The following is a 72,089-nucleotide window of genomic DNA, read 5'->3' on the forward strand; positions in this document are numbered from 1 at the left end:
GTGTTATACGCCGATATATATGGTATATTCAAAAACACGCCCAAGTTCATCCTTAGACTCTTCACTGCACACAGCCAAAAGGCAAGATAATTCTTGCTGGGTAGTGTATTAGTTAATTTGCATTTAATTTTAATGGTTCAAAGAATGTTCTTAAAGAAAAAATGGAGGAGGTAGAACAGCTTGATAGGGAGTCCTTGCTTACTGATCGAACTAAGATAGAGACAGTCAAGAACAGGGAGTTTACTTGTCCTTTTACAACCGGTTATTCCCATCAATATTCCTTGATTAAGAAACTGATGTATAAGCATTGGCATATTGTCAAAAATGATAGTATATTAGGCCCCCTGCTTCAGGAAAAACCCCAAGTAGTTCTTAGAGGTGTGCCTTCTATTCGATCAGTTGTGGCCCCCAGCGTTTGTGATCCCCCTATCAGAAAACCCATGTTTTTTCAGAACGTGGTAGGCTATTATAGGTGCAGAAGTTGTGCAGTTTGCACTATTAATGCCATCAAGGACCGTAAGGTGGATTGTTTTCACTCTACTGGTACCTCCCAAGTTTTTCCTATTAAGTCTTTCATCACTTTCTCCACTACTCATGTTGTGTATCTTTTAACCAGTCCATGTGGGTTACAATACGTGGGACGCACGGTGCGACCCCTTCAGGTCAGGTTAAATGAGCACATTGGAAATATCCAGAGAGGCTTTATAGGTCATCCAGTATCTAAACATTACTTGGATGTACATAAGCGAGACCCTAGGGGTACGAAGCTTATAGGTATTGATAGACTCAAGCTACCATGGAGGGGCGGACCTAAAAGACGTGCTATATCCAAATTAGAGATGGAGTGGATATATAAGATTGGATGTCTTAAAGCTCATGGGCTCAATGTAGACATTGAAATTAACGCATTTATTGAAAACAATTAATCATTGCCTAAAGAATAAATCCCTCCTGCCCTGATTATATCTATGGATTATGTTTGTGATGCATATTTTATTCTTGCCCCGCCTTTCTTTTCTTTCCTTATTATTATAATTTTTTTGATTGAGGAGTGTAAGGGGGATATCATGGCCAGATATGGTTGCCCGCTTAGCGTATATGTGTGTGTATATATATATATATATATATATATATATATATATATATATATATATATATATATATATATATATATATATATATATATATATATATATATATATATATAAAAAATGCATAAATATTTGTAATAACAACTTCTTAACTATACTATTCTTTTCAATAATATAGTATTTGCTGCCCAGTTAAGTATATACATGAACTCTTATTATTATTAATTATAGTACCCCTTTTTTGCTATGGTTGCCTAGTGGAGTATTGCTACAAGGGTAGTTGTCCTGCACTGTGTACATTATAGCCCTTTTATTGGATCGCAATGTGTAGTAAATTAATTTTTCCTATGCATAGTGGTTTATATTAAGACAATATACATTGTTTCTAGGTCTTGTATAATTGTTTTTATAATTATAATCTAACTTTTGGCCATACAGAAATCCTCTGTCATGTTTCTCGATTGAGTCTCTGTATGCGTTCCATAGCAGGTGCCATATCGAGGCTTGGTGTCCCTCTGCGCATGCCCAGCTTCTGATTAGTTTGGGCGAAAACGAGGTCTGGTTGTTGATATTTTTAATATAAATGGCGATGGTTCACTGCGTCGCCCGTGCCCCTTTGAAGACGTCATGTATGACTAAACATGTAGGGCGTGGCTATGCAGTGTACGCCATCACGCTACTGAGCCCCATGTAATTGTGCACAGGCGTTTGTTTTTAGTTTTATGCCGGCTTTTTAACGTATTTTCGTTTTCCCTGTTACTTTGTATTATGATGCCTGGTTTATTGAGGCAATAAAATCTCTAAATTTACTACACTATTGGAGTCTTTTCTCCCCCCTCCCTCTCCTTTTATCCATGGTTCCTGCGGCGAATGAGTGCCTCTTTCAATGCTGAAGTACCGGAATTATTCCCTGCTGTATGTGGTGCATGCCGGCTGATTCGTCATCCACATGCCCCTGCAGAGGGCCATATTTGCATGCCCATACGACCTTGCTATAAAGGAGGTCCAACTTGTCTGGTAAGGGTACATCTTTTATTACCCCTTGGATCCACTGGTGGCTGGAAGTCTCTTCACGTCCTTATACTTTTCCTCCCACTCATATGGGATGCATTGAATGAACTGTGGATATGCGTTTTTCTACCTGTGCGATTTTGAAGTTTTTTATGCAATTTCAAATCTTCAATTTTTCACCTTGGGTTGGACTGAGCGTGAATACTATTCTCTGCACTTTTCTTTTATTTAGTGTTATGAATTGAAAGTTTTTTAATTTTTTAATTTAATTTTTTGTAATTTTATTGTAATCAATATATATGAATTTGTAGCATCGATTTTGCACATTATCTATACCATATAGTATAGCGATACTGTTCACTTGGAGTCATTTTCCTTCATGATCTTATATATGAACATTGATATAATGAGATATGTCATTTAATGCAAGCGCACATTTTCTTATATAATTTTTTGTCTACACCTCACTGATATTTGTGGTATTTGTTGCAGCTGCAGTTATTATATATAATTTTTTTCTTTGCTTAGTAGCGCATTGAACTACTGTTCTGTCCATCATAGGAGGTGGGACTTTGTATTAAAGAGGCCGCCGTGTAAACAGGAGAGTCTACTGTATGTAATCTGTTGGCACTCATCCTGCCCCCCCTCCCTGTCCTCTAGCTGCACTGATAGCAAGGTGAGGCTGCATTCATGGCACTGGCGAGGCTGCATTCACATTGCACCGACCCTTGTTTTGCTTCACAGTTCTTTATTTAAAATTTAAGTTTTTTTCTGAAACTGTCCTCTTAAAGTGAAGGTGCGTGTTATACGCCGATAAATATGGTATATTCAAAAACACGCCCACAAGCTCATCCTTGGACTCTTCACCACACACAGCCAAAAGGCAAGATAATTCTTGCTGGGTAGTGTATTAGTTAATTTGCATTTAATTTTAATGGTTCAAAGAATGTCAGGCAAAATGGTCGGCCCTCACGCATGTTCAAACTGTTTTCAAAGAGGGCCAGATTTGATGAAGTGGACACCCCTGGCATAAGGTATCACATTTCTTAAAGATTCATAGAGGTTTAAATATGCATGCGAATATAAGTTCTTTATACTTCTTGATTAGCATATTAATAAGAAAAGGGCTTTTCATTGAATATAATATATACATATTGAATTTTGTAACATTATTTGATTTAGATGAAAAAAATAGTTAGAATTGATCTGGTGAAGATTCAGGCATTTAGTTGAAAAGTATCCCTCCTTCAACTAAACAGAGACATCCCTCAGGATAGAATTTCGGGAGGTAGCATTCTGGTCAACCCCCACTATTACAGGAAAGGAGGAGGTGGTCGAATTGAAGCCCGCATTTATTGAAAGTTTGTTCAATACTTTTGTGGAGACTGTAGGACTATAATGCTGCGTACACACGAGCGGACTTTACGGCAGACTTTGCAAGGCGGACGGGAGTCCGTCGAACAATTCGATCGTGTGTGGGCTCCAGCGGACTTTGTTTTCTCAAAAGTTGGACGGACTTAGATTTGAAACATGTTTTAAATCCATCCGTCGAACTCGAGTCCGGTCGAAAAGTCCGCTCGTCTGTATGCTAGTTCGACGGACAAAAAGCTATTGGCTACTGGCTATGAACTTCCTTGTTTTAGTCCGGTCGTACGTCATCACGTACGAATTCGATGGACTTTGGTGGATTGTGTGTAGGCAAGTCCGTTCATTCAGAAAGTCAGTCATAAAGTCCGTCAAAGTCCGCCGGGCAAAGTCTGCCGTAAAGTCCGCTCGTGTGTACGCGGCATAAGACAAACAAGACCTTTAAACCAGCCCTTTTTTGGAGAAGGTGGGGGTCTGAATTTAGGAGTAAAAGGAGATGAACAAAGGTTTGCAGAGCAGACCGCCTGACACATATCTGATTATATACACAATCTTCATCTCAAGAATAGAACTACATTATTGATACTATTTTTACATTTTGCATTTAATATTTTACTATTAAATCCATTTTTGAGTTTTTACATAAGAACTTTCTTGGAACTAGAAGGTCGAGAGAATATTCATATATTCTACACCCTGCAATCCCAATGTTCACCTACCTCGACTATGCCAGCTTAGAAACTGAACACATCTGTTCACGCTTTTTAAAAATACTTTGGAAGCCATGACTTCCTGGGACAGCCAGAAACTTCATTTCCAATCATGCCATGCTTTACTGCAGCATATTATAGGGCGTACCTGACCTCTCTGGATCACACCTCCCTCATTAACATACACCCAGCTGTGAGTTTTATTGCTATAAAGCTCAGGGAGAGCGAGGGGGAGAGGGAAGGGGGTGGCTTGTCCATTATGTGAACACGGGCACCACCCCCATATGCAAGACACCAGGTGTTTTTTTGAAGCACCGAATTAGAGCCAGAGACTCTAATAGGCTTCAAAATAGGGTGGGCTCAGTTGCAAACTGAGCCCACCCAGGTGTGTTACAATGGTGAATGAATATTCGCTATTTGTAACACTGTACCTCCTCCTGGCCAATCAGGAAGTGGGTCTTGAGACTCGTCACCCAATTGGCTGAAAGGACAGACGATCCAATATGTTTTATGAGTTTTATAGTCAGTTGAATTATGTTAGTTCAGAGATCTTGGCCCTGCGTGGCTGTCTTTAGATGGTGTTGGGCCGACCCGCCTAAGAAGCTGTATGGTTTGTTGTGGCTTTATTTAAAAAAAAAAAAAAAAAAGAAAAATATATATATATATATATATATATGTAATCCTATTGGACACCTAGGAGGAGGGGAGGAGATGCACGGCGGAAGCCGCCATGATGGAGAAGAGGATGCAGGAGCCACTGCCAGCTGCCCGATACCTAGCTGGGGTAATTCCCGGACTGACCAGCAAACAGCGAGCAGGGTGGAGGGGGGTGGTTGGGGTAGTGGTTTGCTGCCCCCACCCAAAAAAAAACACCCCACACACCAGCCCCAGCCGCCACTGGTACACACACACACTGACATAACTTTTCCTGCAAAATCATCCAGCTCAGAAAAAATGAGCATCAAACGTGTTTCTGTACCCCACGCATTTATTCAGTATGGTGAAACAATGATGATATTTGAATGAAACCAGTAATACACACATATCTATCTATCGGATGTCCTTAGGCAGGGATGCTGTTCCAAATCAAACATGGGACCTGGGACTCTGTACAACCTACATGACAACCTCCCCCCCATGTGGAAGCGGCCTCTCTGCCTGTGGTTCAGCACACTAGTGCGGGGATCATAGGCTTGAAGCAGGTGGTGAAGAGGCATCTGTCAAATTGTGGATCACTCTTCAGAAAGCAACACTAGTGTAAAATAGGCCTTAGGGCTCGCTTAGACTAGCAATGCTCCCAGAAGGGCAATCTGTGTTTGGATCACTCTTCATAGAGCATTTTAAAGGCAGTAAGGAAGCTTTGTATTGCCTAAAATGCTCTATGAAGAGGGATCTGAACACGGATTGTTCTTCAAAGAGCATTGCTAGTCTGATTGAGCCCTAAGGGCTATTTTACACTAGTGTTTTCTGAAGAGCAATCCTCAATCTGGATCACTCTTCAGAGACCATTTGACAGACAACACCTTTTGACCACCTGCTTTAAGTCCTTAAGCAACGCAGCAGGACATGCAATGCAGACACTCAATTGAATGGGTCAGCGGTCAGTACTGCCTGCTGAACACAACAGAGAGGATCATTTTTGCAAAATCATACAGCATACATCTACACCTAAACACTTTTAATGTGATCATCATGATAATGAAGACAAGCAGCATAAGCATCTCACTTTTCTTGATGATCACAGTAAAAGTGCTTAGGTGTAGATGTATGGCTGTTTGAATATCAAGGTCTGACTGTACCTGCACCCTCCAGGATCCCTGTGCTGTACACCAGTGGTTCTCAACCTCAGTCCTCAAGTACCCCCAACAGCACATGTTTTGGGAATTTCTCTTAGATGAAATAGCTGTCCAAAATACCAAGCCATTGACTCTGATTTAAAGCACCTGTGCAAGATAAAGGAAAACCTGCAAACATGGCCTGTTGGGGGTACTTGAGGACAGGGTTGAGAACCACTGCTGTAGGCCAATGTTTCTCAACGCCAGTTCTCAAGTACCCCCAACAGGTCATGTTTTCAGGCTTTCCATTATTTTGCACAGGTGATTTAATCAGTTTCACTGCCTTAGTAATTACCACAGCCGTTTCATCTGAGGGAAATCCTGAAAACAAGACCTGTTGGGCAGTGGCGTCTCCAGCTTTCATATTTGGGGGGGGGACAGGGACAAAAGTAGGGGGGCAACTATAAAATGCAATGATATATCCTGGGGCCCTTTACTACAATCCCACAACGGCCCTTTCACATGTTCTGCAGTGAGATCCCTTCCTACTGTATTGGGGCCCCCCCCCCAGGGTGACAGAAAACAAGAGATATGTCACCAGCATACCAAGAAAATATAAGGGTCCAAAGCAGTGGGAGAACTATCAGGGTTGCAAAGGTTGTCTTGCCTCCAGGCCCTGGTGTTCTGCCACTGTGGGGTTTCCCAGCCTCCTCTTGCTGTCCTGCCCCTGCTATTGACAGCGCTGGTCTGGCATCTCTTGGAATTTACAGGCTCGTTCTCCTGTCCTAAGGACTGGAGAAATCAGTCTGTTTTTTCAGTAACTGAGAGTCCTGGTGGAGTCCTTCCTGCAACTCGCTCTTCTCCCTGCCAATCAGGATGCAGGGGAAGGAGCAGATCGGGCGGCCGTGGTTGTGTGAGCGCTCGCATTATGCAGTGTCAGCGAGCAGAGGAAGGGGGAAGGAATCACCCGCAGGAGCTGACTGGGGACGCTCTCCCTCTTTTTGCCTTTTTGTAAAAAAAAAATGTTTTAATTGGGGGGACACATGGTGGGGCACAGCATAATGTTGGGGGGTCAGGGGCCACTCTGCCCCCCCTACTGATGCCATTGGTGTTGGCGTGCCTTGAGGACTGGAGTTGAGAAACACTGGAGTAGACAACTCATTGAGGCTGGATTCACATCTATGCTTTTTTAGTGCTTTTTGCATTTTTCAGATTTGCACTACAGTTCATTTAACATGGTTTCCTATGGAACACGTTCTGTAGTGCAAATCTGCACAATGCAAAAAGCACTAAAAATGCATAGGTGTAAATCCAGCCTTAGTCCTTAGTCACTGCCTGGCTACAGCCTCAGGACTAAGGCTGGGTTCACACTTATGCATTTTTTTAGTGCTTTTTGCAGAAACGCACTGCAGTCCATTTAAAACGGTTTCCTATGGGACACGTTCACATCTATGCTTTTTTCAGCCCCTGCATTTTTGGAAAGGGTCAGGGACTTTTTTAAAAGCAAAACGGTGCATTTTTGGTTCAATAGACTTCAGTGGAGAAGCTGCAAAAAAGCAGCAGTGCGTTCTTGCCGCGATTTGCATTTTGAGTTTTTTAATCCAGCCAGCAACAAATTGGCCAAAAAATAAAAAAGCAAAGCAACACACAACGCATGAAAATGCATAAAAAATGCAAAATGCACAGCAGAAACGGATCAAAAGCAAACTACATAGGTGTGAACTGAGCCTTAGACCCCTTTCACACTGAGGCAGTTTTCAGGCATTTTAGCACTAGAAATAGCGCCTGAAAACTGCCTCCCATGCCGCCGGAGTGTGAAAGCCTGGGTGCTTTCACACTCGGGCGGTGCATCTTTAGGGCTGTGTACATCGCTCCCAAAACGCCCCTGCCCATTGCAATGAATGGGCAGCATTTCCGAAGCACCTAAAAGAGCGCTTCAGAAGCGCCGCAACACAGGCAGTTTTAACCCCTTCTTCGGCTGCTAGCGGGGGTTAAGGGCCGCTAAAACGACCGGTGCTTTAGTGCTAAAGTGTGAAAGGGGTCTTAGCCTAGGCTCACACTGATCGTGGGAAAGAAATTGCGCATGTTCAGCTGAACTCACACAACTTCATTCCTGCATGTCAGTCCCAATTTTGGGGACAATTTCAGAGACATCTGTGCGGGTTTCTGCACAGATGTTATTGGAAATCGCATCCCGAAATAGCCACAAGTAGTACAGAAACAACTTTTGAAAATTGGTGCAGCGCCACAAATACGATTTGGACGGTGCCATTGCCGGCAATTGCTGCCGATTTGGCATGCGATTTGACATGTCAAATCACACCAATGTGAACCAGGGCTCCCTGAAGTAAATTGCATAGTCCTCCGCCTGGGACAACTTGTGAGCAGCTGGAGCTTTCATTGTAGGTTCAGACACGCGATACAGATTTATACACCTACATGCCCAGAATTTAAAAAAATATTCTCTTTGCCTGGACCAAAATGCTGCATTAAGCTGCCCGGTCCCTGGCCTTAGGCTCACCATACATGTTACAATCTGATCATACAATCTTTGTACAATCAACTTTTTAGCGCCGCTTTACCGTCGTTTTAGCGGCAGTATTCGGCCACTAGCTGGGCGGTTTTACCCCCCTGCTAGTGGCCGAGAAAGGGTTAAAACCACAGCAAAGCGCTGCTGCCTGCGCTATAGCTGCGCTGCCCCATTGATTTCAATGGGCAGGAGAGGTGAAGAAGTGGTGTATACACCGCTCCTTCACCGCTCCAAAGATGCGGCTTACAGGACTTTTTTTAGCGTCCTGCCAGCGCACAGCTCCAGTGTGAAAGCCCTCGGGACTTTCACATTGGAGACACAGCAGAGGCTCTTTCAGGGCGCTTTACAGGCGCTATTTTTAGCGCTGTAGTGCCTGAAAAGTGCCCCAGTGTGAAACGGGTCTAAATGTAAGTTGTGGTGAGCTTTTAGAGTCAGTATGAGAAGGTAGAGGGATCATGTTTTTTCTCATAAGAAATGCTCTTCTTGCATTCTTGTCAATTGCTGTCATCACTCCCCAAATGTATTGGCAGAAGCCAGTGGCGGCTGGTGTGTGTTTGTTTTTTTTTGTTTTTTTTTTGTGGGGGTGGCAAACAACCTTCCCCCCTGGTGGCACCTCAACTCCCCATCCACTCGCTGTCTGCCGGTGGGTCCGACACTTACCCCATCTAGGTGGCAGATAACGGGTAGCAGCTCCTGTGTCCTCCCCTCCTCCTAGGCGTCCAATAGGATTGCCTGTCCTTTCAGCCAATCGGGTGATGGGTCTCGAGACCTGCTTCCGGGTTGGCCGGGAGGAGGATCAGTTTTTCAGTAGCAAATATTAATTCGCTGTTGTAGCACACATGGGTGGGCTCGGTTCACATTCTCTGCGCCCTGAGCCCACCCTATTTTAAAGCCTATTAGAGCCTCTGGCTCTAATCAGGTGCTTCAAAAAACACCCCCGTTATTGGAATCCATAGTCCGGTGTCCTGCATGGGGCCAGATGCATGGATGCAGTTTATAGTGTTTGTCACTGACACAGCCTGCTTTGCTGCAGGTTAGTATGTCTTCTAATCTCACCTCTCTCTCTTTCAAGCTAAAGTGCTCAGCCTATAACCTGATCTTTCAATACAGAAAGACTAAAAGCCCAGGTTCACACTGACAGCGGGAATGAAATCCTCGCACCATGTCAGTCCCAACTTTGGGGGTGATTTCAGAGACCTCTGTGTGGGTTCCTGCATAGATTTCTATTGAAATCGCACTCCGAAGTCACCAAAAGTAGTGTAAGATCTACTATTGGGAATCCGTGTGCCGCCACAAATGCAGCATCGCACCGATTTGGACAATGCCATTGCTGGCAATAGCCGCAGATTTAACATGTCAAATGGCATGCCAAATCGCTGCAATGGGAACCAGGGCAGACTAGGAGAAATGCACGGGGGGGGGTCACTGTATATGTGATTAGGGAGAGCAATCCACTCATAATGTTAGAAGATGACTGTTGGGGGGGGGGGTCTAGGAAAGCACTTATGGGCAGATACTGGGGAGGAGAGTGGGAGGGGTCTCCTGATCTAGTGGGCGGTTTGTCCCAGGTCATGTGGGTGTGTTCAATGATGTCAGAGCCTCTGCACTTCCTCCAGACCTCCACTAACAGCCAAGCAATCCTATAGCATGCTGAGGATGGATGCAGGAAGAAGTGATTTTTGTTCAAACAAATGCTGGTTGAGGTGAGGGGGAAAGAGTTCTCTCTGCTCTATAAGAGATACGTTAGAGCTATATTGATGACACAGGAAAAAAAAAGTGAACTTAGTTTTTAAATAGTGGACATTATTAGATGGCAGTTTCTTTTTACTATATTACATTTTATATATATATATATATATATATATATATATATATATATATATATATATATATATATATATATATAATATGCATCCACATGTGTGATATTTCTGGTACTTTTAGCACTGGTATTGTAGGTTTGTGTTGGGATATAACATTTTAAGATGGTGACAGCACAGATCACTAAACATCACCTTCCAGCAGTGAATGGTGGACATATGAGCACTTCTTTATATCTTCTATGTGGACACTTTATGTATTGGTATCTCCTATCACGTGTTGTATATCATTCATTTTGTTTTTTGTTCGAGAACACATTTTTTTGGCATTTGTACATGCAGCATGCTTCATATTTTTATATTAAGGTGGTGAACTGACATTAGAGTGTATGAAGCAGCTGCAATGCATTTGAGGATTGTTATCACAGACTTGGCAGCTAAGGATGAGCTCCGGTGTGTTCGCACAGCCCACGTGCAGAGCCCGCCAGGAAGTCGGCGATGCGCTAATCACAGGCAGTGAGACATTTTCCCTATGTGCAGCTGGAGAGATTGGAAATGTCTCACTGCCTGTGATTAGCGCAGTGCTGACTTCCTGGCGGGATCTGCACGTGGGCTGTGCGAACACGCCGGAGCTCATCCTTATTGGCAGCACATAAGTTACTTTCATTTCAGCTAAGGCCAGCCATACACTATACAACTTTCCTTTTTATATTTACCAAAAACATATAATATGAGGTCAAACCTAAACCCTTTTAATTTGTATGCAATCAGGCAGACCCTTGCACTACACAGTTGAAGTTAAATCTAAAGGAAATTGAACAAGAAAATTGTCTATTAAACAAATATGCTAAAATACAATCCAGCATTAGCAGTGCTCAAAATCCATTTAACAAGAGTCCATGACTGCTGAGGTGCAATAAACCCAGGTCCACACCAAGATCCATCCAACTTAGACCTTACCCCTTCTTCCCATCCAATAAAGACCACTTACCACCATTCATGTTGGAAAGGGCAAGGCCACAGCTTTTATTAAATTGAACTCTTTAACAAATTAAACATAACATTTAACATTCCACAGTGCCAGTCACAGTAGCACTGTGAGCACTCAGTTCCGACTGGTGGAAAGGGAGATAACTGAGGGGCCTGTCCTTACCATAAGTGCCGGACTGCCGTCTATCTCCCAATTAGCGTGAAGGGCGTACCTCTTACCGCCGTGTTTTGCTGGCAAGGTCACCAAAAACCGCAGCAAGCTGTGACATACCAACCATAGATAGGGCGGGAGGGTGGGCAGCTCTTACCGATCTTCTTCACCAAAGGCCCAGAATCCCCTGGGGCAATCACCTTAGTGAGCTCAGGCCCAACCCCACCCCGTCCCCCCACCAATCCACCGTGACCCCTAGTCACCATACTCCGCCCTGGTTATGCCCCCATCAGTCAGGGCTCTCTTTCCCAATGGATTCAAGAGGCCTGCATGATAGAAGCCGTCCAAATATTCAAAGGACTTAGGTGTACATTTATCAAACAGACAAGAGCCAAGATCCTGATGATTACGGCTGATCCCTCAGGTGTGCCAGTTTATGGAGATGAGGAGAGGAGAACGTCCTTCACTTCCCATCACAGGACACATCCTTCTGTCATTCACTTTTACACAGATGACCAGTTTATGAAGGTGAGATCTGAAGATCTCATTGGCCATCTCTGTAAAATATCTCCATCCCAGATTCTCCAGCGCAGAGGTGGAGAATATGGGTGAGAAGCTGCTGTGATGTGAGGAAGGAGGCTTCTTTCTTCCTAATATCAGCAATAGCAAGCTTAAAGATTGATATAAATATATATATATTACACACACTATAGTTATATTTTCTTTTAGGATCCATTCACATCTGAGCAATGCAGAATTGCACAATTCTTGCCATGATTCCAAATTGCTGTAAAATACGCAATGCGCTTTTGGGTGCCATTCATTGTTAATGGCACCCCAAATACAGTTAGCAGACATGCATTTTGCCACACATTTTGTCATTTAACAAATAAACTACCAACATGCCAAAAATGCGCATTGAAAAAAATACACAATACTCCATGCCCAAAAAATGTTTAATTTGGATTTTTTTGGCCTTTTTTATGCACATTTTGGTATAGGGGCGGCACAGTGGTGTAGTGGATAGCACTCTCGCCTAGCAGTAAGAAGGGTCACTGTTTCGAATTCCAACCACAACACTACCTGCCTGGAGTTTCCATGCTCTGCCTGTGCCTGCGTGGGTTTCCTCCGGGTACTCTGGTTTCCTCCCACACTCCAAAGACATGCTGGGAGGTTAATTGGTTTCTGTCTAAATTGGCCCCAGTATATGAATGTTTGAGTTAGGGACCTTAGATTGTAAGCTCCTTGAGGGTAGGGACTGATGTTAAATGTACAATGTATATGTAAAGCGCTGCATAAATTGACGGCGCTATATAAGTACCTTTAACCACTTCAGCCCCGGAGGATTTTACCCCCTTCCTGACCAGAGCACTTTTTGCGATTCGGCACTGCGTCGCTTTAACTGACAATTGCGCAGTCATGCGACATTGCACCCAAACAAAATTGACGTCCTTTTTTTCCCCACAAATAGAGCTTTCTTTTGGTGGTATTTAATCGCCTCTGCAGTTTTTATTTTTTGAGCTATAAACAAAAAAAGGGCAACAATTTTGAAAAAAAAACGCAATATTTTTTTTACTTTTTGCTATAATAAATATCCCCCAAAAATATATAAAAAAAAAAAAAAAAAAAAAAAAAACCCTGTTTTTTTTTTTTTTTTCTCCAATCGTCTTCCAGGGCAGCATCCGAGAGATAGGCTCCTCCTTCCTGCAACAGGAAACACATTAGTCCACCATTATAAATTTGTTAGTCTCACCTGTGTGCCTCGGTTGTTTTGTATTTCCTCCGGACTCACAGGAGCTGCAAACGTTTGTTATTTTATCCAGTCTCTGTGCTTTCTGCAGGGGACTCCCTGGCCAGCATCCCATTCAGCCCAGGGGGTCTTGGGAGGGCGAGCAGGGGCAGCAATCTGAGCCTCAAGGCTCTGCCTGAAGTTTCGCCCCTACAGAGGGGTATGCAACTATCCCCCCAGCTGCACCACATGTCATCGGCATTTTCCCCCACAGCTACTGCTCCTCGATGGTGGAGGGCCATCCGGCTGAGCCCCGCACTCCAGGTGCTTTAGAGGTTTCCTCACTGTGCAGATGACCTGGCCGCCGACCCTCCTGCTTACCGATCGTATTCAGCTCGCATCCCAAAAATCTCTGTAAGATCCCCTCGTTTGCGGTCCTGGGAGGTATAGCAAGAGAGGCCAGATGCATCATTTCCAATCGTGCGGTCTGGTCGGCGGCCATCTTGGTAGAGGCTGGAGCCTCCAGGGAAAAAGCCTTTAATGTGCCCCCTCCCTATTGGAAATCCAGTAAGGAGGACACCAGAGAGGACGTGGCAGCTGCAGGTGTGTCCACCAACCTGCACGGGGTCAGCTGGGGGCGGGGCTGGAGCATGAAGCAGAAAGGGCTCTCTAAACAGAGGATCCTGGTGGCTGGCCAGGTCGGACGCTTTTCCACCCTGCCCTGCGGATCCTGCATGTCAGGACAGCTCCAAGGTAAGCCAGAGCACTCTGGAGTCACCTCTGTCTTTACCTCCCTACAAACCGTACAATTGCATTGTACACTGCCAACCTCACTCAGGCCCTTTGTGCTTACTTGCAGGCAAAGGTCCCAGAGGAAAAAAGGGCGCAGACCAGAGCAAGGCATACGCCTCTTGTGGTCACCGGTTTTTCCCTGAGTGAAAAAAGCCACTATGCCAAAAATGCATAAAATGGTGGCTAAGGAGTCAAAAGGCTTCCTTAAGGACATGCTTAACTCCTTCAAAAAGGAAATAAAGAGCACTATTGGGCCAATACACTCAGCAGTAGAGAAGCTGGAGGTGCCAGCAAGCTCTAGCCAAGCCAGTACCCCATCTAGTCGATTTGGATAACTTCGAACAAATCTCAGAGGACGGCTTATGCTGGGATTCCGAGGAGGATGACTCGGCATCAGAGGGCACCCTATTTCCCTCAGAAGACACAGATAATCTTCCAAGGCTCGGTCTCATCTGGTGCAACTTGTCATGCGACTTGGGACTGCAGAGTCGCATGACAAGTCATACCCCCTGACTTCCAATGAGTGTCGTTCATATCTGTGCGACTTTAGATCGCAGCGACTTCAAAGTGGTCCCTGCACTACTTTGGTCCCACTTTGATGCGACTTGAGGTCCATAGACCTCAAGAATACACCATGGTTTCAAGTTGCATCAAAATCCCTGGCAAAATTGTGTCAAAAAATTGTGTGACCTTCAGGTTGCAATTGTGGAACCTAGCCCAAAGGCTACAGCAGACACACTGGGTATCAAAGAGCAAAAAGCTGCAGGGTGTTCCCTGCACGACAAAATATATAAGGAGTTGCAGCCCAGAAAACCCAGGAGAAGCTCTTCATACCAGGTGCGGTCAAGCGCAGGTATCCATTTGCAGAGGAAAACACCAAGACTTGGGTGAAAATGTCCCAAAGTGGATGCCTCCCTCGTGAGAGTCAAACAAATTCGACTTAGCTTTTGATGATGCGGAGCATGAGAAGCAGGGGCGGCGATTTTCAATCCGGCAATGGCTTCCACCTGCACAGCTCGCACCCTAGTAGCTGGCTGTCTCAACTGCAAGCGTTCCTAGGAGACACGCCAAGGGAAGAATCATTGAGGACCATTCCCACACTAACGAGAGTGGCAGCTTTTCTAGCAGATGCCTCTGCTGAAATGGGAAGATATCTTCTAGGGCCATGACCTTAGGGAAGAGAGCCCTGTGGCTGAAAGTCATAGGAGGGGACATCGCCTCTAGGAATAGGCTGTGTGGGATCCCATTCACAGGAAATTTTCTGTTCGGGCCAGACCTGTAAACGGTCCTGGACAGGAGTGCAGCGAAGAACAAAGGGCTCCCCCCAAGCAAAAAACAAGCAGGGGAAGGCGCCCTTATGTCATTCCAGGAGATTTAAGCTGCTCAACAGAAGAGCATGGGTATGCATGCCCACAATAGACTTGCAAGACGCATACTTGTATGTACTCATAAAGAAAATTCATCAAAGATACCTAAGGTTCACGATCCAGGGGCTGGTGGCCACCCTGCATCTGCAGTACACATCTTTTGCCTTTCGGCATAAACCTAAAAAAAACTCTGCGCAGGTATTTCTTATCCACAAAACCTGGGGTGGATAGTAAATACAGAAAAATCGTAGCTGACCCCAAGCCAGAGGTGGTATACTTGGATTATGTGCTAGATGCCAGAGTAACCAAAACCCTCCAGACGGAAGAAAAGAACGAGGCAGTGCTAGGACTGTTGTCCTCGATCCCAGCCATCACCTGGGCACAGCTCCACTTGAGGCCTCTACAGAATCACATTTGACCCAGTGGGATGGTGATCCATCATCGTTTAGAAATGTCCATTCCTGTCCCTTGGTCCGTCAAACAATCTCTTCAGTGGTGGCTCAATCGGCTCCGTTATGCCGAGGGGCGCAGATGGGTGCAAGCCAACCCTGTGAGGATTACCACAGATGCCAGCACCCTAGTATGGGGGGGGCGCAAATGGGGGATCTCTGTACACAGGGGAAATGTAACTCCAGATGGTCTCGAGCCTCCTAGTATATGAGGGAATTTAAAAGCCGTAGAGGAATCATGGAGAGCATTGCAACCAGCTATCCAGGGGAGAGATGTCCGGATTCAGTCAAACGCCACAACAGTGGCATACCTGGACAGGCAAGGAGAGACCAAATCTCCTCGTTTGAGCCTGACAGAAGCATTTCTGTCATGGGCTAAGACAAACATCTGATCAACCTTGGGGATACACTTGAAGGGGACAGACAACACGTTGGCAGACTTTCTAAGTCGAAAGACCATAAAACAGAGTGGTCTCTAAACCAAGCAACCTTCTTGTGGATCACGCAAACCTGGAGAGTGCCCAAGGTAGATCTGTTTGCCTCAAGGACAAATGCGAAACTGGATTCCACAGATGGCAACATCAGAGTGGATACATTCAATCAAAGCTGGGCACACCAGCTGTGTTATGCATTCCCTCTGACCGCTCTAATACCAAATGTGAGCCAAAGAATCATGGAAGAAAGAGCAACAGTGATACAGCACCTCACTGGCCCCAGGGAACATGGTTTAGTCACTCAAAGAAACTGTCTCCAGCACCAGATACAGCAAGACCTACCGGACCACCTATCGCGAGGGCCAGTCAACCACCCGAATCGCAAACTCATGAAGCTTTCGATTTGGTTACTGAGAGGGTGAGGCTGCAAAAGAAAGAACTGTCGGACAGAGTGACCAACCCCATAACTGGAGTGAGAAGGAAGTTTGTCTCCTGGTACGGAAACAAACAGGATTCCGACAGAGAATCATCTTAGCGATTTCAGGATTTCCTGCATGAGGGAGCAGACTTGAACCTCTCTCGGAGCACGCTGAAGGTACAAGTGGCAGCACTCTCCCCCTGTCTGGACGCCAGATTAGCAGAGGACCCATTTATAAAGCTATTCCTGTTCTCATTAAATAGAGCCAGACCCGCTAAATTCAGCAGAACTCCGACATGGAACCTCTCCATGGTGCTCAGAGGATTCCTCTCTCTCCGCCATTCGAACCACTGGAGGAGTGCTCAGATAAAAATCTTATACTAAAAACCGCACTCATAGTGGCCCAAGCATCGGCCAGGGGGAGTAGGTGAAAGTCTCAAGGTTGTGTGTGTGTGTGTGTGTGTGTGTGTGTGTGTTTTTTGTTTTTGTGTTTTTTTTTTTTTTTTTTTTTTTTTTTATAACACAATGGAACCCTACTGACTGATCCAGGCAGATAAAATAGTCCTCTCGCCAAACCAAGTTTTTCTACCAAAAGTCTCTTCAACCTTTTCACAGGATGCAGAATGTGGTTATCGCATCTCTTCCTAAGTCAATGGATAGCAGAAAAGAGACACATACAACAAACTAGACTTTTAATACTCATAGCTTATCTCGAGAGAACAAAGGGCTGGCAAAGAACTGCCATGTAATTTGTCCTCTATGCAGGAGTCAATAAGGCAAAGCAGGCATCGAGACTCACGATTGATAAACCTTGCCATACAGATGGCCATTTGGGGAAAAAAACCTTGCACCCCCCCAAGTAGGGTCAAAGCCTGGGCAACCTCGTTCACAGAAAAGGCAGGGGCAACTCTGGAGCAGATCTGCAGGGCAGCAACATGATCGAGCTTCAGTACCTTCGAGACACTACTACAGCGACCAGCTGTCAAGACCAGACATTGGTCGCAAGGTGCTCCAGACCTTATCCCCACCCTAGTAAGTATTGCTTGATACATCCTCTCGGATGCTGCCCTGGTAGACGATTGGAGAAAACAGAGTTGGGTCCCTGGTAACTCTTTTTCTAAGAAGTCTTCCAGGGCAGCACTAGTTCCCACTCCTAAGCGATGATACCAGGTATTGTGGGGACGCATTGTTACTGAGAGTTCCTTTGGTGCTTTAATACTACTGAGGTACTGAGGTAAAAAAATCCCTGCAATAAGCGTATATTGATTGGTTAGCGCAAAATTTATAGCGTCTACAAAATATGGGATAGTTTTATGGCATTATTTTTTATATTTTTTTTTATTAGTAATGGTGGCGATCTGCGATTTTTATCGGGACTGCAGCATTATGACAGACACATTGGAAATTTTTTACACTTTTTTCGGACCATTGTCATTTATACAGCGATCAATGCTATAAAAATGCACTGATTACTGTATAAATGACACTGGGAGTGAAGGGGTTAACCACTAGGGGTCAGTGAAGGGGTTAAGTGTGTCCTAGGGAGTGATTCTAACTGTGGGGGGATGGGCTTTAACACACATGTTAGTGATCACTGCCCTCGATGACGGAGAGCAATGATCTCTGTCCTGTAACTAGGCAGAAGGGGGGAAATGCTTTGTTTACAAAAGCATCTCCCCGTTCTTCCTCTCCGTGACACGATCGTGGGCACCCGGCAAACATTGAGTCCGCGGGATCCCGCAGTCACACGCCCACGACACTGCTTCTTAAAGGGGACGTACCTGTACTCCCTATTGCCTACCAGCGCAATTCTGCCGACGTACATCGGTGTGCGCTGGTCGGCAAGCAGTTTATGATGCACTTTTTGCTGCTTTTTTCAACACACATTTTGCCTGTTTTTTTAAAATGCTTTTTAGCACATTTTTGTGTGCATTTTGGTGCTTTTTTAACATGTATTTTGGCTAATTTTTTACCTGTGTTTTTGTGTGCATTCCAGAAACAGGATATGCTTGCGGTGCCATTAATTGTTATTGACACCCCAAAAGTGGCTAGCAAATGTGCTGTTTGCCAAAATATGCATAAAAAGCAAATCAAAATGCATGTTAAAGTGTCAAACTACATGCTAAAAGAAGTGCCAAAATGTGCGTTACAAACCACACTAAAATGCATGTTAAAGTAACCTGGGCCAAAAGGTGTGTTTAAAAAAAGCGCAAAATGCACAATAAAAAACTCACCGCCAAAACTGGCAAAAATGTGTGTAAATAATGCCAAAATGGGCAATAAAAAAGGGCCAAAACACACATGTAAAAGAGTGTGCCAAAATGTGTGTGTGTTTAAAAAAAAAGCGCCAGTGCTTATTATTTTCATGTAATCACACAGACTTTTTAACTTTGGTTTCACTTTTAAAACTCGGCTGCTTTGTAATCACCAGTGTTGCCAACTGCCAGGGCCAGATTAACATAGGGGCTATTGGAGCTGCAGCTCCAGGCCCTTTACCTTAAGATAGATTTTTTTTTTTTTTTTATTTTTTTTTTTTTTGGCAAATGGGCCTATCGACTTTGAGGGTCGTAGCTCGGCGACCAGAGGTCACAGAGACCAACATTTGGGGCACCCATCATTTATAGTTCTGGAGATACGGGGCTCCTTGTGCAGCCTGTCAGCAGCTAAATACAGAGCGTTCCGTTTAAATACAAGCTGGCACACGGATGAGCTCACAGTGCCTATAATAATTGTATATTACTTATGGTAGTTAACCCCTTGCCACCCCCATATAATTTTGTTTTAGCAGACACCCTAGGGAATAAAATGACGGTCGTTGCAACTTTTTATGTTATGTTTCATGAGATCTAGTGCTAGAATTATTACGCTCACTCTAATGCTTGCGGCGTACGTAACCTGTGTGTATCTGGCTCTGATACTAGCCAGTGCCTCACCAGCCACTGACCTCACTGCACGTCCCTCATCCAAATCTTAAAGATACATTTGGACAGGGCTGTACGAATGCCGGAGCTATGATGCTTTACTTCACAGCTGCAACCTCCTTTCTTTTTTTTTTTTTCTGTCATTTCTATAGCTGCAGCATCTTTAACTAGCACCACCTGTCACTCTCGCCTATTGATTTCAATGGGGCCACTCTGCAACTGCAAGCCAAACTCGCTCGCAGTAGCAGCATAGTCCAACAATGTAAAACTACCATTCAGCAATGTAAAAGAAAACACCAAGGAGGCGGCAGTAGCACCTCATGAACGCCTGTCAGCTGCTGCTATACCACTAGTTGAAAAGCAATCCACCACAGATCACTTTTTAGAGGGCAGTAAGCATTACCGCAAATGTGAAAAACTTGAAATGCATCATCCATTTAACACTCCCCACCAACCAGGTCACTCCCCAACCACTTTCCATGTTATCCACCTCCCTTCAAGTTATATCACAGGTGACCATTTCCCAACCTGCAGATGACAGACCCTTCTCCAAAAGATATTACTCCTACCCCCCCACCCACTGATATCCCTCCATGACCACCTCACACCCCCTACTGACAGACCTCTCTCCCCAGCCTGTCCCCACACACCCTCTCACCCGCTGACCTGTGGATGGGGAAATCGCTCCCTCAGTGTTATTGTGTTCTGCCAGTGGGGAGCCTTCCCTACCCACACAATACAATGATCAGTGTTGCTAACCATAGCTGGCAGCACTGATTGTTTTGGGAAAAACCTGACAGGCTGGTTGTATTCAAGTTGATAGATTGACTTTTGTATAACCAGCTAGCCCATACATAGATCGACTATGGCTGGCTTCTGCTTAATTGGCCTAATTTCAATTCATGTATGGCCCACTTACCACTACGCAGTCCCTAAAGATCCTTCCACAAACCTTTACGTTTTTCCTTCATCCTCACCTGTACATAGTGCCTGTTGTCATACCCTCGACACTCCTCTCCTATACATGGTGTCCACTGTCATACCTCCCACTATCCTCTCCTGTACATACTGCTTACTGTCATACTCTTCTCTCCTGTACATAGTGCCCTGCTGTCATACCCTCCACATTTCTCTGCTGTACATACTGCTCACTGTCATACATGCCTCTCCTGTACATACTACTCACTTTCATAGCCTCATCACTCCTCTCCTGTACATACTGCCCCCATCATACCCTCCACACTCTCTTTTAATATACATACTGCTCACTGTCATACCCTCCACACTCCTCTCCCTCACTTGAACATACTTCCCACTTTTTTATACCATCCATACTCTTCCCCTATGCCTCTTGCTCACAAAAACAGTTCTTCAAAATTTTATATTGAATATCCTCAATGTTACCAGCTCTAGAATGGGCACTCCTATTGTTTGTTCAACGAAAGGAAATCTTCTCAGTCCTCATATTTGTTCTGCCCATTATTAGCTCTCTTTCTCTTTCTCTTTCTTTCTCCCTAAAAAACGGGCATATTTTTGGTGCCCATAAAGTGAAAACATCCGCTTTCAGCCAGTGACGCTCTTGGCTGAGACCGAGAGTTTTGGATGATGTGAGTGAAGCTATTTGTACCCTCCCGCTTTCTTCAAGTTCCTCCACAGGAGGTGCTGGGAGGGGGGGGAGCGGAGACAGTCTGCGGTAGAGGACGGAGTTCAGCCTAGCCACAGGTAAGCTAGCTGAGCAACATGCAGACAGTCCTGTTGGCAGCTTATCTTAGTGGGCAGGAGGAGGGGGGAGAGGATGGGCTCTGGGTAGCAAGCTCCTGGCTTATGCTGTTACACTAGATCGTGTTTGTGTGTGGCTGTGAACTGCTCTGCTTCTAAAGGGAGCATGTTTTCTGAGATCTCCCCCCAATCTCTATTACACCTCTCTATCCCTACCCATTACCAGGCACAGCCTCCTCTCCTGCATGACCACCTCATGTGTCAGACTGTGGCACTACAAATCCCAGCATGTCAGGAGAGGGGAGGCAGCAGCAATATCACAGATCAGGCTGAGACGGAAGGGGGGGTGAAGGAGGGATGGGGATGAAGGAGGGATGGAGACAGGAAGTCTTTAGAATTGGGGACATAAATTCTGGTGATCCCGGTGCCTACCTGGGATTTCTGCTCACTTTCTGTGGTGGCTATGAAACAGAAATTAAGGGGAAATCTCTCCAGTTGGACATACGTGACAAAATCTGATGGGTTATAATAACCCACCCTTACTATATCAAAAATAACATAAGAAATGTGTTTTTTTTACATTAATATCTATCTTAAACCACGTTGCTAACTGCATATTGTACTTGTTTGTAGCTTAAGTACTGAAATTTGCACTGAACACCATCATTTTGTAACTTTTAGAAAATGCCAGTAAAAACATTGTTGGTCTCGCCCACCCCTGACATATGTCGCCCGCACTGAGACCATATAACATTGAGCAGACTTGTAATGTAACTGTGTGCAGGGAGAGAGAGGAGCTGTCAGAATTAATCCGTGATGTCAGGGTGGGCGGTACCGAGCAGCTATCAACACCAGCCAATTATTGGGCTTCTTAAGAAAGGGGGCGGAGCCGCATACACATAGCAGCCCGCCCTGACCCCATACTATTGGCTGGTGTCCGATAGCTGCTCGGTCCCACCCACCCCCATCGAACACCAGCCAATTATTGGGCTTCTTAAGAAAGGGGGCGGAACCACATACATGTAGCGGCCCACCCTGACCCCATCCTATTGGCTGGTGTCCGATAGCTGCTCGGTCCCGCCCACCCCCGACATCACCGATGACTTCTGACAGCTCCTCTCTCTCCCTGCAGTATATTGTAGTGTGTGTGTGTGTGTGTGTGTGTGTGTGTGACCTGTTCAAACAAAACGGATCCTCAAGACTGTGAAACGAGTTCTTTTGAGTTCCTATGGATCAACTATTGATCAGATGCTTATTCTGCTTTAATAAAAAGGAAAATCAATGGTTTGCATATCTCCTGATTAAATCTTTATCTCCAGACTCCTTCTATTAGACACAAGGGCAGCAGGCAGAACGGACGTCAAATTTCTTTTCAATGCTGAGATTACTGATGGATTTCCAAGAGAGGGTAATGGGCGGCTGATTGGAGAGATTAGGGAAGTGCTGAAGCATTAGGAAAGACGCTTTACAAGTCTGCTCAATGTTATACGGTCTCAGCGTGGGGGATATATATATATATATATATATATATATATATATATATATATATATATATATATATATATATATATATATATACAGAAAACCGTAAAACTCTCCTAAACTCGTCAACTTTGTACAAAAAATGCTCTATATGAACGTTTCTTACTCAAATAGAACAGACGTTTGTTTTTTTTTTAAGCCCAGTGTGCATGGAGCCTAATAGTTGTCCTGTGGACAGATTCTCCCTGAGCTGCGGATCTCCTGCCGGTCCTCCAGAGTTGCCATGGGCCTTTTGGCTGCTTCTCCTTGCCCGGTAGTTTAACCACTTGCTTACAGGGCACTTAAACCCCCCTCCTGCCCAGACCAATTTTCAGCTTTCAGCGCTGATGCACTTTGAATGACAATTGCGCGGTCATACAACACTACCCAAATTAAATTTTTATCATTTTTTTTTTTCCCACAAATAGAGCTTTCTTTTGGTGGTATTTAATCACAGCTGGGATTTTTATTTTTTGCTAAACAAAGATGGAAAATTTTGAAGAAAAAAAATCATGTTTCATAGTTTGTTATAAAATTTTGCAAACAGGTAATTTTTCTCCTTCATTGATATGCGCTGATGAGGCGGCACTGATGGGGACAGATAAGGCGGCACTGATGGGGAGCACTGATGGGCACTGGTAGGTGACACTGATGTGCAGCACTGTTGTTGCACTGATTGGGCGCTGATGGGTGACGCTGGTGGGCACTGGTAGGCGGCACTGCTGCCTATTGCTAGGTGTCACTGGCAGGGGGCACAGATGATCGCAATGATCGGGACTGATGTCCCTCTCACGGCCGCCGGTGATCGGCTTTTTTTTTCCTCCTCTCGCTGTCAGCGCGAGGAGAAAAAATAGCCGATTACCGGCTCTGTTTACATCACATGATCAGCTGTCATTGGCTGACAGCTGATCATGTGGTAAGGGGTCGGGACCGACCCCTTACTCCGATCTGTGATCAGGCGAGTCTCATAGACTCGCTGATCACCGAGCGCGCAGGCCGCTCGTGCAAGGGACGACGTCAATAGATGTAGTCCCGGCAATGTAGGTCCGCGCTGTTGCCGCCATTCGGCAATAGCGCGGATCTGAAGAGGTTAAAAACGGCCATGTCTTGATAGTGTTTGCAGTTGTGCCATACACATTCCATTTTCAGATGATGGATTGAACATTGCACTGTGTGTGTGTGTGTGTGTGTGTGTGTGTGTGTGTGTGTGTGTGTGTATATATATATATATATATATATATATATATATATATATATATATATATATATATATATATATATATATATATATATATATTAAAATCGCTGACAACTTTTGTTTCTAGTCATATGTGTGTTGTAAAGGTAAAAAGTTGATATAGCACCATCTAGTGGCCAACTATAGAGATACAAGACTTTTTATTTTTCATCATTTTGAGAAGTGACATGGAAGTGATTGTTTACTTCTGAACATTAACTATGACCTACCCACAATGCTCATGGACCAGAGGAGAACTGAACTGCATTGTGAGGAGGATATAAAAGGGCTGGGAGCGGCCATCTTAGGTCTCTTGTTCCTGGGACGCGTGGCCTGCCAGCAGAGCTCTGTGGGTGGATGTGTGTGTCCCACAGGGTTGCGGCCTACTTTGTGAAGGAGTGGAGCAGCAGCAAGGATCCCGCCATTGATCACAGTGTGCTGGAGCAGCAGAAGTGAGCGTTCCGAGGACTCCTGGCAGTGGCGTAATTAAAACCTTCAGGGCCCCGATGCAAGAAATCATGAAGGGCCCCCCTGACCCCTGGACAGCGCTTTTCCTAGGGGGATGTCTGATGATAGGAGGAGCTGCGAGAGCCACCGAGGGACCCCAGAAATCGGTGTTCGGGGCCACTCTGTGCAAAACTAACTGCACAATGAAGGTATGACATGTTTGTTATTTAAAAAAAAAAAAAAAAAAAAAAAACCTTTACAATCACTTTAAGGGGTTAAAACAGGTGGTCAGGAGGCAACATATTGCCTCTTTACTGGCTGTCAAATGCCTCTGAAAAGTGATCTGAGCATGGATCGCTTTTCAGAGGAACAGCATTTTGTTGCTGGTACTTTGACCGAGCAAGAAAAAAAAAAAAAAAAATCAGTCCTGATTGTACACATATATAGGGTGTCAGGATTAAACGTGCATACATAAAATGTGCATACATACATCTAAACAGTGGTGGCTGGTGCTCAAAATTTTTTGGGGGGCGCAAACATTTTTTTGAATCAAATTGCAGCCACTTTGCCACTTAAATGCTGCCAGTGTGCCATCAATTGCTGCCACTGTGCCCATCAATTGCTGCCACTGTGCCCATCAATTGCTGCCACTGTGCCCATCAATTGCTGCCACTGTGCCCATCAATTGCTGCCACTGTGCCCATCAATTGCTGCCACTGTTCCATCAAACGCTGCCACTGTGCCCATCAAATGCCACTGTGCCATCAAACGCTGCCAGTGTGCTCATTAAATGCTGCCAGTGTAACCCCCGACCGCTCATCGACACTTACCCTGTCTTGGAAGGGCAGCGAGTGACTGCGACGAGTGGGGTCCTCATCTCCCATCCTCTCCTCCTGATAGGCGTCCAATAGCGGTGCCTGTCGTTTCAGCCAATCAGGTGACGGGTAACAGACCCGAGCACCTGATTGGCGGAGAGGCAGTTTAGTGTTAGGAAAGCGAATAGTCATTCGCTTTCCTAACACAGCTGAGTGACCTGTGAGGTCACCTATTTTGATGCCTATTAGAGCCTATGGCTCTAATCCGGTGCTTCAAAAACACCCCCCCGCCACTGTAATTCAGGTTCCCTGCGCCCAAAAAGGGGCTGGGCGCCTAAATAGGGGGTGGCAGCGGCGGCCATAGATAGATTCATGCAATGCATGAATCTATCTATTGGTGATAGAGGGGTGGCTGGAGAGAGGGGGCAGCGCTCATGCGCCCTTAATGCATGGGCCGCCACTGCATCTAAACACACACACATACACATAGATAAACACACACATACTGTATATACACACACAAACACATATACATATATAAATACACACATAAACACATACATGAACACACATATAAATACACATAAGAACACATACATACAGAAAGCCTTTTCAAAAACGGCAGTGCTTTACCTTACCTCTTCCTGCCGGGTACTGCACTGTAGGGGGAGACAAAGAGCACAGCACACACTGTGCTTTCACTGATCAGTGTGACAAGCTCCCTGCACAGTGCCGATTACAGTTCGGCTAACGATCGGGGAGATCGATCTTAGCCGCTCCTCCTATCAAGATAAAAAGGGGGGCCCTCAAGGGCCCCCTGCAGCATGGGGCCCAGTCGCCATGGCGACCTCAGCGACCCCTATACTTCCGCCACTGACTCCTGGTCGTTAGTAAGCGGAACAGCGTGACAGTGTGGTTGTGGCCTCCATACAGACAGAGAACTGCTGAAACGGAGACACCCATTTGTCCGGATCCGGTGCGGTGAGAGGGTTAACACCCAGAAAGTTTGTTCAACACTACACACATTTAGAGCTGTTACAGAGTGTTGCTGGGACTGATAGTCCACGGAACAATTGAGTTGGAAAGCATTACATTTACACAGACTTCAATATCCAGAGACTGATATTAGATGTCTGTCTCCTTCAAGTAAGAACACTAAGAGCCGGTTCACACGGGGGCGACTTGTCAGGCGACCTAGCCGCCTGACAAGTCGCCTCCCGTTCTGTACAATGGAACCGTTGCGTCGTTCCGACTTAGAAAAAAGGTTCCTGTACTACTTTGGGGGCGACTTGCATAGACTTCTATACAAAAGTCATTTTGCAAGTCGCCGTGGCAGTCGTGTGCAGGTCGCCTCGGTGAGGCGACCTGCAAGTCGTGACGCTTCTAGTGTGAACCGGCTCTTAATCAATTTGCCTGATGATAATTACTTTTGTGTATCAACTTGCACTGTGCAACACTTCAGAAGAACTCTCTTGTGTATTACAAATACTAATTTGTAGCTAGCTGAAGATTGAAGACTACACGACTATTTTATTTTATTGCAGGGCCCTGCATTTAGTCATAAAGGATAGTGACTTTACTGTTTAAAGCAGGGGGAGCTCCCTAGTATCTATATTGTGGGATATTCACCTTCCTGTGTCTTTGCGCTTGCTACAGTGTGCTGGAGGTGGGAAGGTGTCCAGAGATAAGACGATTTCACTTTGAACACTGGTCCCACCTGGAGACTCACCAATAAGGGGATTTTTCAGGAAGGTTCTGTGTGCGTGGATATATTGAAGTATATTTGTGTATGTGTACAAAGACTGTTGTAAATATTTACTGTACTGTCGCACTACGTTGGTGTGATAGTATAGTCACTGTAATAACTTTTATATATACATATATTTTCCAGTAAAAAGACGTTGGTTATCACAGAAGTCCTGCAGGTGGAGTCACAAGCACCCAGGTAGAGGTGTGTGTGTGTGTGTGTGTGTGTGTGTGTGTGTGTGTGTGTGTGTGTGTGTGTGTGTGTGTGTATAGATATATGTATGTATATATTGTGAGCTATAATTGGTATTCATGTCACTGCACTACAGTTGTGTCAAGGGAATTGAACAAATTAAGGGGGGGTGAAGAGATCAGAGAGCAGGCCCAATCACTTTTCAGATATTTATTTGTAAAGAATGTTGAAAACCATTTATCGTTTTCCTTCCACTTCATAATTATGTATCACTTTGTGTTGGTCTATCATATAAAATCCCAATGAAATACATTAAAAATTTTTTTTAGTTGTTGCATGACCAAATGTGGAAAATATCAAGGTGTATGAATACTTTTTCAAGGCACTGTACTTACAGGGAAGGTTAGGCGCGTTGGACTTTATCCAACCAGTAGTGTTTTACACTAACGTTTTTGTTAAGTACAATCTCCAGTCTCTTTGTGGAAGGGCCTTCTCTGTGGGAGCGTTTGTGCAAGGACTGGCTCTTGTTGTTCCTGAGTGAGTGGGAGGAGGGGGAAGGCTTGGTGATATGAGATCACCTAGGACAGCCCTCAAAATTTCCACTTGCCTGCTTGCATTAGGCGAGTGGAAATAAGCTGAGGGTTAGTGTGGAGCAGGGACGGACTGGGCCAGGGAGCAGGGAGGTAATTGCCCCCCGGCCATTCTGATCCCCTGTAAAAAATGCTGCACCGCTTCTACCAGAATCGCTTAATCAGGAAACTATTGGGAGGAGAGCCGACTGGATCACATAGAGCAGGGGTCTCAAACTGGTGGCCCTCCCGCTGTTGCAAAACTACAAGTCCCATCATGCCTCTGCCTGTGAGAGTCATGCTTGTAACTGTCAGGCTTGCAATGCCTCATGGGACTTGTAGTTTCGCAACAGCTGGAGGGCCGCCAGTTTGAGACCCCTGACATAGAGAGAGGATCTCCTGCTGTGACACAGCTTGGATCTGAAACGCCGGCCTCTGTCAAACAAAGTCTCACCTCCTGGACCAGCCCCTATGATGGACAGCACACGGGTTTTATGCCAGGAAACTGAATCATTGTGCGGTCAATCATAGGAGCCGGTTCAGAAGGTGGGGCTTTGTTTGACAGCGGCCGGTGTTTCAGATCCAAGCTGTGTCACAGCGGGAGTCTATCAATTAATCTAATCTAATGAAATCTATCCTTGGGGAGGGGTGTTTGGGAGGAGAAGAAGAGAAAAAATTAGCCTTCCAGAAATCCTGGTAAGTTTGGGGATTTTGCATGGAGCTCATTCCATGGACGACTATATGTCCGCAAATCTCAAATTATACGAACCCAGGTAACATATGCTGTTCCTAACGGGGGGGGGGTTCTCCCCTTTTCCTCCCTTTTCTCTCCTCTTTCCTACGCTGAGCAGATGTATGGGAACTTCAGAATGACGCGGGTAGTTGTGTGTTGTGTGTTGTGTGTTGTGTGTGTGTGTGTGTGTGTGTGGTGTGTGTTGTGTTTTTTTTTTTTTTTTTTTTTTTTTTTTTTTTTTTTTTTTACACGTGGCACACAAGGTGTCTTTAGTCCACTAGAGACAAAACCCTGTCTGTCCATGAGGTGGTGGGAGACATCTTTGGTGAGCTGATGAGGTAAGGATCCTTGAAAGGGAGCGGTTTGGGCCTGAGAGGAGTGGCATTTATGGAGGGGCTTTCACGTCCAGTCTCCAGCGCTGTTCCTTGTGGTGGTGGGCTTTGTGTCTTACTCCCTAGAGTTCCATGCATGTTTTGAAATAGGGCTGAAACCATCTAAAGGCTTAGGGCTCTGACTTATTAGTGATGGGGGGGGGGTTAGCTATTAAGTGATCAAAGTTGAGTATCTTTAACATAAGGCTGGAAAGCTAAAGTGGCTTGATTGCAAGCCAGTTAAAAAATGAGCATGTAACACGCACACCACGTGACATGACTCTGTGACAAATGAGGTCTGTTGAATCTGACTGTAAATGCATTTGTTTATATATTTTTCTCTTCGCTTGCTTCTTCTAGACGCCTAACTGAGTGGAATCCTGGTCAGGCTGTGAAAATGGCTATAGATGTGCGTTCAGGAACCCAATGCCCTCACATTTTGTGCTTAACAAGGTACAGACTGATTAGACCTTATGTGGGCTATGAAAGCACCTGAACAGGGGAGCTGGGCCTTGGATGTACTTTTATGCTGGGTTCTAGCACTCCATAAGTCTTAGTGGGCTGTAAAAATGTACTGTCTATGGATTAAATACTTAAAAAAAAAAGTCTTTGTACCTTTTTTAGTACAGCTTTCACAGGTCCAAGGGATAGAAAAAAGTACACCCCTCACGTTTTTGTAAATATTTTATTCTATCTTTTCACGTGACAACACTGAAGAAATGACACTTTGCTACAATGTAAAGCAGTGAGTGTACAGCTTGTATAACAGTGTAAATTTGCTGTCCCCTCAAAATAACTCACAGCCATTCATGTCTAAACCGCTGGCAACAAAAGTGTACACCCCTAAGTGAAAATGTCCAGATTGGGCCCAAAGTGTCAATATTTTGTGTGGCCACCATTATTTTCCAGCACTGCCTTAACCTCTTGGGCATGGAGTTCACCAGAGCTTCACAAGTTGCCACTGGAGTCCTCTTCCACTCCACCATGATGACATCACAGAGCTGGTGGATGTTAGAGACCGTGCGCTTCTCCCCCTTCCGTTTTGAGGATGCCCCACAGATGCTCAATAGGTTTTAGGTCTGGAGACATGCTTGGCCAGTCCACCTTTTACCCTCAGCTTCTTTAGCAAGGCAGTGGTCGGCTTGGAGGTGTGTTTGGGGTCATTATCATGTTGGAATACTGCCCTGCGGCCCAGTTTCTGAAGGGAGGGGCTCATGCTCTGCTTCAGTATGTCACAGTACATGTTGGCATTCATGATTCCCTCAATGAACTGTAGATCCTCAGTGCCGGCAGCCCCAGACCATGACACTCCCACCAAAATGCTTGACTGTAGGCAAGACACACTTGTCTTTTGTACTCCTCACCTGCTTGCCGCCACACACACTTGACACCATCTGAACCAAATATGTTTATCTTGGTCTCCTCAGACCACAGGACATCGTTCCAGTAATCCATGTCTTTCGTCTACTTGTCTTCAGCAAACTTTGGGCTTTCTTGTGCATCCTCTTTAGAAGAGGCTTCCTTCTGGGACAACAGCCATGCAGATCAATTTGATGCAGTGTGCGGCATATGCTCTGAGCACTGACAGGCTGACACCCACCTTTTCAACCTCTGCAGCAATGCTGGTAGCACTCACACGTCTATTTCCCAAAGCCAATCTCTGCATATGATACTGAGCACGTGCACTTAACTTCCTTGGTCGACCATGGCGAGGCCTGTTCTGAGTGCAACCTGTCCTGTTAAACCGCTGTATGGTCTTGGCCAGCGTGCTGCAGCTCGGTTTCAGGGTCTTGGCAATCTTCTTATAGCCTAAGCCATCTTTATGTAGAGCAACAATTCTTTTTTTTCAGAGTTCTTGGCCAAATGGCTAATTGGGCCCAATTTGGACATTTTCACTTAGGGGTGTACTCACTTTTGTTGCCAGCCGTTAGGCATAAATGGCTGTGTGTTATTTTGAGGGGACAGCAAATTTACACTGTTATACAAGCTGTACACTCAATACTTTACATTGTAGCAAAGTGTCATTTCTTCAGTGTTGTCACATGAAAAGATATAATATATTTGGAAAAAATGTGAGGTGTGTACTCACTTTTGTGAGATACTGTATGTCTATCGTGTCTATCTGTAGGGGTGCAGTACAAAACCTCACCAGGACAGTGTACAGGGGGTCAGCAGCTTGCAGGGCAGGGTACAGATGCTATTAGTTCATTAGTTTGTAGGGCAGTATACAAAGGTTAGCAGGGCAGAGAATCAGAGGTTACCTGGTGAGTGTAAAGGTAGTCAGTAGGGCAGAGGACAGGGGTCAGTAGGGCAGAGGATCAGAGGTTACTAGGGCAGTGTACAGGCAGTCAGTAGGGCAGTGGATAGAGATGAGCAGGGGACTGTACAAGAGCCAGTAGGGCAGTGTAGAGAGGGTCAGCAAGGCAGATGACCGACGTCAGCAGGTTGGCGAACAGGGGTTATCGGGGCAGCGGCAGTGGACGACAGGTTAGGATACAGAAGGTCATCGGAGAAAAGGACGGGGGTCACGCCTGATGGCACTCATCAGAACTCCACCACCCATCATCGCCCTGCACACAGCGTGGCCAATCACTTCCTCCCCACACAGCACATAGCTGGGATCCGATTCCCTTATACACAGCAGTGGCGGCCCGTTCAGTAGGGTCACACGGGTGATGCCCCCCATCCATGCGTCTGGCCCTCTGACCTACATACAGGGCACCAGACTATGGATTCCAGTTGGGGTGGGCATTGTCCCCTGATCCCACCCAGTTGTGTGAGAGTAGCGAATGAATATTCGCTATTTTCACACTGTCTCCACCCCGCCAATCTGGAAGGAGAGAGAGAGAGAGAGAGAGAGAGAGAGAACACCAGCAGAAGGTGGGTGGGGGGGGTGATTGTTTGCTGCCACCACTGAGACACAGCCTTAATCTGCAGAGTGTGTAGATGGCTGCAATGTGGCAGTTCTGATCTGTGAAGTCCCCAGATCAGAATAGCTGTGCAGCTGCAGTAGCCAGCTACCCACTGTGCAGATTGAGGCTGTCTGTAAGGGAATCCTATCTAAGTGGGCAGTGCCAGGATGCACGCTCACCCCCTAAGCATAAATTCCATCTGCAAGACAAAATTCTCCCTCCTCCCAGCACAAATCTTTGCCCCAATCCTGCCTCCAATTCCCCCTCTCCTAGCACAAATCTCCTTCACCCGAAAAAATCACCCACCTAGCACACATCCTCTTTCCCCCTCCTAAATCCTCCCAGCACAAATCGCCTCTCCTAGTACAAATCCCCTCCTCCCAGTTCCCCCTCATATGACAAATTCCTCCTCCAAATGGTCCTTCCCAACACAAATCCTCTCTCTTCCTAAACCCCCCTTCCTAAGGCAACCTCCCCACCCCCTCTTGGCACAAATGGGTGCAAACCCCCACCCTCCTCTAGCTAGCACATATCCCACATTCCTCCTTCCTCCTTCCTCCTTTTCCTCTCTCTTATTTTTATTTTCTTTTTTGCTCTGAATGATGTGTGATCTTTATGATGCTGTATTATGTAGGCTAATACACAGGTTCGCCTGAGCCCGATTTGTGCGACTGTAAAAAACGATTAGGTTTGGGGACCAGGCCTTATGTATAATTTGAGATGTTCATGTTATATGGTGGTCTTGGGCCATTTTGTAAATGTATTGATAGACTGTCTCAGTATTTTATTCTGTTTGTTTCAGCTTCAAAATTAAAATAAAAAATCTCCAGCTCCAATCAAGCAGGGAGTGGTTGTGTGCGATGTGAGCTCCTGTTTGAACAAGCTATGGATTGCTTTAGCCCAGGCTTGGATGCAGGCTCTTAGCCCAAAATCTCACCAGGAGACTAGGCTGCAAAGAATCTAAAGGTGGAGAAATCTTTATTCCTGAAAACACCGATGGAGTTGTTGAACTGGACAAAGCCACAGCCCAGCGAGAGTCAGGCTAAAATGGTAGCCAGGAGTGACAAAGTGAAATGCTGACTGTGGAAGGTATGTGAATACTTTGAAGCATGTGTATGGTAGAGCTCTCTAGCTTGAGAAATGCTAGAGACTGGACTAGCAAAAACAAGACCGCAGCATATAAAAAGTGACATTGACTACTTGAAAGTTGAATGCCAGGCAAACTGTGATTTACTGTGAAGCTGATCAAGAGCTGGGAGCACTGAACATGGTTTTATTGTGAATGTGAAGAGGCGTTTGGAAAGTGTTGCTGTGAATGGAGAGGTCAGCTTGCCGGCAAACACCAACCGGGATATCAGCTCACCTGCCAGTGAGAAGGCCAGGTGAAGAGGACCAGGGACAATCCCAGTGGCTAGAGTTGGCTGGCAGCTCCCTGTCACAACAGCAGGGATTGTCTGGTAATCCTACACATTATCAGCTCCAGGGATGCTCCTAACAGACAAGATCATCTGTTTCTGCAGTACAAAGACATATTAACAAGGACAGTCTCAGCAGCCAGGATCGCCTGACAATCTGAATCCTTCCCAGGGACTACTCTGGGATTCGGGATTGCCTTGCAAACCTGCCCAGCAGGTGGTGGAGGACTCAGAATCTGTTGCTGAACATGGAATGGCTAAATGTTTGTAGGTGTCCAAATCCCATGTGGCTAGTGAGAATCTATCTCTTGTGCAAGCAGGGCATGTCACTGGGAGGGAATTGTATAATGGGCCAGCTGTAGAGTCTAGGCCCGGCTCTGGACTTTATCAAATATTTGAAAGGATCCCCTAAGGGAAAGGAGGGTGGTGGTCCACTAGACAGATGTTGAGCACATGAGGTGTTAGAGGGTTTAGGATGGCTGGTGGATTGGGGAGATCTTCTCACTAGTGACAAGGCATTTGTGATGGGGTTGGTGTCTCCTGTAATGAAGTTGAGGGCAGGTTCTTCAGGGATTTAGAGCCCAAGCAAACTGCCAGCATGTAAAACGGGAGTGTACTGAAATGGAGCTAGAACAGTTGGACACCTCAGGGCAGCCAGGTGCCATTGATGCAACAAGGTGTGCCAGGGCAGCCAGGTGCATCAGAGCAGCTAAGAACACCAGGATGGCCAGAAGCCCTAGGACTGCCAGGTGTGCAGATGCAGCCAAGCGTGCAAGTGCAGTTAAGTGTAACAGTGCAGCCTGGTGCATCAAGGCAGCTAGGTGCACAGGGGAACAATGTGGCAGCGCAGGCTTCAGCGTCCTCTCCCCTCATTGGGCCTTCCCGGAAGAAAAATTGCTGTTTGCTTTGCAAGAAGGCAGGTCATTTGTACAAGTGGCAGGAACAAGGGTTAACCTGGATCACTTCTATAAACATGGTGCCCAGGTTTTCCAGGAACCACTTGGTGGTCAGGGTCAGAACGCTGGGTCTTGGTACAACTGAAGTGGTAGGGGAATAATCAAACGGGGGGAGTGGTGGAAGAAATGGTTTTAGAGTTAGGATTTAAAGTGGCAGACATATTTACCATCATCCTGGTTCCTGGGTCCCAGAGGATCCTTCTCCAGAGGCAGCTGCTGGAGGATTGTGAGGTTAGGGAGTCCTTTGAGACCATTTACGTGAATCGGGCCTCGCTCCATGAGAGCGGCTGCTCCCGCCTTGAGGGGTGGAAAGCTGTGAAAGGTCTCAAAATACAGGGCATTCTCCAAGTACCAGGCCTTCTTGAGTTTGTGCAGGCAGCTAAACTGCCTGCTGTCATGGGCGGGGGGTGGGAGGGCTCTCCATTACAGCTATCCTCTCTGAAACTTCAACTAAAGGAGGGTCAATATGACCTTCTTGCCTCCCTGGTCTTGGAAAGAGATTATGTGATGTTCTGCTCCCCTGACCCTTACAGGAACTGTGGTGGGACGATGAGTTCGAAGGTTATACATGGCCTAAGAGATGCTTCAGGGACCCTGCTCCGGTTCAGGTCGGGGTTTCTGAGGGTCATCGGAGCCCACTTTTCAGACCTTCTGAAAGTGAAGTGTTTAGAAAAGAATAGGATGAATAGGTTTCTTGAAAAGACTCTGTTTCCTGTGGAGCCTGACACTCCAAACACTTTGACAGCAGATGTGGGCTCCAGTGTCCGGGAGGGGTGTCCCCTTCTGTATGTATTTGCAGTTGACCCCTTCATAAGGTTAGACTGAGCATCTGAGGGTAGTCTTTTTGGGTCCCTGCGGGGGCACTGGGCCAGCGGTTAAGGACATTGGCTTATGCAGACGATGTCTTAGTAGTAGTGTCGAGTGGGAAGGAGGGCCAGTTTCTGGAAACACAGATTGGGGACTATTCTGAGGCATCCGGTTCTTTAGTAAACTGGGACAACTGGAACGTTTTCTGGAGGGTGAGGAGTTTCCCCTTCCGAATGTGTTCTCCAGGCCTCAAGCGGAAATTTTAGAGTTTTGGGCATTCATCTCAGCCAGGGGGATTACCGAAGGAAGGTAACAGCCAGAAAAGGCTGGAAGCTGTCTCTGAGGGAAAGGGTGAGTCTGATCAAGATCTACCAGGTACCTGTGTTTCTTTGTCAGCTATGCATGGCTGTTGCCAGCTTCTCTCTCTATACAAGGTGCAGCAGATTATTCTTCTTGCTCCTGTGGGGAAATTACACTAAATGTGATCAAGAGGGAAGTCATGAACCTACAGAGAAGGTTAGGTGGGCTGGATATGATCCACCCTTTCAGTGCGGGGGGTAGGGGATACCATTGGATACTGAAATCCCCAAAGCAATCAGTGCAGTCCATGTTCAAACCTGATATACATCAATCAGTACACCAAAAATTGCTGCTAAAACATTAAGTGATTTCACCACATTCCTAAATGCATATTTGTCCTATTTTGAGTGGGCCTATGGTGCTTTCCAAGTAAGGAGAGGGTTTGAGTTGTCCTCATTTAATCTAATTAGTTTAGTAGTCCTGTATTACACATGGCATGCAAGTGTCCTCTAGTGACAAACCTCCCTGTACATGAGGTGGTGGGTGACTCTTTTGGGGAACTGGTCCAGATTTGGAATCTTGGGAGGGAAAGGGTGGGTTCAGAGTTGCCTGGTTGTGGAGGGGCTTCTATTTCCAGCCTCCTAGAAGTGCTTGCCCTGCCCCTTATGGTGGTGGGCTGTTCTGTCTTCACCCCCCGTAGATTTTGTGTGATGTTTTATTTTTGGAATAAGGCTGCAAGTATTTGAAGGTTTAACACTGTCTAGGTAGGTGTTAGTAAGTTTGTATGTCTAAGTGGTAAAGCTCTGGGTTGGTTATTTAGTAGTTGGGCTGTAAAAACACCCAAACCCAGAGCTATGTTACGTTGATCAAAACATGTCAGAATGGTTTGGCTCATGCAATTTACGGGCTGTAAAAATACTCAGTATTGATCATGTGTAAATATGTTGTATTATACTATGAGCTTGCATGTTCAGTTTGGAAGCACCTTGTAAATATAAATAAAATTACTTTTAAATCCAAAAGCTTACCGTGTGTATATGTATGTGTGTATATAGATAGAGATAGAGAGATTATATATATATATATATATATATATATATAATCTCTATCTAACATACATACATTTTCTCTCTTGTTGGTTTTCGGAACTGGGGCCATGATTAAGAGGGAAGGCCGGGGGCATTTGTATTGTGCCATTAGATGAAATTCTTGGACCGAACCAAAGGGAAAGCATTTGCCAAGAATGTTTTAATTTATCAAGAACAAAAGTCTGAGGTTTGAAAACTATCAGATACCTTCATAGTGCCAACCATAAACGATGCTGACTGGCGACACGACAAGGTTATTCCCATTTCCAAAAGTCAAAATGTCTTCAGTGCAGCAATAGTAAAAAAAAGTCTTTAAGCCAAATCTCATAAGCTGCTAAAAATAATGTGCTGTCACGTAAAAAACAAGATTTGGATTGCTCACGACACCTTATTTTTAAAAGCTTATGGGATTTGGCTTAAAGTGGTTTTAAACCCACTTTAAGCTACACTGGATATCTCCTAAGCCTGCACGGTTTAGGAGATATCCCTGTATTTGCATGTGCCAACGTCATCGGCACATGCGCACTTAAGTAAACTGAAGCAATGGCACGTACGTGCATGCGGCTCCGGCACTGTGATTGGCCGGAGCCGCGATACCTGGAAGTAACCACCCCGGGGACATGTCTGCCGCCGGAGCGGCAAACTAGGACCGCTGTGGGGGCTTCGATCTCAGGTAAGTAATTCATAATGAGCTAGTATGCATAGCATACTAGCTCATTATGCCTTTTGTCTTGCAGTGTTTTTTTTTTTTTTTTTTTAATTTTTTAAAAGGGGTTTATAACTACTTTTAAAGAGTGGACACTTTTTTTTCACTATTGCTGCACTAAAAATGACATTTGGACTTTTATTATAATTCTTTGCTTACACAGGTGAACGGAAAAAACGAATAGTGTGTACCAGGCTTAAGTCTAATTCCACCTCAAACTTGAAGTGTTTCTTGCTGACCAGTATTTGAGTCAAAGGGATCAATTCACTAATTAATTTTAATTAATTTAATGTGAAATACATATTTTATCAATGGTATATAAAAATTACTCATAATTTTCTTATTCAGGTCCCTGATTTGGTCTTGTTTCCCTACTATCAATTCTCTAGTCCTTAAACCAAATATATGCATACCACTACTATGACTTAAATACGCAATACCATTCATTCAAAAAGTCATACCCACATCACAATCCAACTACACATTTAAAAAAAAAAAAAAAAAAAGGGAGAAACCCTCATCCCTCCCCAACCCTTTTACATTTCATTCAATAAAGTGGAAGAGGCCCTGTATTCTCTCCAAGATTGCCAGGAAGTTACACTTTGTTCTCTTAAACCTGTCTCCGGGACCATCCTCTCTTCCAGTGATCTCATCTCGCCCAGCTCACATTTCCATTCTTTTATAGAGGGCTCTAATCTGCTTTTCCATCTCCTAGCTATAATTGTGCGAGCTGCTGTTGGGAAATGTTTTAAAATACCCCTCTTTATACTTTTCTTGAACTAAGGGGCCAAGCTCAACCTCTGAAAAACAACCCCACACCATAATTCCCCCTCCACCAAATGATTTGGATCAGTTCACATAGCCAGGTCCATAAAGACATGGATGAGTGAGTTTGGGGTGGAGGAACTTGACTAGCCTGCACAGACCCGATAGAACACCTTTGGGATGAATTAGAGCGGAGACTGTGAGCCAGGCCTTCTCGTCCAACATCAGTGCCTGACCTCACCAATGTGCTTCTGGAAGAATGGTCAAACATTCCCATAGACACACTCCTAAACCTTGTGGACAGCCTTCCCAGAAGAGTTGAAGCTGTTATAGCTGCAAAGGGTGGGCCAACTAAATATTGAGCCCTACGGACTAAGACTGGGATGCCATTAAAGTTCATGTGTGTAAAGGCAGGAGTCCCAATACTTTTGACAATATAGTGTGTGTGTGTTATATATATATATATATATATATATATATATATATATATATATATATATATATATATATATAAAATTGTATGTACATTGTGTGTAAATATACTGTACTACAGTGTGTGTGTATATGTGTGTGTGTGTATATACATAATCTGTACATGCATGTGTGTTTGAGCTTTGGGGTACACACCCTAATGCAATAGGCTGCGCCTGCCTATGCTTCTACCCTAACTAGGGAAATCAATTCAAAATCGGTAACTGCTGGGATGGTAGTCTTGAAACAGTGGAAACATTGTTGGGCCATGTTAGTGGACATGGCCAAGTTAATTCTCAGAATGCAGAAGGAGGATTTATTTTAATTTTTTTCATTTATTTTTTTTTAACAATGGCTTGGCTATTATCCATAAACCTTGCCACATTTGACTTACAAGATCCTCTCCCCCCTTTCCCCCACAAGGTTTGGGTTCTTTCAATTTCAAAAAGGAATCGCTAAACCTCCAGTGAACCTCACTGGAGGCAGGTTTGCTCATCACTAATTCTATATTTGGTGTTGAGGGAGATATCCAGATTCCTAAATTAAAAAAACAAAATTAAGCAAATAACACTTTTTTCCTAACCATGGCGTAATATCTGCAATGTAATATGGGTGTAGTGTTACCCCCGTAAGGGCTGCTGAAAGTTGTGGTCCACCCATCACCCTGCCCAGCCCGGCATTAACTTCCCAATCACCTAGGGGACCATGAACAGTCCATATGCTTGTTTTTGTATTTTTATTGAGGGATTTGAATTTGGATAGGGATGGGAATTCATGGGATACCCAGTAGAATCTTAGAACAGTCAGTTTGGGACAGAACTATGTACACTTTTTACAAGACACTTTTTCAACCTCCAACACTTAACTCCATGCACAGCTAACACATGGTTAGGCCCAACTATGACTCATTTATGTCCTAGGAATTGCCATTTGCAGGTCCCTTTGATGTAGCCACAAGATAGGAAAAAGTCTTTAGTGCTAGCTGACCTATGGTGGACTACTGCTCCCGGTCAGTCCTCTTTGGGCCCTGCCAGCCCTCCTGGCTGCAGCTGCCTGACTCCACTGCCCATGACATCAGTCTCTCCTGCTGGATCTACATCCATCTCAGATTGCACACTCCCAGTCCACTCCGGCATGCCTTCTCAGCTTTCCCACCTGTGCCTGCCACTCGCTGACACCTGATGGATCCTTCCCGGAGACTTTGCCTGGACGCTTGCCCCCCTTTTGCTGACACCCCCTGTAATTGTACACATCGGGAGTTTGTCAGCAGGTCCTGGCCAATGATTCATGACTGGGATCTGCTGATCGGCAGTGTCCAATCACAGCCCAGAACCCTGTGTTGACAATCAACACAGGGCTTTGTACAGAGGAAACAATCTCTGTTTCCTATCCCTGCAAAGCGGGAATAAGAAACAAAGCCATATTTGGTAAAAAAAAGCAGCACATCCCTTGATTACTTTGTATTAGTGGCAGTTAGTTCATTCCCACTCAATGTAAGTTCGTGTCAGATTTCCCACCGCACTATCACAGTCCTACTATGGTATAAGTCGCTGATCACTACTATTATTAGTTGATGTATAACTTTCAGACAAACCACTCAATGTACACTTATTGGAATTTGTAGCAGAATATATTTTGGCCTAAATACATGAAAAAAGGGGATATATATATATATATATATATATATATATATATATATATATATATATATATATATATATATATATATATATATATAAATTTTATTAGTGTGTCCAAGATGGCGCTGGGAGCGGATGTATTTTAGTGCAGCTCCTGATTCCGGCTCCAATCCTGCCTTTCATCCTGGTGTGGGACTCCTGCAATTCGGCTCTTTGAACCCCTGATCCCTCACTGGCTCTCCGGGTTATGACCAAAGGCAGGAGCGCCGGGGACCCTGTGAGTAGCGAGGAAGCGCCAGGGCCTTCCTGACAAAGATAAGGAGGCGCAGATAAATGCCTTCCCTGCTGCTACTGACACTGCAGATAACTTTGACACACTTATGCAGGCCATCTCTACCTGCCAGACAGCCCTCACCTCTAAAATTGATCATGTCCAGGTGGATAATAGGGTTCATCCACTGGGACCTGCACCGCTTCCGGGAATGGGTAAGAGGTTGAGCGGCGGACGTTAGATGTGGAGGATGTCCAATGAGACCACACCTGGAGGCCAGTGTGGAAGATTCAGAGAACCGCAACCACTGCAACAATTTGTGGATCATCAGGCTACCTAAGGGGTGAAAAAGGGTTCAGACTCCGCTGCTTTTGCTGAAAGGCTGTTAAAAATCTTGATACCCTGGGCTCAATTTTCACCATATTTCTCAATTGAAAGGGCCCACTGCATGCCTGTGGTCAGGGGGCAACGCCTCGTACATTCCTTTTTAAGCTCCTGCTCTTTTGTGACCGGGACATGGTGCTCAAAGAGGCATGTAATAAAGGTAACCTACACCAGTGGTCATCAACCCTGTCCTCCAGGGCCCACCAACAGACCAGGTTTGCAAGATAACTGAAATACATCACAGGTGATATCATTTGCTGCTTAGTGATTGCAGTATTCTAGTCTGCATCTCCCCAAGGTAATACATAAAAACTGGTCTGTTAGTGGGCCCTGAGGACAGGGTTGATGACCACTGACCTACGCTATGAGAATACCAAATTACTTGTGCTTCCGGACTAGTCTGTGACAGAGGAAACGACAGAGGAAATCGGTTGACCAAGTTCACGCCATAATGAGAGAAAAGGGCCTAAAATATAGTATGCTTTTTCTCGCCAAGCTACGGGTTCAAGATGGCAATCGTGTGCAATTCTTCATCTCCCTGAAGGATGCTGCCTCCTGGGTGGAATCGATCCGCTGATAAGTTGCCTGCTTCAGCTCTCCTCTACGGTCCACTTATAGCTCACCTGAGGTGCTACATTAAGTTATGCTGTTTGCCACCTCTACCAATCCGGCGACAGGAGGTGGCATCTCTGGTAGCTGGCTGCTGACCTGCACCAGGTGCCCTGATATGGATGCTGGGCTATCATTTATCTTCCTGACTGGAGTTTTTTTTATGGCCATTGCCGGTTTGCTTTTACTTTCTTCCTATTACTTTTGATGTTCGTTATGGTTAAAGTTTAACTGTTCCACTTAAGTATTGTACCCCTGATTATCTGGATGATCTGCATCACATCTCCTAGCCAGGTAACCTGCTCTCCCAGAGGGGTTATCCAGTGCCTCTTGTACACCAGCCTCCACATGCAGTCAAAGTGCCTGCGACAAGTTTTGGGCATGGAAGCCCTTCTCGGGATTATGGTTTCTCTTGGGTTAGATTTGTTAGCCTTGACTTGGTTTTTAATTATTGCACAGCTTTTATCTTTTTACGACTGTTATTTGTTGCAGTGATGCTCTGCTCATCTCCAGTCTGCATCCAAGTTCAGATTTATTGCACTTTATCTATGGTGTCTGCTCCTGTGTATAGGTTGTCTGTCCCTTTTTATGTCCTCCCTTAATATTCTCTCCTGGAACACAAGGGGATTAAAGAAATCCCTTAGTGTTTCAATTTGTTAAAGTGTACAGCCCCCATATCTGTGTGCTCCAGGAGACTCATCTGATGGGCAGTAGAACCCTTAGCCTCAAACCGTGGACACCATTACCACTCTACCTACTGTAACTTCGCAAGAGGGTCAGTGTGTTGGTATACCAACGTCTCCCTTTCAAACTATTGGACCTCATTTGGACCCGGATGGACAGTATTTTATAATTCATGCACAAGTTGAATCCTTGATGTTGATGATTGTTGGCCTATGCTTAACTCCACCAGCTTTACTTAAATGTATTACAGGTAGCAAAGTTTGCCACTGATCATATTGTCATTCTAGATTTTAATATGGTCCCTGACCCCGGTATGGACAGACTGGCTGCTGATAGTCCCCCCCACCACTTGGATTTAGCCACTTGGGCTGAGACCTATGGGATGACTGATGTCTGAAGGTGAAAATATCCTCATTCTCATGTGTACACTTGTCATTCTGCATCCCACAAAACGTTCTCCCGTGTTGACTTGGCTTTTGCCAAGGGGTCTAGCCAGCCTAGGGTGTGGGAAGTTGAGATTTTGCAGAAGGGAATCTCGGATCATGCTCTGCTCTTGCTAATTTTGGACCTATCAGACAAACTCTGGAGGCTTTTGAGGTTCTGGATTATCGATGCTGCAGTAGAATCCTATTTTCAAACTCGGTTAATTTATTGGAGTGTCAACCCCTAATCATCTTCTGACGCAACCGTGTGGGATGCCTTTAAAGCATTTTCCCATGGCCAATGCAACACCCTCATTGCCGGAATTCGGAGGGAGAGCAAGGCGGAGTTGCTTAGGGCTGAGGCAGAGGTTAGTGCTCAGGTGGTCCTCTGTGCTCGCACTCAGGACCCTCACCACTATGCCTGACTACAGACTTTAACCAGTGAAGTGCTCCTTTTGAGAATGACCCTGACAAAAAATACATTGCTTCACCAATCTCAAAGCATTTTTGAGCAAGGTAAAAAGACTGGGAGACTGTTGGCCTGGTTATGTAGGGAACAAACAGTGGAGTTCAGTATCTCACAAATCCTTAGCTCCACTGGGACCTGGTTTTGCCTCCTATTACCAGACTCTCTACAGTTCCCGAGTGACATGATGTTGGTGAACTAGAATCCTATTTAGAGGACATAGATTTCCTAGTCTTGACCTTGGCATACCGTGACAAGCTGGATGCACCCATAACTGTAAAGGATGTACAGAAGGCGTTGGGAGACACCCCAGTCAGGAAAGATCCCTGGCTCAGATGGGATTCCAGTGGAATTCTATAAAACCCATGCAGACGATCTGGTCCCTCGTATACACTCTCTATGCTGGTTAAGTCGTTGATGATAGTTCCCCCCCCCCCTTCTATCAAATTAGGCAGTGATAGTGGTGATCCCTAAACCTGGGAAGGACCCCGCTTTGTGCTTTCTGCCGCCCTATCTCTCTGCTTAAAGCAGATGTGAAGCTCATGTCAAAAATTTTAGCCAATTGCTTAAATACGGTTATAAGCGCTCTGATTTACCCAGACCAGACAGGCTTCATGCCAGGGAGAGGCACAGATATTAATCTGTGGCATGGAAGATTTAGACAGTGCAGGTCTTATGGCTTCTCTTGACGCTGAGAAGGCCTTCGATTCTGTTGAATTGGGCTCTCTATGGGGAGTCCTCTTACACTTTGGGATCAGTCTTCAGTTTTTGTCCTAGTTAAAACTACTTTATGCCCACCTGCTAGCATGAGTTTGAACTAATGGCAGTCTATTGGATTATTTTCCCTTGGGTAGGGGTACATGTCAGAGCTGTCCACTGTCCCCTGCCCTGTTTACCTTGGCACTAGAACCACTTGCTATTCTCCTCAGGGCAGACCCTGGGCTGAAGGGCATAGTATTTGGAACGATAGAGGAGAAACTGTCTCTTTACACTGATGACTCCCTACTCATTCACGCAGATGCCTCCTCTTCTCCCCACTCAGCACTAGCCCTTTTTTATCAATTTAGCTGATTTTCAGGAGTACGTATTAATTGGCAGGAGTCTGTGCTTTTTCTGCTACATCCGTCTGTACCCTGTGTGGACACGCGCATGCCCCTCCCATCCCGTGTGGGTTGACTAATTCACTTACTTGGGAGTTTGAGTGGATAGTACTGTTAATGCATACATCAAAAAGAACTTTAATCCACTGCTGTTGCAGCTCACTTGGAAGTGTAGTGCCTGGCGTGCCCTCCCTCTGACACCAGTCGGGGCGGGTGAATCTGCTAAAGATGGTGTACTTACCCATCCTTATATTTTTTCCAAAACCACCTGCTCCTTATTCCCAAATCATTCTTTAGGAGAGGATAGTACTGTGGTGTCTTTTGTTTTGTTTGGGCTTGGCGAACCCCTCAGTTAGCAAAAAAGACCCTATACCTCCTGCTCTCTAGTGCTGGTTTGGTGCTTCTGAACTTCCAATTATACTTTTGGGCAGCGGTGTTGGTCACCGTCCAGTGGTAGTTCTCCCAGCCTGGACAGAATCCAGCTGTGACTATAGAAGCCGCCATTCTGGGTTCTTATGCGACCTTAAGCAGTTTGGCCTTTCGAGGCTTTAAAGCTCACCCCTCTGTGACAGGCCCTATTAAAGCGATATCACAGGTATGGATTCAAGTCCGGGCCATATGCAAGAAACCATCCCATATTTCCCTGCATACGCCCCTATGGGGAAACCCATCACTCCCACATTTATACGCTATTCCCGACCCATACATATGGGCTCAATGGGGAATAACTACTCTAAAACATATAGTGCCAGATTGCAGGATCCTCCCTTCCCAGACCTGCAACAAACAGACTCGCTACCCAGTTCCATGGAGTTCCGCTACTGGCAACTGGGCACACTATCAGGGCTCAATTCCCGAACCCCATTGTCCTAGAATCAGATCCTGTAGAGTGCTTTCTGTCCTCCAAGGACATGGGGAAACCCCTCTCTTCTCTCTACCTCCGACTGTCCATAGCCAATGAGGCTGGACTAACCCGAACATTTGCCAGATAGAGAGCGGACATTCCTACCCTTAGTGAAGATGACTGTGGCGAATGTGTTACCTCCTACATCCCCTCCATGAGCTCGGACAGGGACATGTTCCTACAATTAAAATTTCTTCACAGGGCATACTATACACCTAAAAGACTGGCCACTATTTACCCTCAGAGCGACCCTATGTGCACTACCGAAATCGGTTCATTCTGGCATATGGTGTGGTCTTACCCTAAGCTCCGCCCATATTGGGAATCAGTGGTTGACACTAAATGATATATGTTACACTGTTGTCCCCTTGGACTCTCTCATTCTATCACTAAGCAATATGGAGGATATTGTGGGAGATAGGTACACCAAGTTATGTCTTACTTTTGCACTATTCTATGCAAGAAGGGAAATTCTGTTAAGGTGGAAGTCTGCTGATCCTCCTACTTGGGCTTCTTGGTGCAAAGCAGTTAACTCTGTGCTACCATTGTATAAAATAATATGAGAGCAGAAACTGCCTCAAGAAGTATGATAGAAATTTGGTTCAGTTAGATTGATACAGATGGCCGAAGTTCCTTTTTGTGGATGTTTAATATTCTGGTAGAGCTTATTCAAGGCAGTGCTTCCTTTTCTCTCCCTCTTTCTCTTTCCCATTCCTTTCTATTAACCTACCGTCTATGGTACATACTTTGCTTACTCATCCCACCCCCCCCCCCCCCATCTTTTCTACGTTTCCCATATCCTATCTTCTCCCTACCAACCTCTCATTTTTTGGTGGTAAATACTCCCAATAGCTCCAATGATTCTGTTTGGAATTCATGATTCTATGATTCTATCTTGTGTTAATCATGGCAATTGATATTGCTGTACTGCATATCATCCAGGATTAATGCACGCATTAGAAGGTCTCCTTACAATGTGTACTGCTTTTTCTCTTTTCATTTATAATGTAAAAAAAATTATAAAACCCAGTGGTGATCCAATACCATAAAAAAAAAAGCTCCTATTTGTGTGAAAAGATGTATATAAATTTTGTTTTGGTAAAGTGTTGCATGACTGCGCAATTACCAGTTAAATTAGCGCAGTGCTAAATAGCAAAAAATGGTCTGATGAAGGGTGCACAACATTTAGAGCTGAGGTGGTTAACATGTCAATCTATTTTCAAAAACTATTTTCAAACCTTATAAACCTTGAGCTTTAATCAAAAATGTAACAATCCTACCACGAAGGTCCTTTTTTTTTTTTTTTTTTTTTTTTTTTTTTTTCGGCTCTTCCTGGTATATGGTGCTTCTGCATTGTCATACTGTCAAATGCACCTCGATGGTGACTACACACGACTGTACTGACACATATTGTGCTAGATTATCAGTAAACTGGTCCAGAGCAATGACACGCAGCTGATGCTGGAGCAAGTGCATGTAGACAGGAAATTGATTAAAAAGTCTGGAGGAGATCAGCACACTAAGCTGCAAAAAAGTTGGAAAGTTTTTCAAGCAAAAAAAAGCCCATAAATGATACACAGGGCTTTAGTAAACTACAGCCTTTTTCACAGGGATATACTGAATAGGCAAGAGTTTTCCAAATGCCAATGCCTATTCTGTAACATAAAAGCAAACAGTCTAGTAGACACATCAGTTTTAAAATGCATTTGCATAGCTTTGCTTCACATTGTTTTGCTCTTATCAGCAGCATTTGGCAAGCGTTGGCAACCTGCAAAGCTTGTCAAACGTCTCAGTTTAAATTAATGTCAACATGTTCCGATGGTACCTTAGAGGCTCAAAAGCCATTGGGGAGATTTTGCTTTTAATGAATTTTCTTCAAAAAAAATATTTAACAAGGTGTTCTGAAAGCTTTGGGCTTAGTTTACACATTCGGCAGTCTTTGCTGACCTTCTGAAAAGTGAGAGGTCTGTGTTTACTGTGAGAAGACTGTGTTGCTGTTAAAGAACAATATTTTCAGGTAGAGAGCTCTTGTTTACTACGAGAGAACCAAGGACTGTGATTGCTCTGGGAGGAGAGTGCAGGAGAGTGGTGATTGCTGCAAGAGGGCTGCAATTGTTGAGAGAGGGCTGTGATTGTCCAAGAGGGCTGAAATTGCTGTAAAAGAGATGTAACTGCTGTGAGAGGAGCAGAGAGAAGAGACATTGCATGTCCTTTCTGCCATAATACTGTGCCGACTCAGTCTGATTTAAAATGCCTCAGTCCTGTCCAAAAGTGTTGCAGAATCAAATTTTGATTTCAAGAGTGAGCAATAACAAAAAAAAAAACAAATTCTACTACACATTTAAAAGGTATGTACACAAATGCAAGAAGTCTGGCAAACAAAATGGAAGAGCTAAAGCATTAATTATTCAAGGAGGGTTTTGACTTTGCGGGAGTATTGGAATTCTGGTTGGACAGGCCACAGAACTGGGCTGCTTATATCCAGGGGTACACTTTATTTTAGTGGGACAGGATTGTTAGAAGAGGTGGAGGGGTATGTCTGCATGTCAAATTCAATCTGAAAGTGAAAATATGACGTAGTATCATTAACCAGAGTTATGATGGTGCAGAGATTATGGCTGAAATTTTACAGGCGTGCATCAAATAGTAAATTAATTTACGGAATATGTTATAGCCACTCTGACATAAGGAGGAGATTCAAGTACTTTCGTAGACTGAAATGGCCTGGAAACAGGGATATGTTATCATTATGGGTGACTTCAATTCTGCCAATTGACTAGGCGAATGGAACTGCACACTTGACAAAGGCTTGTGGTTTCTTGAACTCATCGCAGGACAATTTCATGGGTTAGATGGTGAAAGCCCCAGTGAGAAAAAAAAATGCTCTGTAGGATTTCTTATATAGCACCCTGGTGTTTAGGCAGGGTTGCTAGTAAATTTAGTTTGCCAGGTGGTAGTTGCCCTGGTTAATTGTTAGTAGATCCACTGATTCCTCTCTAGTTCTGGGCTTGCTGCACCTTCTCTCTCCTGTCGCTAGGTGGCATTATGCTGGTGACATTAGATAGACAAGGGCTTAGCAAAGTCAGATTATGAATGGATGGGGTGTCTCAGCCAATTGGCGGGTGTTTCTTTAGTCCCTTGGCCTGCTGGGAGAGCTTATTTATTTGGGTGGAGTCAGGTGATTGGGGTTCTGTACCACCTGGACGGCTGTCTGAGTGGACATGTATTATGCGGCCACCGGGCTGCTAGACCGGAAGTCTGAAGCCTGTCCTGGGGACATCTGGCTGCTAGGCTGTCTCTGGGTCTATCCAGAAGCAGGAGAAGCAGCGCAGGGTTGGGACTGCAGGATTGGAGTCAAACCGAGAGTAACAGTTCAGCCGGACGGGGAACCAGTTGTGGTCGGAGGTAGAGGGGAAGCTTTCGCCACTAAGGGACAATCCACCTTGTTACCTGGAGACCACTGTGAGTGAGCTGGAGCCAGTACCAGAGCAGTCAGTGAAGAAGTGGAAAAACTTTTGCAAGTGCCAAGCCAGGGACCCAGCCAGACAGCAGGGGTGACGCTTGAGGAGCATCAGTGAGTGCCAAGCCAGGGACCTAGCGGGTCAGCAGGGGTGATGCTTGAGGTGTATCTATGAGTGCCAAGCCAGGGACCCAGCTGGGAAGCGGGGGTGACACTTGAGGAAGATACCCAGTTATGAAAGTGGAAGAGCTCAGGGGATTCAATGGCTATTGGGTCTGAGAGACTGAGAGCTCTGTAAGTGAGAGACTGTAGAGTGTGAGGAGAAATATTTGTGTTACCACCAGTTAAATACAACTACCGTTAGTGACTGTTACAAGATTTGTTGCCATAGGAGACAGAAGTGGTGCCCAGCTGGAGGCCTTCCACTGTATAGCTGTCTACCTATAGAAGTCTTGGAGTCTGCCAATTATCATTGCATCTACAGTTGTGCTCATATGTTTACATACCCTGGCAGAATTTATGATTTCTTGGCCATTTTTCAGAGAATATGAATAACACAAACTTTTCTTTCACTCATGGTTAGTGTTTGGCTGAAGCCATTTATCATCAATCAACTGTGTATACTCTTTTTAAATCATAATGGCAATGGAAACTACCCAAATGACCCTGATCAAAAGTTTACACACCCCAGTTCTTAATACCGTGTATTGCCCCTTTAACATTAATGACAGTTTGAAGTCTTTTGTGGTATTTGTGGATGAGGCTCTTTATCTTCTCAGATGGTAAAGCTGCCCATTCCTCTTGGCAAAAAGCCTCCAGTTCCTGTAAATTCTTGGGCTGTCTTGCATGAACTGCACGTTTGAGATCTCCCTAGAGTGTCTCAATGATAGTGAGGCCACTCCAGAACCTTCACTTATTCTGCTGTAGCCAATGACAGGTCGACTTGGCCTTGTGTTTTGGATCATTGTCATGTTGGAATCAGTGGCGTCGGCGGGGGGGGGGGGGTCACTGTGGCTGAAGCCTTGATTGGTCCCCAAAAAGCCCTGAGTCTCGAGTGGGCACCGTTCTATTTATAGCCCCGAGGGCAGGTCCCGCCTTCTGGAGCCTGCAGCGCTGATGGACGTCCCACTGGTCCAATGGTGGGACCGCAGGACGTGTGACATCCGTCATAGGCACTGCAGGCTCCAGAAGGCGGGAATTACAATGCAGCCGCTGCGTGAGATCCCCGCTCGGTTCTCCTCCTCTCCTCTGGCTGCCTGCTGTGAAGATGGGCGCGCACTGCACACTACAGCTGAGCTGCTGCTGCAGGACACATGAAGTCTCCTGGTCCGGTAGGTCAGTGTCATGTGTCACTACGGTCAGTGTATGTCAGGTAGGTCAGTGCGTGTCGGGTAGGTCAGTGTATGTATGTCAGGTCAGTGTGTGTCAGGCAGGTAGGTCAGTGTGTGTCAGGCAGGTGAGTTTAGTGGTTGGTATTGATGGGCACCGGTAAGCCAGGCAGCAACCAGCAAGTGAGCTTACCCCCGCCACACAACCCCACCGCCCAGTAAAAAAAACCCGCATCGCCCCCCCCCCACCCCCCGTGCCAGCCTTGGACTTCAGGGTCAAGCCCCTGGTCTTTTTGCCACCTAGAAACTCCCCTGGTTGGAATGTCCTAGTATGTCCCATGCTTCCTGGCTGATGAATGCAAATGTTCCTCCAGTTTTTTTTGATAACATACTGCATTCATCTTGCCATCAATTTTGACCAAATTTCCTGTGTCTTTGTAGCTCACACATTCCAAAAACATCAGCGATCCACCTCCGTGTTTCACAGTAGGAATGGTATACCTTTCATCATAGGCCTTGTTGACTCTTCTCCAAGTGTAGAGTTTATGGTTGTGGCCAAAAAGCTCAATTTTGGTCTCATCACTCCAAATGACTTTGTGCCAGAAGGTTTGAGGCTTGTCTCTGTAATGTTTGGCGTATTATAAGCAGGATACTTTGTGGCATTTGTGTAGTAATGGCTTTCTTCTGGAGACTCGACCATGCAGCCCATCTTTCTTCAAGTGCCTCCTTTATTGTGCATCTTGAAACAGTCACATCACATGTTTTCAGAGTCCTGTATTTCACCTGAAGTTATTTGTGGGTTTTTCTTTTCATCCCAAACAATTTTCCTGGCAGTTGCGGCTGAAATTTTAGTTGGTCTACCTGACTGTGGTTTGGTTTCAACAGAACTCCTAATTTTCCACTTCTTGATTAGAGTTTGAACACTGCTGATTGGCATTCTCAATTCCTTGGATATCTTTTTATATTCCTTTCCTGTTTTATACAGTTCAACTACATTTTCACGCAGATCCTTTGACAATTCTTTTGCTTTCCCCATGACTCAGAATCCAGAAACATCAGTGCAGCACTGGATGAAGGATGCAAGGGTCTGTCAGGAGTCCAGAAACTCGCGAACCTTTTATACATACACACACACACACACACACACACACACACACACACAAATTACAAGCAAACAGATCACAGGTGAGGGTGGTTACCTTTTAATAGCCAATTTAATTCAAACCCCTTTGTGTCAACTTGTGTGCATGTTATCAGGCCAAAATCACCAGGGTATGTAAACTTTTGATCAGGGTCATTTGGGTAGTTTCTGTTGCCATTATGATTTAAAGAGTAAACACAGTTGATTGATAATAAATGGCTTCAGCCATACACTAACCATGAGTGAAAAATGTTTTTGTGTTATCATTCATATTCTCTGAAAAATGACCAAGAAATCATAAATTCTGCCAGGGTATGTAAACTTATGAGCACAACTGTACTTAAGGGTGTCCTGGCCCTAACCCTCTCTCCCACAGTTCTTGTTCAAGAGACAATAAATCTCTTTGCATTCAAAAAGTGTCTAGCGCCCATCACTTAGACCCACCATGCCTTGTAACCCACTCTACAAAGGATGTCAGCTCTCCCTGACTCTGGAGGTCACCATTAGGCTTCTAGAGGTCTCGGAGCTTGCTACATTTGGCACCCAACGTGGGGCAAAGGCGTTGATCCTGCAGCAGGCGCCCATAGCAACTGGCTAGAGCTACATCAGGATTTCATCTGGCTCCATGGGAAAGTGGCAAGTAACATTTTTACTTTGTGTAGACTGTGTTATTGTGCATTCCAACAATGTGGGAAAGAACCAACAGGTCTCATTGCTCATGGGAGAGTGTCAGCCTGGTCTTTTGACACTTTACGCTAGTGCTGCAGGGGTTAAAATGGACTTCATTAAAGTTTTGGTGCACCGCGCAGAAGAAAAAGTGGGCACTAAAGTTTCCAGAGAGTGTGTGGAGCAAACCTTTGGCAGAAGAGGAGCTTTTGCTCTGCAGAGGAGGATAAGGAAGTGCTGCCATGTTTACCTGGTTGTTGGATCGAGAAGATGGCGCAGTTTGGAAGCATGATGTCGGATTGGAAGGTGTATGTTCTGGGTGTTGGCCCTGAACCGAGCGGGCCTAAGGGCATCCTGACTGACACCGGAGTGTGGTATACACCTAAGGGTCTTGCCCTGTAGATGGCTGGAGGCTATGAAGCATTGGGACTGATTTGCGGGAAGTGTTCTAGCTTGGCCACGCATCTGTGGCCTTGGATCATCTGTGAACACTGCGGGGAACCCCTGCTTGAGGTAGTCTCACCAGCCCAACCTCCGCAGACACTACAAGCGGATTGGGACAAGAATATCACTGTCCCGGCTGGGAATGGCATGGAAAGCCCCCCCTGCTATCACCTGGCTTGTACAAGAAGCTGCTCCTCTCATCTCTGTGGCTGCTTCAGGACCCAATGCTCCGGTTATCCCTCGAGGACGTGGGGACGCCCACTTGCATTCCTTGATTGTGGAACTACCGGGGGAAAAAACGCTGGAGTCGGGTAAGCCTGATATGGGTGAAGGTAGTGTGCCAGTGGGAGTGGTAGTGCCTGTGGCCAGTGGGAGAGACAAGGTTGTTGCGCCAGTTGCTGCTAGTTCCAAGCGCAACCTACTCCCGGCCAAGGAGTGCTCCACTATCACCGATTCTGATATCTCATCCGATCGAATCTCTGAACTGTTTTCAGACACTTTGTCATGGACTGGAAAGTGGGGTGATAGTGAAGAGGAGCAATTATGTGACCTGGAAGAGGATGAAATTCCTTCTGGGCCAGCTGCAAGTGTTAAGATTGAACTGTCTGCCATTACAGCTCCAACTGTGTGTATTACTAAATCCTTTGAGGTGGATAGCTGGGCAAAATGGGTTCCTAAAGTTGCATTGACTAAGCCAATCCAGTTTACCAAACCAATGTAGTTGACCAAGTTTGATTGTAAACCAGACATTACCCAGTTCAACGTGCACCAGATGCATGGGTCCTAACTAGGTATGGAGACCCCAAAACACTGCCCAGGCTGTCCAAGACACAGCGCATAATCATCAAGAAATTGGCTGAGGAGTATGGCTACCTGTATCCCTTTACACTGACCCATCTAGAAAAAGAGATCCAGGAAAAGGAAACACAATGGATAGATGAAGCTGTGCGGAGTCTTCTTTGGATCCCTTTACGATTAGATTTCCAAAAGTTGTCCCCTAAGATAGCTGAGAGATACTTCGGTGCTACAAACTTGGGGCTATGGTCACAAAATCAACTCCGATAATGCTACTATTCGCCAGCCGAACAAGGACATCTATCACTACATTACCACTGTAAATACAAGAGGGGAAACCCTGAAGTTACCAGATCCCAGGTTTTACTGGTAAATTACATTGAATTGTGTTCCTTTACTGAAACCATGTAGATTACAAATGTGTGCTTTGTGAAGTCAGGACTCTATGCTGGAAGCCACTCCACCTTCCTCACAGAAATGTTGCTAGTGGGGACACTTGTGTTTGGCTATACTGTTGGGACTGTGTTCTGCCGGCAGTTGCAAGGAGTGCCTACTTGAGTCACACTGGCTAGTGTTCTGGAATCGCTAGTGGGCCTCCACCTGGAAAGTAACAGGTTGATCTGATGGTCAGCGTGTTTGTTCTACAACAAGTGAAGAAATCTTTTCTCAGTCCCCGGCTGTTGTGTGGACAGACTGAGATTTCCAATGCAAGGGGACCTATTTCAAGAAGTGCGGTACCTTGCACCATGGCATGGCTACTTGTTGTTTGAATGCAGCCATGCATATACAGTATCTCACAAAAATGAGTACAGCCCTCACATTTTGTAAATATTTTATTATATCTTTCCATGTGACAACACTGGAGAAATTATACTTTGCTACAATGTAAAGCAGTGAATGTGCAGCTTGTATAACAGTGTAAATTTGCTGTCCTAAGTGAAAGTGTCCAAATTGAGCCCAATTAGCCATTTTCCCTCCCCAGTGTCATGTGACTCCTTATTGTGCTACAAGGTCTCAGGTGTGAATGGGGAGCAGGTGTGTTAAATTTGGTGTTATCACTCTCACTCTCTCATACTGGTCACTGGAAGTTCAACATGGCACCTCGTGGCAAAGAACTCTCTGATAATCTGAAAAAAAGAATTGTTGCTCTACATAAAGATGGCCTAGGCCAGTGATGGCGAACCTTGGCACTCCAGATGTTTTAGAACTACATTTCCCATGATACTCATGCACTCTGGAGTGTAGTTGAGTATCATGGGAAATGTAGTTCCAAAACATCTGGGGCGCCAAGGTTCGCCATCACTGGCCTAGGCTATAAGAAGATTGCCAAGACCCCGAATCTGTGCTGCATCTTGGTGGCCAAGACTAAACAGAGGTTTAACAGGACAGGTTCCACTCAGAACAGACCTCGCCATGATCGACCAAAGAAGTTGAGTGCACATGCTCTGCATCATATCCAGAGGTTGTCTTTTGGAAATAGATATATGAGTGCTGCCAGCATTGCTGCAGAGATTGAAGGGGTGGGGGGTCAGCCTGTCAGCGCTCAGACCATACACCGCACACTGCATCAAATTGGTCTGCATTGCTAAGCCTCTTCTATAGATGATGCACAAGAAAGCCCTCAAACAGTTTGCTGAAGACAAGCAGACTAAGGGCATGGATTACTGGAACCATGTCCTGTGGTCTGATGAGACCAAGATAAACTTATTTGGTTCAGATAGTGTCAAGCGAGTGTGGCGACAACCAGGTGAGGAGTACAAAGACAAGTGTGTCTTGCCTATAGTCAAGCATGGTGGTGGAAGTGTCATGGTCTGGGGCTGCATGAGTGCTGCCGGCACTGGGGAGCTACAGATCATTGAGGAAACCATGAATGCCAACATGTACTGTGACATACTGATGCCGAGCATGATCTCCTCCCTTTGGAAACTGGGCCGCAGGCCAGTATTCCAACATGTTAAAGACCCCAAACACGCCTCCAAGATGACCACTGCCTTGCTAAAAAAGATGAAGGTAAAGGGGATGGACTGGCCAAAAATGTCTCCAAACCTAAACCCTATTGAGCATCTGTGGGGCATCCTCAAATGAAAGGTGGAGGAGCGGAAGGTCCCTAACATCCACCAGCTCCGCGATGTCGTCATGGAGGAGTGGAAGAGGACTCCAGTGGCAACCTGTGAAGTTCTGGTGAACTCCATGCCCAAGAGGGTTAAGGCAGTGCTGGAAAATAATGGTGGCTATGCAAAATATTGACACTTTGAGCCCAATTTGGACATTTTCACTTAGGGGTGTACTCATTTTTGTTGCCAGCACTTTAGACATTAATGGCTGTGTGTTGAGTTATTTTGAGGGGACAGCAAATTTATACTGTTATACAGGCTGTACACTCACTACTTTACATTGTAGCAAAGTGTCATTTCTTCAGTGTTGTCACATGAAAAGATATGATAAAATATTTACAAAAATGTGAGGGGTGTATACACTTTGTGAGATACTGTATATACACTGTTGTTTATTTCATGTGGTATGTGACATGTCTTTATTTATTTTTTTCTTCCCTCCTTGTTTCCCCACCCATCCCAGTTTTGCCAGGACATCCACTCTCAGGCTTGAGAGTTAAATTATTTTCTTGTGTAGCAAAGTCTCTAGCCTCCGCCAGTCTAATGAGAACCTTCAGAGCCAAAGATAGCTGACACCCTTCTGTATGTGGTGGGTTGTGAGGTATAGTGTGTGCAAGGTGGATAAAGTTATTGGGCACCAGACACTTCTTGGATGTAAAAGAGGTTTTAACAGTCCTTTTTATATTTTGAGGGGAAAGAGGGTTAGGGCCAGTACACCCTTAAGCAGTTGCAATTTCAATTGGCAGACTCCAAGACTTCAGTAGGAGGACAGCCATACAGGAAAAGGCCCCCAGCAAGGCACCACATCTGCACGTGCAGGATCGCTGTCTCCTATGGCAACAGTCTTTAACAGTTCCTAACACAAATTATTACAGTCCTCTTTGCTTCACTACAACTTCTACCTGTAGTTTTTCAGCCCCTTGAGCTCCTGGCCTCTCACTGGACCCCCTGATTCACTGATTCTGAATCCTTTGAGCTCCTCAAAGCTTTGCAGTGGTATCTCCCTCAAGCGTCACCCACGCTTCCCTGTTGGTCCCTAGCTTGGCACTCCAGATACTTCTCAAGCTTCACCCCTACTAACCGGCTCGGTCCCTGACTTGACTCACAAGGCTGCTCTGCAAGCGTCGCCTCTGCTGGTTGGGCCCCTGACTTGATCACCGCCTGAACTTTCCTGATTCTCCACCGTGCCCGTTCGGTGAGAATGTTGCTCCGGTACTTGCGTCAGTTACTCACTGTGGTCCCTGGTAAAGGTGGTTGGTCCCTTAGTAGTGACAGCTTTCCTTCTACCTCCGCCACAACAGGTTCTCCGGCCGGCAGAACCGTCACTTGTGGTTGGACTGCAAGCCACAATCCCAACCCTGCACTGCCCTCTTACTACTGGATAGGCCCTCACATAGCCTGGCAGCCAGATGCACCTGGGATAGGACCAATCTCTGGCCTATCAGCCCGGGGTGTATGACACACATCCACCCAGACAGCCGTTCATGTGGCACAGAACACAGATCACCTGACTCCACCCAAATATACAGGCTCTCCCAGCAGGCCAAGAGATTCAAGGAAACCCTTGTCCATTGGCTGAGATACCCCACATACCCATAATCTGACCTTGGGTTGTCCTTCTCATATCTAATACCACCAAGTGCCCGGCCACCTAGTGGTAGAAGAGAAAAGTACAACAAGGCCAAACTTAGGGAGAAATCAATGGATCTCTAACAATTGACCAGGGTAACTACTCCTGGCAAGTAAATTTGTGAGGAGCATCCCTGACTAAACCCCAGGGTGCTACACTTGCAACTTCGAGACATCGTTTCCTAGGCAGGGGGAGGATGTAGTACCCTGGTGTTTAGGCAGGATTGCTAGTAAATTTAGTTTGCCATGCGGTAGTTTCTCTGGTTAATTGTTAGTAGATCCACTCTCTAGTTCTGGGCTTGCTGCACCTTCTCTCTTCTGTCGCTAGGTGGCGTTATGCTGGTGACATTAGATAGACAAGGGCTTAGCAAGGTTATGAATGGATGGGGTGTCTCAGCCAATGGGCGGGGGTTTCTTTAGCCCCTTGGCCTGCTGGGAGAGCCTATTTATTTGGGTATAGTCAGGTAATCCGGGTTCTGTGCCACATGGACAGCTGTCTGGGTGGACATGTGTTATGCTGCCCTTGGGCTGCTAAGCGGAAAGCCTGGGGCCTATCCCGGGGACATCTGACTGCTAGGCTGTCTCTGGGCCTATCCAGAAGCAGGAGAAGCAGCACAGGGTTGGGACTGCAGGACTGGAGTCCAACCAAGAGTAACGGTTCAGCTGGACGAGGAACCAGTTGTGGTCGAAGGTAGAGGGGAAGCTGTCGCCACTAAGGGACAATCCACCTTGTTACCTGGAGACCACTGTGAGTGAGCTGGAGCCAGTACCAGAGCAGTCTTCTCACCAGCCGGGGATGGTGAAAAAGTGGGAAAACCTCACCAAGTGCCAAGTCAGGGACCCAGTGGCACAGCAGAGGTGACGCTTGAGAAACATCGGTGAGTGGCAAGCCAGGGACCTAGCGGGTCAGCAGGGGTGACGCTTAAGGAGTATCTGTGAGTGCCAAGCCAGGGACCCAGCAGGGAAGAGGGGGTGACGCTTGAGGAAGATACCGAGTTATGGAAGTGGAAAAGCTCAGGGGATCCAGTGGCGATTGTGTCTGAGAGTCTAGTAAGAGACTGGGAGCTCTGGGAGTGAAGACCTACAGAGAGAGACTGTATAGTGTGAGGATAAATATTTGTGTTACCAATAGTTAGTGACTGTTACAAGATTTGTTACCATAGGAGACACCAGTCCTACCTATACAGAAGCAAATGGGTGTGAGAACTGCCGCGCCAACTCTAAATGGAAAAGCAGCCAACACCACAATCAGACTAATTGTAAATATAAATGAAACAATAATGTGTGGCGCTAATGAAATGTGCTGGGAATCTACATTGGTGAATGTAGGGTCACAGTAGTGATAGTGACACGCAAAATGGCGAGAATATGTGAACAAACCTATGTATAATGTGTAACCATAAAAATATAGTAGTTCATATATCTTATGCCGCGTACACACGAGCGGACTTTACGGCAGACTTTGCTCGGCGGACTTTTCGCCGGACTTTGTCGGCTCCTTGCGCCGGACTTAAAAAGGGACGGACTTGGCCACACACTATCATTGCAAAAGTCCGCTGGTTTGGAACGCGGTGACGTATAGCACGTACGACGGGACTATAAAAAGGAAGTTCAAGCCCCACTACGGCACCCTTTGGGCTCCTTCTGCTAATCTCGTGTTTATCTCGTGTTAGTAGAAGTTTGGTTAGAGACGATTTGCGCTTTTCACACTTCAGCTTATTTCGATCGTTTTCTGCGGTTCAGTTTGTGCTTGTGAGGTTTGTATCTGCTTTTCAGTGCGTGTTGGTCAGTTCATAACCTGCCTAGCAGGCCGTTTTGGTCCGCTCGTTCCTGATTTTCAGGTCGTTCTTCATAGGCCTTGCTGTTCTTCAGTGCGTTTGTTATAAGTTTGTTTGACCAGCCGACCGTTTTGAAGCCATGTCGCGTGGACGTACTCATTCTCGAGTTCGTGCTGCGTGGGGACTTGGTGTTGGGGTTAATACTTTGACCGAGTCCAGTCCATGAACAGGGCGAGGAGGAGTTCATGGATGAAGAATTGGTTGCGCCAGCGTGACCAATTCTCGCACATGCCTTTGCTCCGTGAGAATAATCCCGAGGATTTCAGGAATTTTCTCAGGATGACGGACCCCGTTTTTGAGTGTCTGCTGGCTATGCTGACCCCCTATATGAGCAGGCAGGATACCTGCATGAGGCAAGCCATCAGTGCGGAGCAGAGGCTAGTTGCCACGTTACGTTACTTGGCGACTGGGAGAAGTCTTCAGGACTTGAAGTTCTCGACAGGCATCTCCCCCCAGGCTCTGGGGATAATAATCCCAGAGACTTGTTCTGCCATCATTCAGGTCCTGCAGAAGGACTATATGAAGGTAAGTTTTATCCTTTAACATGACATGATATGTATTAAATATTTGCTAATGTATTGTATAAATGTCCTCCTTACCTAATTGCCCTGCTTTCAATATGCTGTGAATGTCCCCTTTATCTTCATGCATGCCTGTTTTTGGACATTAATCATTTATTGCCCTACGTGCATATTTACCTTCAATAACCTCCCCACCATGCAATCCTGGGTCCATTTATATCTCTAGCCTATAGTCCCTTGAACAATGTATATTGTCTGCTCCATTGTCTTGTTTGACCCTCCACCACCCCACAAATGGTTTAAACAGTCAGGTGTGTTTTTGACCCTAATTAGAACCCCTTCCCCACCCCACAAAGGTTTAAAACAGTCATGTGTGTTTGTTAACCTAATTAGAACCCCTCCCCCCACATTCAAATGGATCAATGGGCCAATCAGAGGGGGTGATTAATCTTATAAGTGGGCCTTATGTTTTTTACAATTTCAGTTACAAACACACATATTAATAATGTTTGACTGCTGTTGTTCACTAATGTTTTTGTGTAATCTGATATACAAGTTATGTTTTAAAAGTCCTTATCTTAATGTTTTTTTTTTTTTTCACTCCACAGTTTCCTTCCAGTACACAGGAATGGCAGACTGTGGCCTCCCAGTTCGCTGACCGTTGGGACTTTCCCAACTGTGTCGGGGCGATTGACGGGAAGCATGTCCGGATTGTGCCACCACCGCATTTGGGGTCTTATTTCTATAACTACAAGGGGTTCCATAGTGTAGTTTTGATGGCGGTGGTCTCGGCACATTTGGACTTTCTTTTTGTGGATGTGGGGAAGTATGTGGGGCCGGATGTCTGATGGAGGAGTCTTTGCACAGACCGAGCTGTGCCAGCGTCTCCAGACTGGTGGCCTGGGATTGCCACCTGATGACCAGAATGTTGATGGACTCCCCTCAGTTTTTATCGCTGATGAAGCGTTTGCTCTCGGTGAGCACTTGATGAGGCTGTTCCCCCAAAGGACACTCACCCCTGAGAGGAGGGTATTTAATTACCGGCTGGCCAGAGCAAGAAGAGTTGTGGAGAATGCCTTTGGGATTCTGGCCAGCCGGTTTCATTTGTTCCTTTCAGCAATAAATCTGGCGGACTATAAACTAAATTGCGTCATACTTGCTTGCAGCATCCTACATAACTTTTTAAGGAGACTTTCAGCTACATATATTTCTTCTGTTGGGCCTGAGGCCGAACTGGAACAAGATACAACAATGACAGGCCTACAAATTGGCCGTATTGGCTTTGCCCCCCGAACCGCACGTCAAGTGTGTCAAGTGTGTGCACATTGAAAGGTGAATTTTTAAATTATTTTTTTGTTTTTATTTTTTTTTTCATATTTTTTTTGGTGTAAAAATATATATTTTTTTTAACGTTATTAAAGGCATATTTTTGCAAAAATGGACCTTGATAAAAATATTTACTTTCACAACAGTGTTTTTAAAAACATACCAAAACATTAAAGAACTTACAAAGTTCAACATTTAAAGAATGGTGCATGTGATGTCACCCTTGGAAATCGTTCATTTTGAATATGCTCAAAATTGAGCATTACAAAACGGTCATGTCAACATGGGCTATCTCCCATCATGGGTGAGCAATGTACGTGTTTTGTGTGTGCAATCCCTTTTTGTTCCTATCACCACAAAATAATTTTGAGGATGAAGGGGTTGCAAACACAAAACAAGTACATTGATAACCCATGATGGAAGATGGCACATGATGACACACCGTGTGCATCATAATGAAAATTTGGGTAGCACCAAAAAAATTAAAAACAATTTTCTAGAGAAAACAAACTTCACAAGGAAATGAAGAACATGATTGATGTTTTTAGGCAAAACGTTATTATATTCTGCCCAAAACATCAATCATGTTCTTCATTTCCTGTTGCATGGAGTCCAGGCGAAGTTGCATGCTGTGAATTTGGTCACGCATTTTATCTATTTGGCCATTCCAAAGCATTATCTAACCAATCAGTCTTTGGGCACTGGCTGTGGTGAATGGCTCTGCCGCTTGGCCTTCCACAACCAGAAACTCACCTAAAATGAGTGAATAAAAACAAGGGTTACAATATGCAGGCCAAAATACATTAACTTAAGCTGGGGTGTCAGTCACTCACTTGGTGAGCTTGAAACCTCGCACACTTCCTCCACCTCTCCTTCCTCCAGGTCGTCGGGTGGGCGTGGTCTTGGGCTTGGGGTATCTTCTGCCTCAGGCTGGTGACTTGGGGGGGTCCTGGGATCCTTGGACTGTTGTCTGAGTCTTTTCTCCCCTATGATAATTGAACAAAAGGTATAGTTAAAACACAGTGATATTTCAGATTTTATCAAATAATCTGAAACGTTGGTTAGGAGTTGTGGCCAATTGTCTTTTTTTTCTCATCAAAAATTTAGAAGACAGGATGAACATTCCCTCTGAACAACAATTATAAACAATGCACATTTTCTGGCAAGTTTCACAGATGCAGACACCTCAATGATCTCCTATGTGTATTACCCTTCTAAAATTTATTTATGGTCACATAGTACACTATAGTGCTCGTGAGTCCAGAGGTGTAAACAGCTGCTGTGTCCTGTCCTTACATTACACTGAATCATTTTTGAAGAAGCATTATATTTTCCAACACATCTACAGCACATCAACAAATTGTTGGACAAATTATCAAGACATAAATGTATGTCCAACCCTGTCCCATCATATTTGGTGAAAAAATAACGTCATTTTCTAAAGTATCATATGTATTTTACAAAGAACGGTCTTTACAAACGATGCTGTAGAAAGTCAAAAAATATGGATCAGCATGCAAGTTAAGTATCTCAATAGGAAAACACAACAAGTACTTACTTTTTTTAAGCAGCTTCTTTATTCGCCAATATTGTTCTGGCTCCCGACTTTTGATGTCAGACCACCGCTTCCTCAATTGTTCTTTCGACCGTTTAGTGCCAAATTTTGCTTCTAGAGCGGTGACAATTGAGGACATTATTTTGTCCTTACGCATATACGGTCGTGTGTACGGTCCTTTTTTCCCATCGTAGTCCTCCCTTCTCAATATGGACACATCTCCACCATCTCTTCAAAAGCCATGTTGGTGGCCTTATATCTCCTCCGGGATGTGGATGGTTGTGGCTCCGGGCTTTCCTCCGCGCTACTTCCACTGATTCTCTCCGCCATCTTTATCTATCTACTCCCACTGCGCAACGAAGAGTGAAGGGGCGGGGACAAATCATACTAAAGAACGTCAGGGGCGGGCGACGCAGGTGGAGCATGACACATGCGCAGTGTATATAAAGCTATTACGATGGCCTACATATGTCCGTGCGGAAGTAGCGAGCGTCAGAAACGAAGGTAAGATTAAAGTGGAGGTGTGTGTGTTTGGTGTGTGTGTGTGTGTATGTATGTGTCCCCTAGATTACAAACCAAAATAATCCTGTGATTTGTGACTGACATTAGTTTTGATCTGGTGTCTTGTCTTTCAGAAACAACGAATCCCTTTAAAGAGGAAGAATTTTTGTCCCAATTTATTGAGCTCTATCAGGAAAAGAAAAACCTGTGGGAGGTCAAACACCCACTATATTATAATAGGGATGTAAGGAATGCAACACCGGGCACACTTTTAGAATTTGTGAAGACTCGAGTCCCCCAGGCCAACCTCAAGTTTGTGGACAAGAAAATTGGTATCTTGTGAAACATGTATAAGCGGGAACACAATAAAATCCAGGAGTCGCTCAGATCCGGTGCGGCAGCTGACCAAGTATATGTACCCAAGTTGTGGTACTACCACAAAATGCGATTCCTGGATGACCAGACCGAAGCCAGGCAATCACTTTCGACCCTTCCCCCCACCCTTCCCTGCACTCTTCCCTCCAGCCTTCCAACCACCTCCACCCCAGCTGAGGAGTCCCAGGAAGAACTGGGCCTTTTCATCATTGATGAAGTTGATGCGCCCAGCTTCAGCCAGGTATCCTTTTTTGTGTAATTTGTGATTTGTGTAAATGTTATTTTTTTTATTTTTTATTTTTTTTAAATCTTTATTTAATTTTTCAAAACTTCATACAAAAAAACAACCCCAGACAAATAGGGGGGATAAGTAAGATTTACAACAAAAATTCCCAATTCTCTTGAACTTATGTCTTACATACTCCCCCAGATGTAGTCTCTCCCTTGCCCCCCCCCCCAGCCCCTGCAGCTTTCCTCTCATCTCGTTTAGTCTTGGCGAGTTCTTATTTTCCGGATCTCGTCCTACAACGTAATTGCTTCAATATAGCGCTCGTTTTTTTTAAATGTGGTCCAGCAATCCCATTTACCCCCTTGTACATTTTGGTCCCTTCCTAGATATTCTCCTGACTCTACTCTCTCCAAGAAATATATTTCGTTAACTCTAGCCACCCACTCCCCAATCCTGGGCGCTTCTTGTTCCTGCCATTTCTTTGGGATAATATTTTTAGCTGAATTTAATAGTACCGGAACTATTGAAGTTTTATACCCGCTTTCCCCCTTCCGACCTAAAGAACAGACAGTCCCAGGGGTCGAGGGGGATCATCTTCCCTGTTATTCAATTATCCTGGTCACTTCTTGCCAAAAGATTTTTATTTTTGGGCATTCCCACCACAAGTGCGACATAGTTCCTGGGGACGTGCATCCTCTCCAGCAGTTCGGAGACCTATCTGGTGTAAACTTACTAACTCTGACCGGGGTCATATACCACCTAGTCAGACACTTGTAGTTGCTCTCTCTAGTTTTTGTATCAACTGCCGTTCCGTGCGTCGCCTCCAAGATGCGCCTTGCTTTCTCGTTATCGCCACATGCTCCCAACTCCCCCTCCCATTTTCTAATAAACGAAGGTAACTCCGCCCCCGTTTCTCTCACCAAGATTTTATAAATTTCTGAAACTTTCCCCTTCGCCAACTCCTTGCAGAATAATTTCTCTATCGGTCTATAATCTGCTTCCTCCCTTAATGGTCCGGGGAGGCTATTAATGAAGTGTGCTAGCTGGCCGTATCTACACCCGTTTAAAATCCAAACCCCCTCTCGTGCTGCTATTTCTTGAAAAGTGCAAATTTTTCCTCGCTTAATAATACCCCTTACTTGTGCCTCTCTATCCAGTATCCAATTACCACCCACTTTCTCCATCCCCGGAGGGAAGAGTAAGTTCTCTTTTAGAAACATTAAAGGAGAATTGTATTCCCACTTGTTTATGTGTAACTGATCCCAAGTTTTAAATGTGAGGTGTGTAATATAATGTGTATCCTTTCCCAACTTCCTGAAGTGTGGGGGGTTCCAAATCAAGTGATTTAATTGTGTATTACTCAACCTTTTTTCTAGATTAACCCATCTTTTGTTTTTCCTACTATTTGCCCAATCCAGTGCCCGTGCTAAAACTACTGCTTTATGATACATCCTAAAATCTGATAGGGCCAGCCCTCCACTTGCTTTTTCTCTCCTCAACATCTTTAGGGCAATCCTTGGTTTTTTTATTGTCCCAAACATATTTATTTATAAGACTGGACAGTATTCTAAAAAAATTGTCCGTAAGGGGGATCGGGAGCATCTGCATCTTATATAGGACCTTTGGGGCTAGCACCATCTTTACTAAGTTGATTCGCCCCATCCATGAGACGGGGCAATATTTAATTCTATTTATTTCCATTTTTATTTCATTTAATAGGGGAATAAAATTCTGCCTATACAACTTCTCTCTGTCGCCTATTAGATTAACCCCCAGGTACTTTAAACTGTCTTTCCATGGGAAATGGAACACTTCACCAAGTCTATGCGCTTCCAGTTTTTTAATATTGACTTTTAAGGCTTCTGACTTTTCTATATTTATTTTAAAATTTGAGAGCTCACTGTAAATCCTCAATATGGACAGCAAATTTGGTATCGTAATTCTAGGGTTGGAAACATAAAAGAGCACATCATCCGCAAAAGTGGCCAGTTTGTGTTCCTCCTCGCCCACTGTACAGCCACTTATATCCGGATTTTTCCTGATCATAGCTAGGAGGGGTTCTAAGGCCGGGACAAACAATAGTGGAGACAGAGGACAGCCTTGCCTCGTCCCATTTTTCATAACGAATTGTGCTGAGGGGGTATTATTGACCTTTACAAATGCTGAAGGCTGATTGTATAAAATGTTTATCCATTTTAGCATTGTGGGCCCTATTCCCATTACTTCGAGTGTACGAAACATGAATCCCCAGTCTACTCTGTCGAACGCTTTTTCAGCGTCAATCGACAGAAGTAGACTGGGGACCCCACTCGATTTAAATGCCTCCATTATCAGGAGGGACCGCACCCCGTTGTCCCTACCCTCCCTCCCAGGGACAAATACCACCTTGTCTGGGTGGACCAAAAAGGACATTTTCTCTCTAAGCCGTGTTGCCAACACCTTTGCATATAACTTGGTGTCCGCGTTTAAAAGCGCAATCGGTCTGTAACTCGTGCACAAAGTCTGGTCTCTCCCCTCCTTTGGAATAAGTGTTACTGCAGCCAACAAGGCATCTCTACACAATTCTCCCTGCTTCCCTAGACCATTCCATATTTGGCACAGCCGAGGGACCAGGGTACTGCTAAATTTCTTGTAGAAGCTGCTTGTAAAGCCATCTGGCCCCAGGCTTTTGCCCGTGGGGGAAGACTTTAGTGCCAAATAAATCTCCTCTTCCGTTATCGGGCGCTCTAGCTCTAATGTATCAGCTTCCGACAGTGTAGGAAGTCCTGCCCTTTTTATAAACTCTTTCATCTGCTCTTCCTTGTTTCCCCTATTTTTTCCTTCCTGGCCAACCGAGTAGAGCGATGCGTAAAACTGTCTGAATTCCTCTCCTATCTCTTTGGTAGTGTACCTCATTTCACCTTTGCTATTTTTGATATTCTCTATGTAATTCTCATCCTTTTTTTTCCTAATCACTGATGCCAAATGTTTCCCCACCTTATTGCCTTTCAGATGGAACCTTTTTAGCTGTTTGTTCTTAATTTTCACCATCTCTTCTTCTAATAGCTCCCTGAGCTCTTCTCTTTTTAGTGTCAATTCTTTGAATGTGGCTTCTTCACTTCCCAGCGAGGCTTTATGGAGTTGTTCTAACTGTTAGATTTTAGCGACAAGACTTTCTTTCTTTTTTCCCCTTTCTCTCTTCTCACCTGAGCTTATAGAAATTATAACCCCCCCTTATGCATGCCTTGAAGGCCTCCCATAGGACCGCCCCCGTTATCTCACTCGACTCATTATTAATAAAGAACTCATCAATTTCCCTCTGAATTTTCTCGACAACTGTATCTTTCATAAGAAGGACCTCATTAAACCTCCATGAGAACGGGACCCTTAAAAGGCCCCTGAGCTTTACCGTCATCAGAATTGGGGCATGGTCTGATAGAGTCATAGCCTCAATCTTCGACTCTACTATGCCCTCCAGCAGGCTATGGTCGACCATCAAGTAATCCAGCCTTGAATAGGTCCTGTGGACCGGGGAAAAAAAAGAGTAGTCCCTCACCTTGGGGTGCTGTACCCGCCAGACATCAATAAGATGGCTATCGTGGAGCTTTCTCCCTAATCTCAGCAATGACCCCTTTCCCGTATCCCGGGTCCCAGAGGACCTATCCAAGGCTGGGTCCAAACAAAAGTTAAAATCACCTGCCAAAATAGTTTCCCCCCTCCTTAAATGCGTTCAAACTAGAAAGGGTCCGGGAGAGGTATTTTATCGGGTCTCTGTTCGGGCAATAAACATTAGCCAATGTGTACTTCCTATCCCCTAGGTTAATTTTTACTCCTCTTCATTCACCCTCTTCTCGATCAGTGTGAATTTGATCCTTTTCGAGAACCCGATAGCCACTCCCTTCGCCCTTTTAATTGGTGAATCACAGTACATCCAGACTGGAAAATTCTTTGAGTTCAGCTTAATGTTTTCTTCCTGCACCAGATGGGTCTCCTGCAGGAAGACCACATCTGCATCATACCTCTGTAATTCATTCAGAATTTTCCTCTTTCCTGGTGAATTTAACCCCTTCACATTGTAGGACAAACACCTAACCTCTATCCCGACCTTCATCCGCCTTACCAGTTATTGTGCATCTGCAAGGGCGACCCCCCCCTACCATTCCGCTCCCCTCCCAAACCCCCCCACCACCCCCCTCCCTCCCTCAGCCACTACTTGGCCATTGGGATGCAGTATCGAGAATAACATACTCCCGACCTGTTTCCCCTCGTGCTCTAGGGTGGGACTCTGGTCATGGACAGCCGTGGTGGCCCCACTGCCTGAGGTGGGGACGGGCCCCTAGAGGTCCGCTTTCTAACCACCTGTTCACTCCACTTCCCCAGCCTCCCCCACCCCCCCCTCTCGACAACCCAACCCCCCCGACCCGCCCACCCCAACCCCCCCCCTCTCCACCCCCCTTTGATTGTATTAGATATGATCTATGACCCTTTTAACAAGGCATAACCCCATCTGGTATAATTGGAACTAAGATCTCTAAGTTCCTACAAAAGTCCTGCAGGTCCCCCATGTGTTTCATTTTAAACGTCCTGCCTTCCTTTGTCACACTCAACGACAACGGGAAACCTCAACTATATTTTAAGTTGGCTCCCTTCAGTAAGTCCAGTAACGGTCTTAATTGGCGTCTTCTCGCCAGAGTTCCGGCCGACAAATCTGAGAATATTTGGATCTCTTGATTATTAAATTTCACTGGTTGTACCCCTCTTAGATTACTCCAAATCTTTGCTTTGTCCTCAAATTGATGGAACCTTTACTATAATGTACCTGGGCACATCTTCTCTGACATTAGGGGTTTTTCTTATCCTGTGGATTCTGTCGATTTTAAGTTCACCATCTGGACTCCTTCCCAGAAGTGGGTTGAAAAGTTCTTTCATCACTATGAACAAGTCTTCGCCTCTCTGCTCTGGTATGGATCTAATTCTTAGATTTTGCCGCCTGTTTTGGTTTTCTTGTTCCTCCAATCTGTGCTTCAACTCATATTGGTCCCCCTGGAGGGTTTTTACTTGTTTTTTAAGGGTCTCTATATCCTGGACATGCTGTTCCACCACCCTCTCCGCCTCTTCTACTCGCTTTAGGAGATGTCCCAGATCTGTCCAGACATTAAGGATTTCTGCCTTAATTGAGTTTTCCAGCCTGATAAACATATCTTGTATCTCAAATTTAGTTGGAAGGGCTTCTGCTGCGGGATCAGCTTCCATACTTGGGCCTAGTTCTACTTCAGCTTGGGCCTCTATGTTGGGGGTCCCCCCTTGCACACCTTTGTTCTTAGCTGTGGCCTTTTTTTTATCTTTAACTTCTTGCTGTTTGTTATCCGGTCCTGGGCTTTTTAAATATTTTTGGATTGTGCTGGAGTTCAAACTATCTCTGGGCTTGTTGAGCTCTGCTTGCTTTTGTGAGCGTCCTCTCATGTTCCCCTCTTCCCAGCTCTCTGCTTCTTCACCTTTTACCCCGGCTTTTACTTCTGTAGGGATAGCCCACCTCCCACTCACCTCTGCTTTAGCATAAAATTAGCGTGCACTGTCAGTCCACAAGGTTCGCCCTGGTGGCCCCTTTCAGCTTCAAATCGCTGTACAAATGTATATCTACACAGTTCTATTGGATTTGCCCTGGGTCACTCCGATCCCTTAGACCACTCATCCCACCTCCTATATTTTGGTGTTTATATCACGCCAGTGGGCTGCAGGGGGGTCCGCTCTCCCTCCGATCTGTATGATATACACTTTATCTCTTGATTAAAAAGTGTGTGGTCATACGATACAATTCCACTGAGTATCCCCTAATCACCACTCCTTTAGATTTTTGATTTTGCTTTGGGTGATCTCTTTCACAGTCCCACAGATCCAGTAGGTGGAAGTATTCTCAATACATTTTTCACAAAAGAGAAAAGATCATACCTGTGTCCTGTAGACCTCTTTGGACTTAGTCTGGGTTTTCAGTGGGGGTTGGTGAGGATTAAAGCGCTCTGCCGTGTCAAACCGCTGTCTGTACACAGGGGAGTCTTTCATCAACTGATCTTCACTGTTCAGCTTCCCATACACTAAGACCGCTGATGGCAGCTTGCTCCCTTCACAATCGCTTTCCTGGTGTAAGTAGATCAGCCACGCCGACTGGGGGATGGATCGGAGGGTGTGCAGGAGGCCCCAGGGACCGAGCCGGAGCTGCCGGAGCCGGAGATGGATGCGGGAGATGCTGTGGCGGCGAGCGTCTGCCCTGACAGCTGGCCGTCCTGTCCTGTTCGCTATGAAGTATGCCCTTGGTCTTCTATGTGAACCGCTGCCTGGCGTACACCCTCGCCGATTTGGAAGGGAGTTTAAGCGGCTGGCCCCGGGCTCTCACCCCGTGCCTTCAGAATAGCCGCCATCATTCAAACCTCCGACCTCCGCCTTCCACCGCCCCACTACCAGGCCCCTCCCCCACACAAAGCACGTCACATCACGTCTGCCTGTCCTCCTCGTGTAAATGTTATTAATGATGTTAACGTGTTAATTTTTTAAGTGCTTCCTAAAAAATGACTTCAGCACAAATATTAATATGTAGACATATCACTAGACAGTAGTGGCCAAAAATATACTTCTGCATAGGTGTGCACAGCCTCTTGTATTAGGGTGTGCACCCCAAAGCTCAAATACATATGCATGTGTATATGTACTGATGGTGTCAGTAGGGCAGTAGACAGTGTAATTTTGTTAATTTTCTTTTCCCAAAATTTTTGGGCTTGCGTAACATTTTTTTTTGGGGGGGGGGAATGAAATATCAGTGGTCTAAACAGGGGGGAATATGCAGCACACAAGGCAATTAGGGTGTGCCCAGGCACACCTGGCACACCCTGTGTGCACGCCTATGTACTTCAGATATTGTTGATCACCTGAAATAATGGTGGTGTCAAATAGATAGCCTTTACTATTTGTTGAGAATTATATTTGCAAGTCATGAGCTGAAAATTGTGTGTGATTGCGTAACACAAAATTACAACTATGTCCCTTTTTTTGACACAGGATGACCTCAGCCAGGAGGAGGCCTTGCCCAGTGGGAGAGAGGAAGAGGCCTTGACCAGTGGGAGAGAGGAGGAGGCTGTGGCTGGGCCAAGTATAAGCCGCACGGAGTGTCAGGTGCCTCCCCTCCGCATTCTCCACCAAAGGCCCAGGAGAATGACACAAACTGAGCAGGAATCCCTAGCCCTCATACGGGAAGCAAGACAAATCCTGAGTAAACCACCCAATGCAGAGGAGGCGTATGGCACCTATATAGCCAGCAGATTGCTGGAATTGGAAAAGGGCCAACGCCTACTCTGTGAGGGTCTGATTTTTCAGGTATTTCAGAAGGGCTTGAGAGGGGAGCTTACTGCTACCACATATCTGGCAGATGAAGCCACTCCTCCTCCTCCTGCCCCAAGTACACCACCAGAGGCACAACCTCCGAGGAAGGCTGCAGAGAAGCGTGCAGGGAAGGCTCCACGGCAGACTGTGATTGCCTGGTTTCTGTCTGGTCTGACTGTGCTCCCTAGTCGCAAGATACCAATTTTCTTGTCCTAAAACTTGATGTGTGTCCTGGGGGACGAAAGGCTTCACAGATTCTAAAAGTGTCTCCAGTGTTGCCTTCCTAATTTTTTTTTGACCAAAATAAATGGACTTTTTTGTTACCGTACATTATTGACTATGTGTTTTTATTCAAAAACGCCATTTTGTTTGGGCGTAGGCAGGTACAGGTCAAAAAGACTATGGGGTTGATTTAAGAAAAGCAAATAGACTGTGCACTTTGCAGAGGGCAGTTGCCACTCTGCAAGTGCAATTGCTCCAGAGCTTCAGAAATGAGGTAAGGCTTGATTTTGCAAAGAGTACCCAATCCTGTGCAAGGAAAATTCGAAAAACAGCATTTTTGCTTGCACATGATTGGATGATGGAAGCAACTGCTCTTGCAGAGGGCAACAGTGCACAGTCTTTTTCCCTTTAGTAAATCAACCCCTATGTGTGTTTTTGACAAAAGGCTAAATAATTTCTAATATCAAGTGAAAAGTACTAGTGAAAAGCTCACATTAGAAATTGCACAGCAAGTGCACTTGTTGGAAGTGCAGTCGCTGTAAATCTGAGGGGAAGAGATGAAATGAAATGAAGCTCTGCTGATTTTAACATACAATCATGTGCAATAAAAAGTTTTTTTTTTTTTTTTTTTTTGGGGTTCCTTGCATGTGCCCCTCGGATCCACAACGAAGGCACTTCAAAATGCTCTTTCTGTGCAATTACAAGTAGAATTTGCACTTGTAGTGAAAAATGAATTTGCCTTTGTAAAATACACCCCCCTATGTCTAATGAACAAGGGACAACAACCTCATTAAGGTTCATTAAAACAACACAAAATATTAAGGTTATTGTGGTAACTTGAAAATCCACACAAAAAAAAAAAAGTGGGTATAATTTAGCACACATTGTAAAATAGATAAGTATTGAAATCAATAAAAAAAATAAAGATGAGTCCAAAATCTAATTTAAAAGTTTTTATTTATGGAGATCTGGCTTTTTACAAATATCATATTAGTCATGGCATGAGGATAAATCAAGTAGTTTGTGAGAACTCTGTGTGAATATTTAAACAGAAAAACAACTTAATTCCTCTCGCATTATAAATAAAAAAAAAAAGCGCTGTATTAAAAGATCACAGAAGAGGAATGTGCTAGCTTCAATACGAAGGCTAGTTTTACCAGACCGAGCGCTTCCGTCTTGTAATTGCTTCAGAGCATGCGTCAGTTTGAGTTCGTCGGACTAGCACACAGACGACCAGTTTGTCCGCTAGAAAGAAGAGTCTGTCGGATAGATTTAAAACTTGTTTCAAATCTAAGGCCGTCCAACTTTGGAGCAAACAAAGTCCGCTGGAGCCCATACACGATCAAATTGTCCAACGAAATCCAGTACGCCGGACCAAGTCTGCCGTAAAGTCCGCTTGTGTGTACGTGGCATAAGAGTCATGGACTATGTTGGTGACCAAAAAAGAGTAAGTGAATCACGCTAAATGTGACATCAAAGTTGAAGAGCAAAAATGTAAATCAAATTAGAAATGAGAAGGATAGGATCAGCCAGAGCGAAGTAAATGGTCCTAAGAATCACATTAACATAATAATGCAAACATAAGTGGATGAATGGGATAGACAATACCGCATGTCTATCATATCAAACTATTAAAATTCAAAAAACGTATGTTTATAGTCCATATACAAAGTAGAGATTCATGAAAGTGCAGATATAACGCTGTTGATGCTCCAAACTTGCGTAAATGCTTCTTACAGCGGTGCTAGAGGCATACCAGCGTGCAAAACATTGTCTTCTCCAAACATAACT

At 45.2% G+C, this 72,089-nt stretch overlaps 1 long non-coding RNA gene across 1 annotated transcript; it reads left to right on the plus strand.

Moving 5' to 3' along the window:
* Positions 1–21,120: 21,120 nt before the first annotated feature.
* Positions 21,121–34,556, plus strand: LOC141114503 (uncharacterized). Its single transcript, XR_012236912.1, has 4 exons — positions 21,121–21,275; positions 27,184–27,237; positions 29,265–29,357; positions 32,619–34,556. It is a non-coding gene; the product is annotated as an uncharacterized lncRNA (long non-coding RNA).
* Positions 34,557–72,089: the final 37,533 nt, after the last annotated feature.

The sequence above is a fragment of the Aquarana catesbeiana genome, linkage group LG12 (genome assembly GCF_042186555.1).
Source record: "Aquarana catesbeiana isolate 2022-GZ linkage group LG12, ASM4218655v1, whole genome shotgun sequence".
In the NCBI taxonomy this organism is placed as follows: domain Eukaryota; kingdom Metazoa; phylum Chordata; class Amphibia; order Anura; family Ranidae; genus Aquarana; species Aquarana catesbeiana.